This window comes from Suricata suricatta, chromosome 3, assembly GCF_006229205.1.
Source record: "Suricata suricatta isolate VVHF042 chromosome 3, meerkat_22Aug2017_6uvM2_HiC, whole genome shotgun sequence".
Taxonomy (NCBI): Eukaryota; Metazoa; Chordata; class Mammalia; order Carnivora; family Herpestidae; genus Suricata; species Suricata suricatta.
Window position 1 is genome coordinate 55429818 of NC_043702.1, and position 72089 is coordinate 55501906.

Consider the following 72089-nt stretch of genomic DNA (forward strand, 5'->3'; position numbering starts at 1 on the left):
CTCTCATTTTTTTTTTTTAAAGAACACATTCCCTTGTACTCAAAACAAGCAGAAAATGAGAGTTTTCTGCCTCTAACCGTTCCTAACCATTCTAAACCTTAGGAAAAATCACTGAGCCTTAGATTCTTCATTCACAAAGCAGGAAAAAGGAACCTGCTATAATAATAATAATGGTTACACTTAGTAGGTGTACAGCTCACAGCTCTGTCCCGATGGAGCACTTTCTCGTAGTCTTTGAACCCCGCCCATGAGGTGAGAATCATCACCATAAGGAAGAGAGTGATTACCAAGGCGAACCATGGAGTAAGTGGAGGAGACAGAATTCGCACTCAGAACTTCCAGTCTGTGGAGACTCTTCGTGCTCTCTCCTGCTACTGATCTTGAACAAGACAGAGACTCAGATAAGTGAATGCACTACACAAGGATAAAACTATATGTAAATTCACATTCCAGAAGGACAAATGCTATCCTTTGAACTGATAAGTTGGAAAAACTGGCCCCAAACAAATACTTAGTACTCTTAAGATGTAGAAATATTTGCCTAGGAGACCAGGCAAGTAAGATGGGTGGATGGATGGACAGGTAGATATATGGACAGATCGATCAGAAAGAGCTCTTCTGGGGGTACCTGGCTGGCTTAGTCACTTAAGCATCTGACTTTGGCTTTGATCTCAGGATTTATGAGTTCAAGCCCTGCGTTGGGCTCTGTGCTGACAGCTCAGAGCCTGAAGCCTGCTTTGGATTCTGTCTGTCTCTCTCCTTCTCTCTGTCTCTGTCTCTCTCTCTCTTTCACTCAAAAATAAATAAAAATTTAAACACACACACACAGAGGGAGCTCTTCTGTTTATGACTCCTTTTTCAGAAAGTTGCCAGTTATTCAAAAGGAACATTATCCTGGTTCTTTTTCATTTCAGCTTTCTCCCCTGCATGTTTGCAGATTGCTTAATTGCTTCGTTGGGCTTTGGAACTCATACATTACAGATACACGATCATCCAAGTCATTACCTGCATATTTTCCCATTAAGAATAATTATAGCTCTTACCACCACTGCCCATGTACTTATGTCCTGCAGGTCTGGGCACACTGAAGTAATCATCTTTTGAAAACGATCTTGATGGGCGAGTGTTGTGTGCACAATCAGTAATAAGCAAGATGAGGTGGGAAGATTTCCATCTCTTCCATTATTGAGTGGTTCAAAAATCACATTCCTGTTATGTCATCACAGAGCCATGCAGGACCCCAAGGTGGTTTATATTCTCCTGAAAAGTGAGTTAGCACTAAACGTGGAGACAAGCCCCAAGGGATGCTGGATTGTATCTCCCTCTCCATGGATTATCTTTCTGAGCACGTATACACCACGCATTTCCTGGCTCAATTTCATTGTCTACAAAATGGGATTTATAAGATGCTTTAAAAACCTCTGATCATCAAACCTGAGATGGGAGCGTCTTATAGATGACAGCGTAGCTTTTTATACCGATGAAGAGCCCAGGTTCTGGAATAACGGCTCTTCTGCTTTATCAACTCTATAACCTTGAGAGTATTACTTAACCTCTTGGAGCCTCAGTTTCCACATCTGTAAAGAGAAGATAGTAGTAGTCCTTAGAGATTCAGTGCAATCCCACTTGTAAAGTACTTCACCCAGTTCAAGGCACAGGTGAAAGTCCAGTGCTAGAACTACCATCAGATCTAAACCGCAAGAATCAGGACTGTTTAACATAGCTCAGGCAACACATCTAAATTAAAAACAATAATTGGCTGCCAGATAATAGCCTGAAGACATTGTCGAGGGGTCACATGTTATTTTAATCAGAGGACCATGAAGGGGTTCAATTTCAAAGGTAGGAGAAAGACAAGCTAGCAGATGTTTGAAAAAATACTGGATTGTAACCAAGACAAAGTTGTTTAAATGACTGGTTAGTAAATACTCTGTAACTGGTTTCTTCAAGAGTTAATTGTTCTTAGTTAAAAAAAATCTTTTTGTTTTATTTTCAATACAGCTAAAAAGTATTCAGTGTTAAGTTTCTTAGATTCAAATAAGCACTGAAAACACTCCATTAAATTGCCTACTAGCACCTAGAAAAAGTTAGTATTTTTGTAAATCATTCCATTAACCCTCACCCATGGTCTCTCTTATTATACTCCCCATCTCCAATACATACTGTTCTTTGCACATAGCTATGTATTATACGCAACTTTTTATATCACTTCATATTCTTTTCACTTTCTTAGTAGTTAGCTGACTTTCTTTTCAGGGAATGTAATTTATTTAACCAAGTCTCAATTGCTGGTTATTTTGGTTTGCTCCCCGAATGGCTGTCGTGAACAACTATGCGCCTCAGTCTTTGTGTCAGTTTCTAGAAGTGGGCTCTCTAGAGCAATGAAAGTACGCCTTTTGAAAACAGCAAACATTGGTTTGTAAATTCTCATATTTTTAAACTTGATTTGCACACACAGATGCACCATCTTTTTAAGTGTGAACACCGTGCCCCACCACAAACGATGCAGTTGGGTAAACCGCGAAGGTCAGCATAGCTGTCGTGCAACAGATAAGCCTCGCCTGGGAGCACCGCCTTCACGACAGCGTGATCTCCCCTGCCAGGTAAATATGCCCCAGCCTCATCTTTGCTAGAATTGGGTGTCCCCACTGGAAAAAAATGTGTGTGTTGCTTTTGGGACAGACTGTCTTTGAAGCAGGTTCTGCTGGCACTACTCGGTGGGGCTGTAAGTAGCAAATGGCCAAGGGTTCTGAGCGCAGTGTCTCCCTGGGTCCCGGTAGACTAAACATGTCACATTTATAACCTTCTTCGCTGTGCTTCCCATGAGCAGGGGACAGCATAAACTTGAGTGTCCCAGCCAATATGCCCAACTGAATATGATTGTCTAAGCGTCTGGGGCTCTTGGTTTACCAGGACACATTTGGTGTCACTGATATGAGTAGGCTGTTGTTTAAAACTGTCTGTTCAGGAACTTCAACCACTTTTTTTTAAAGTGATTTGAAATACTAGCTTGTATGTGCCCAGAATATCTCTAGGAGGAGGCACAAGCAGCTGGGGACAAGGTTTGCCTCTGGCTAGGGAGGGTGAAGGGAATACAACTGGGTGAAAGACATCCTTTGCACTGGATCCTTCACATGGTTTTGCTTTCTTACCATGTGTGCGTATACAAAAGGAAAATTTTTAAGCAAGAAAGATGAAGCCCAAAGGAAACAAGTATGCAGGTAGAGGTTTCTCAATGTCAGCTACTGGATTAGTAAAGCATAAGCAAAATAAGGTTTTGCAAAAAGAGTACATATAGTCGAGTATTTAAGAATGCAAGGTCTGGGGTCAGACTGCCTGGGTCCATCAGACAGCTCTGCGGCTTACTAGCTGTGTGATCTTAGACAATTACTAAACCTCACTGTACTTCAGTGTCCTCTTCCATAAAATGGGGCTAATTGTACTACCTACTTCACAGTTACTTGTATTCAGTGAGTAAAAACATAAAAGCCCCCAGAACAGTAACTAGCACACCGCATGTGATCATTGTATATTAGCTATCATTATTGCTATGGTTGTCGCTCATTCTTCACTCGATTTTTCCAGCGCTACAATTACAATAGCAAAGAGCCCTCCCTCCCATTTGTAGATTTTGAAAAGTAAAGGGTAATTTTACTGTGAGTGTCTAGTTGATTTCAAGCTATTTACAACTATGCAAACAGTCAACGGGAGGGAGGGACAGGTGCAGAGCTTCCCTTTAGTTAGTGATTCCAGATTTGAGAATTGCCACCCACAAGTCTTTGCAAGAGTAGGTGACCCGATTCATTTGGGGAGTCTGGTTTTTGTTTTCTTTGTGCGTCAATGTGATCTTGTGTCTTTGTTCTTTTGAGCATGGGTGGGGTCCAGTGGAGGAAGAGACGTGGCTAAACAAACAGCAGAAACTGAAGTTTCAGTGCCCATTCAATGTGATTGCCCCTTAAACAACTGTGTAGGAGCAAATATTTTTACATTTTAATTCCAGCATAATTAAGAGACAGTGTTATATTAGTTTCAGGTGTACAATAGAGCAGTTTAACCATTCTATACATTACTCAGTGCTCATCATGGTAATTGTCCTCTTAGGGAAGCACGTTTTGAAATCAGTATTTGCCTAAGGATACCATTCACAAGATAGAAAGGCGTTAAAGCTTCCTGAAAACATTCTAATCCCACCTACTGTGCATAATGTGCTCAGTCATTGGAAATGTATTGCTGGCAAAGCAGATGATGTGGTGACGGGGACAAGAAGACTCTTCTGTCACACAAGCCTAGATACATTCTTTTGCCCAACAGTTTACTGAACGTGATAAACATAGTGCTGTTACTATGCCTGTTTTATGGGTGACCCTTGCTGCCTTATTTCAGTGCGGCTCTTCCCAAGCTGCCAGTGTCATCAGAGCGAGATCTCTTCCTCTAGGATTTCAGGGTCAGGCCATGCCAAACTCGGGTCAACATATTTAATTAATGAGAGTACACAGCAGATGCTAGTTTTAAGGATTCTTAGCAGATTCACTGCTGTGCCGCACACACAATAAGCATTTGCTGAATGAAGCCCCAAATTCAACATGAGGGTATAACATAGTATTGTGCCCATTAGACAAGGCTACCTTGAGGATCTTAGGTGGCTCAGTCGTTTCGGCCTCTGACTTCGGCTCAGATCATGATCTTGCGGTTCATGAGTTCAAGCCCCTCGTCGGGCTCTGTGCTGACAACTTGGAGCCTGGAGCCTGGAGCCTGGAGCCTGTTTCGGATCCTGTGTCTCTGTCTCTCTCAGAACCTCGCCTGCTCGCTTGCTCTCTGTCTCTGTCTCTCTCTCAAAAATAAACATTTTTAAAAATTTAAAAAAAAAAAAAGAGAGAGAGAAAGAGAGGACTATCTCAAGTACCCTGGAGCCACGAAACCTTCAGCATAAAAAGACGGTGTTGTTTGGTTGCTCACTCCACTGCTATAGGTGATCCAAACAGGTCAAAGGGTAGAATTTGAGTCCAAACAATCAAGTCTAGTTAGAAAACATTTTCATTACATAAACACAAGTTGGGATAAGCTTAGAGCTATGACTCCCAGCACGGCCAATGACAATACCTTTAAAAATAAACTGAAAATTGGCTTGTTTCATTTTACTAAATTATTCAAAATCCAAGTGAAAAAGTGGGCCCCAGGAGGAATGATCTGATAGACAGTCTAAACACAGAGGCAAATATTGAAACAAACATAACATTGCATGTTAACTGTACTTTAATAAAAATCAAACATCGAAACAGAGACAAATGTCTATCCCACTCTCTTCTGCTGTAGTATCCAGTTTGCCTAGTCATTACAGCAGGAAGCAATAAGCAAAGGTTGTTCTGTGTACCCAAGGGCTCAGTGTTCTTCCTGCGGATTAGACATTTTCTTGGAGCGGGGATTTAACTGCACAATGTAATTTTAAAGAAATAACACTCATGGTGTTACATACCTTTTGAGTAAAAATTGAGCAAACTATATTTGAACCTCCTAACTTAGAATTTGTCAAGACACCAGATCCAGATACTTCAAGAGGAATATGGTAGTGAAACACCAGGACACTGATGGGTACAGATTAACTGATGGAATCATGTGCGTGTCTTGTCCATGGCCACATGCCGTCCACATCCTCACTGTTACATTTCCCTAATCTACCGGGAAGAGCTAGGTTCCTGGGATGCAACCTGTCTTGATGGTATTAAGGCTGAGATGGCCCTTTGGGGTTTGTAGGCATTTTAATAATAGTACATTTGTTTTATAATTTTAACTGAGGTTACTGTATAAATACTTGTAATGCATCCTCATTATTAGACTATGGAAAGAAATCTATTTCTGCCAACAGAGAGCAAATAAATCTTCACCATCTCTCTGGTCCACTAGTCTACGTTTAGAACATCACATCTTTTCTGAAAACCTGTTGGAGACATATGCTCTCATTATTATCCTTCAGTGATTTATCACTTAACTCTGAAACAGACAGTATATCCAACTTACCCACTAACTGGTGTCCTATTCCAGTTACCGTTAATTAACTCAAAATATGTTACTTTTGCACAAAGCATTATTTTTTAAATCTTATGCTTTGAACCACCAGTGAATATTTATACATTTCTTAAGCTAATATTTATTGAAAACCTATTATGTGCCCAACACTGTTACTCTGTGGTATATTTTTTTAATTTTTTAATGTTTATATTTTTAAGAGAGAGACAGAGTTTGAGTGGGAAAGGGGCAGAAAGAGAGGGAGACACAGAATCCGAAGCAGGCTCTGGGCTCTGAGCTGTCAGCACAGAGCCCAATGCAGGGCTCGAACTTATGAGCTGCAAGATCATGCCCTGAGCCCAAGTTAGATGCTTAACCAACTGAGCCACACTGAGCCCCATCAGTGGTATTTTTTTAAGCTTCCCAAATAGATCTCAAACTTCTAATATGAAAATATATTCTAAAAAAACGAGAGAGAGAATTTGTGAGAAAAGCTCATGTCAGAAGGTAAAAATAGATGATTGTGGATTTTTATACCAGCTTTGCCAGTGATCCATGTGTGACCCACAAGCCACATATCTCTCTGTGCCCCTGTTTCTTCACCTGCAACAGAGTAGCAGTTATTTTTCTTGACTTGATTCAGCCGTTAGGAGAGGCAGCTAATAAAAATTGTTGTGAAGTACCATGAATATTGAAAAGTGCATCATCATCATGATTAATAATAATGTATCAAGCTCAAATATTGAAATGACTCTCTGGCATCATTCCAAATCAAGAAATATAAGCTCTGGCCTTGCATAGTAATGAAGAGAAACAGTGTGAGATACTCTTATTGTACGGGTTCAAATGAACACAGTGATGAATATCTTTAATTACAATGTATTCTGTAACAGTGTGCGTGTGTGGGCCTGCGCACGTGTGAGTCTGTGTGTGTGTGTGTGTGTGTGTGTGTGTTAGACTAAATGTGTTGCAGTCCCCTCAATAATATATCTAGGGTTCAAACGGAACCATTCCCTAACCAGGCAGACATTTACATATTGTACCTAACCTTAGAATGGAATGCTCATTTTGATAGAGGACACGAGCAGCTAGCGGTCCTCTGTTAAAGAAAGCTGGCTCTGATTTTGTAGATCTCAAAATCTGTCATCCTCACGTTAGCTGACTATCTGGCACCTAATGAGAAAAACAAATTGCTTTTACTTTCCACGAAAGGCATTTGCATTTAGAACTTTTTTCTTGACTCGTAAAAGGTTGATAAAGCATCCACTCAAACCATTCTCGCTGAATTTTTCACCTAAAAGGGTCTTGATGAAATCTTACAGTAAATTTAATAACCCTCTTCAATAAACATGAGCTTTTATGAGTATGACATGTCTAAATAGACTCAATGGCCTGGGAATAAAATCTGCATCAGTAATATTTTCAGTGCTGTAATATCCTACATATTAAGGGGGGAAAGCCATGTACCAGGCCGGCTCCTCCATAAGAAAAAAAAATTAGTCTCCAAGTTTAAGAAAGCAACTGGTCAATGAACACTTGGGTGACTCATTAAGTTCAACGTGAAATGTCCTGATGTGTACAATATCGAGCTTCATAATATTCAAACATTAGCATCTTTCATTTCTTCCATTTTCGGCAAATGCACATTATAGAAATAACCTCAGAAACGGCCTTCAGTAATCATTCATACTGAGATTTTCAGGAAAGGGGCCTTCACGTGAAACGCTTGGGGATGGCAGCTGCCTCCATGGGAACTTCTGCCTGGGTGAGCTCTGACATGAGCCCTGTTGCCACGGTATCTCATGGCTCCTTTCACCAGGGAAGCTACCAAATTAGGCATGAGGCTGAGACCCTCATTTCTCCTATTACTGGTGTGGATCAGTAAGGAAGACAGGAAAATGCTAGTGACTTTTTTATAGCCGCTATATAACAAGAGAATGAAATGTCAGAGCCCTGGAAACTGCATCTTTCTTAGTCCTATCAAAGCTTGTCCAGCTACTGCTGATACTGAGACTTGCCCCTCACCTTGAACTTTGCCTTGTCAGCAAATAGCAATTTAAAATGCAGCAATGCAGAGCAGTCCAAAGAGTCAGGGCATCCTGATTAGGATTCAGTAGCTACTGAACATCTACATGTGCTAAGGGCTTGGGCAAACCTTCAGAGCAGCCCACCTTTACCGCCTTGAGATAGCGCACTTCCCATAATTAGACGTACTCATGAGAAGTTGTATGTAAATTGTTTTCTTGGTAATTAATTCATACTTACAACACACCAAGGGATTGTGTTCTAAAATATGATGAACGCTTTCACACAAGTTTTTTTTCAAATTCCTAAATCATGTCTTTTATGATCAAGATTTACATATTTAAATTAAGATTTGCTTAAAGTAGAACCACAGATTCTCATTTTAGTCCTTATTTCCAGCTCCTCTTGCCCTCTCATAATTTCTTTTAATGTTTAGTTATTTATTTTGAAAAAGACAGAGACAGTGTGCATGGAAGGAGGGGCAGAGAGAGAGGGAGAGAGAGAGAATCCCAAGCGGCCTCCACACAGCCAATGCTGAGCCTGACACGGGGTTCAAATTCAGAAACCGTGAGATCAATGGCCGAGCCAAAACCAAGAATTAGATGCTTAACCCACTGAGCCACCCAAGTGCCGTATCATAATTTTTTAAAGCAGAATTTCTAGGCAGAAGCAAATGTAGAAAATATGTCCAACAGTCAAAAAAGCTGTTTCCTCTGCTTTTTGAGCTCAACTGTCCTTTTTCAAATCATTAGATGATAAGAAGCAGAATGATTGGAGTGGAAGAGCTAGGGGTCAACAAAAGACCACATGAGGAACCAATTCAACTGTGCTTTTCGCCTTCATACCACCCTTATCCTTATCTTCTCACTGCCCTAGACTCCATAACTCAGGACAGGAGCACTTGGAAACCAAGGGACTTCTCCTTTCTAGTTACTTCTTCCATCAACAACCTCAAGCTAAAGCAGCAGAATTGCCTGTGCAGCCTGCCCTTCCTGCTCAAATTCCCAGTCCTGACATGAACCTCCTCCCTGGCTCTTGTCTGCCATATTGGTGACCTAAGGAGCTCAGAGGTGGGAGAGACTCCTTAATTTTGTAGGATGCTTAGACAAAGCTGAGTTAGGCACTCTCAGAACATGGAGGCCTCACCTTGAAATCTTCCCCCCACAGACTCTCGGAACACAGGTGAAAACAAATAACCGAAGTTTTCTTCAGAATAGAGTCAGGAATCCCTGAAGGGGGCGCTCTCACCCACATACCACTCCTTGCAGCAGACATACCATTAGAAAGAAGATCGTAATTATGTTGACAAGGGAGGACACTTTTTCACATAGAAATTTCATCTCATGCTTTTAAGAAAAAGAAGGAAGCTCCCTCCCTGCCCCAGTGACAATGGACTGACCACGGCTTGTAGCCAATCAGAAATTGCCCCCGCTTCACACTTTTGTTCTAAGCCAATGAACTTTCCTTCAAAGAAACCCTGCCCAGTTTCCTCCTCTCCTCTAGCAGAGCAAGCCCCTCTCCTTTGTTCTCAGGGCCTGCTATGATCACCGTAGTTTGCGTGCCCCAAATTGCCCTTCCTCTGTTACTTCCCAAATAAATTCATGTTGCTAGTAAAATAACTGGCTATGTTATTTAAGGTTGTCAACAGCAGCAACAAAGTGACAGTTGGTCCAAAAGCTGACAAAGAAAACAGAAATAGGTAGAAAAGAACTCCAGTTAATCAACAAAATTAATTAACCAAGTAGATCATTGTTTTAAAACTTGTTTGTAAGGCCTTTAGCCATGCCTGCTGCCCACAGAGCACTGGAGGGTATCTGCTGGGATCCTTGCCAACTTAGACCAGGAACCCAGTCTTAATGGCAGAGACCTTCCAATGATCGAAAAGACTCTTCCTAAGGCCTGCGCAGCTGTACCTGCTAAATGTTCTATTCCCAAGGATCAATGAAGCCTACTGCTCCGAATTCCTGCATTTTAAAACTACCAAATGAAATGAATGGGGTGATGATACAGAGAAAAGAAAACATTTAAGGATAATGAGCACAGAGCACAGAGCTTCATCCTATGCAGGGGGAGGAAAGGTCAGTAAATTTAGCACACGGATAATAGTCCTTGCAAATCATCTCCTAATTAATCCTCAGCCAGCCAAAATGTACTAGTTTAACCTTTTCATTCAGGGTTTCTCACAATATTTACAAACCACTGCTTCTCAACAGGAATGGAAAACACATCCATTCTGGAAGCTTCGGGACTCAGTGTGCTCCTAAATGTGCTCCTACAGGACAGGGTGAGAGGTGCCTGGCACTGGCCCTCCTCCTGCCGAGAACAATGGAGTCTGATCATGCCAGAAGAAACCACAATCCAATCACTTAGGACTGTTGTTTCGTGTTCAGTGCCAGAGTTCCGTGTGCTTCATGGCAAAGCATTTGTGGTTTTGAATTAGTTTCAAATAACAGAAATATAATGATCCTTCTAAAACAATGGAAATGACCAGGCCGCACTTAAATCCTCCCCAGGAGTGTAATTGGTGATTACTCAGAAAACTTCATCAAAAGGCAAGTTAATCCATAAGGTAAGTCCACAGAACAGGGATGCTGAGAATACAGAATGTTCCAGAAGGTGCTAGGGCAGAACTCCCCAAATGATGTTTCCAAATACATCACTTCTCAAGGTAAGTATATTGATAAGCAACTTATAGCTTTGGAAACCTCAATTTGGAAACACCGAGACAAAGTGCAGCACACATAGCGCCCACCTAATACCGTCCTCAGAAACCCCGGTAGTGTTGAACTGCCCCCACCTTGAATCAAAATTGGAGAACATAAAGCTGTAGCCTCAGCTTTTACATCACACCCCCATCCTTCCAGGTCCCCTCGAGCCAGCACACAGCCCTTACCCACAAGGTCTGTCGCTTTCAAACACGGCCACATGAAGAATCAGAGAACCGTGGGATATCAGAGCATGGGGTGGAGGGGTAGGGAGAGGAGGGGCTGAGACCCCAGCCAGATTATCATCACTGTGGTGTTGACCAGAAGAATTAGAGTAAATAACATTTACTAAATGCTTCCTGTGTGTCAGACATTTTTAAGTACATTATACTTTGAGTCCATTTAACCTCTATGACAACCCCTCAAGGTAGGTGCCGCTGCTACACCGGTAATATAGATGAGAAAGCTGAGGCACAGAAGGATTCAATGATTCACCCAAGGTCACACAGCTAGGAAGACTGGATTCTTCAAGAGCAGAGTTGATATTTCATTCAACACTATATCCCGTCAATACCTAATTGGTATAGTTCATAAAAGTGTAAGTTTGTTGAAAAGAATCAGGCTGACTTGAATACTTTGAAGAAGGTGGAGGGGATCGCCTGGGGCCGCAGAAGGGATGGGGTGGGGGGGTGCGGGGCGCCGTCCTGGCCAAATACCCTGAGAGCAGGAAGTGTGATTCTCTAATCCTGGCCAGTAATCAGGGTCTGCACGTTCACTAGCCTTCTGTCTAGACGAACAGCACACTGGAGGTATCCTCGATATCGCCCAATCTTGAGTGGTGGGTGATGGTCACAAGTGTTAAGCGGTGTGTCCTTCTGTTGTGAATTTATTTAAATGTAACTCAACAAATATTTATTGAGCATTTGGGCAAGGTGCTGCATTAGAGACCATAGGTGACAGAACATTTGTTTCTGCCCAGCCAGAGTTTAAAATAGAGAAAAGGAAACATGAACAGCTCCCGGGTCCCAGATACTTGTCTGGGTGGGACCCTGAACTTGACCCATGTGGGGCAAACTGGATTCTAACTGCACTTCCCACACACCTTCCCCTGAGGCGGAAGGAAGGGCTACATGCGGCAGACCTTGGCATTGGAGAAACCATGAAGATTAACAGAAAGCTGGCAAGAAGCCTGGGCAGGAATTAAAAATGGCCCCAATCACCAATGTGCCTGTGGCTAGAGCTGAAGACTCTCCTGTGTGGGCTTGGTTTTCTATAGTGCCAGAGGGGCTGGGACTCAGATGTCAACTTTCTGGTCACGCAACAATGAAAATGAGAAAAAAAAAAAACCACCTCCATACTGAAAGCCTTTTACAACAGCACAAGGCTACAGCCATGGTTTGGAGGATTAGACTCTGTTACAGCAAATTGCTGCTGGGGCAATACTGCCACCCATTACCAGAGCCGCTCACACTACTGAAGTAACCCAAGAGGGCACTGAATTTCACTTCAGAGAAGCTAATTTGAGAGGAGGAAGAGATGCAAGGTTATCAGCTGTCCTTGGGGAACAAATCAGAGCATCAAAGCCGGAACTGCAGAATGGTGCTGATTTGCAGAGGTCTCTGCCTCCTGTGGTCAGATTCTCAAAAAGCAGAGCCCTGAGGGAAAGAAATAAGTGGGTTACTCATATCTCTTTAAGACTATACCCTAGAACAAACCAGGGGCCAGACATAGAGGCAACACCCACCAATTCGCCTTCAGGATAGGGTCAGGTCACACATAGACCAGATTCCATGACACCTGGCAGGTTACAGGTATCCAGTGCAAAACCAGAAGCACACAGGGCTTCCTTTTCTGGACTGTGTGAGGCAAAAGCCTTACTCTGCTTTGATGGAGAGGATGTATGGTAGACGTGTCAGTCCCTAATATGCCTGTCTGGAAGCCAGTGATATGGCCCTTGGTCATCTGTGAACCACTGAGGACCTCCTCTGGTGAAGGTAAGCTCATGCCTGTACACGGGGTTGGAGGAGACCCAGTATGTGACCCCTGACAGTGGAAGGAAAGTGAGAGTCTCTCCCAATATCTGAGATGACAAGGCAGAACCAGGAAGGAATACCTCAAAAAGGGTCTCCAATTTTTGAAAAGTCTTGCCCAGTCCCTTGGAATAAAGAAATACAAGTGAGATATGCACGCCACAAATAAACGTGTCTTCTCTGGTACCCTGGGGAAAGATATCTGGTCTTTGTCATTGGTTCCTGACAGACCATTTCCGGAACCTTTGGAATCTCTGGGATGATAAGAGCGTCTTTTGTATGCTGGAGATTGAGTTAATCACCAATGACCCGTGATGCAAACAATCATGTCTACTTAATGACACCTTCGTAAAAACCCTAAGCCATGGGGTTGGAGGAGCTTCCGGGTTGGTGAGCACTTCGGGGTGCTGGGACGGTCATGCACTCAGAGAGGGCTCCGAAGCTCCACACCCTTCCTGTGTACCTCACCCTACACATCTCTTCCATCTAGATGTTCCAGACATGTCTCTTTTGCAGTAAACCTGTAGTAGTAAAGCACTTTCCTAAGTTCTATGAACTGTTGCAGCAAAGTACCAAACCCAAAAAGGGAGTCATGAGAAGCCCCTGATGTACAGGCAATCAGAAGTACAGGTGGCAACTGGGACTAGACTGGTGGAAGTGGCACGGTCTCATGGGACCAAACCCTTAACCTGTGGGGTCTGTGCTAACTCCAGGCAGTTAGCACCAGAACTGAGTCAAATTGTAGGACACCCCGTTGGTGTCCATAGAGGACTGGAGAGTCGCTTGGTGTGGAGACTACCCCCCACAACCCCCCCACACACACTTTTGGTGTCAGAAATGGCATGAATGTAAACAGCTCAGCTCAAGATGTCTTCTTCCATATGCCTCAGAAATTTGCATAGTAAATTAGCAAGGGTGGAAATCATTTTCTCATGGGAGAATGTAAAAAGATTGTGAAAATGTTCTCCTCCTGGCAACTACTGAAAAACTCAGGCACCAATGTTGCAAAATTCCTGAAATGATTGCTTGGGACAGAAGTTGCCAGGTGGCCCTTCTGCCAACCCTCAGGCCTGTTCTAAAAACCGAGGAGGTAGATATTGCTCAAGAGAGGTGGAGGGAAGATGAGAGAAGGAAGCTCAAGGGCAGTGGCAGGAGGTAAATTCACCAGTCACCAAGTGCTTTGCGCACGTTGATTTGGGAGGGGATTAAACCGACCAAGGCCTTGAATCAGCAAGTGCACTCAAGTGCAAGAGCCAGACATAGAAGGCGATGTTTGTGGGGAAGGGCATAAAGGAAAGTAGCTGAGCCACAGGAATGTGAAACGCCCACAGTCAGGAAGCCTCGGGCTTTCTAGGGGGACCTGTGCCCTTGTCCTCTCCTTGCTCACAGAGGTGCTGCATGCACCTCATCATCCCTCTTCCCTTTTGCCCTCGAACTTCCCCTCCCTCACACTCTCTCCTCCCATTGCCCATCTGGCTCGCTCAGCCCAATCAATGCTAGTTTACAGACCTCTCATTTCCAAACATTCCCCCTTTTATGGGAAGCCATTCCCAGAGTCATCCGGACTTTCTGCTCTTGTTAGAGAATTCCTTCATAGGCACTCAAATGGTGCGTGACAACTGACAATATCACACACCCCGCAAATGACCTGGTCTACAATGCAACCTACCCCCAAAGGGGGATGTTCTGGGTTCACAGTTAGTGTACACACTGAACAGAGTAATTTAAGATAAAGAATCGAAGGACTACATATTATCATTTGTCATTGTTAAAGAATGAAAGTGATTGGATACGTGAACAGGACAAATCCATGCAAGATAATATTGACAGCATGTTGGCTAATCAAACACCCAATCATCTTACCTGCCACGAGTGAGAATTTGGTTAAACATTTTGATGATGTAGAGAATAGCTTGTGGAGGGATTTGTTCCCAGGTAATTGGCAGGAACTGCAGCTCATTAAATTAGCTCTCATCTGACATGCCAAATGATACTCAGAGTTGATCCGTTAGATCATCAGCAAGCAATTGTTTATCTCTTCCAGGAGCCAGGATGACAAATAAGCAATTTCAGCCAAAAGGGTTAAGGCCAGTGCCAATCATTATTCACACAGCAATTTAACTGATTCTGCGGCAATCAATACCATGCGTTCAAAATGCAATACAGCAGTTTCTCCCACATTGTGGGACCCTTTATGTGAATATTCTGCCAGAATATATACAAACAAAATACTAAATGAAGACGGGTCTCAAATGTAGTATTTGTCATCTGATTTGAAGGGAGTGGGGTAATCAGCAAACCTAGAGGCGTTCACATTGGGCAGTTGTGCAGCACGGCAGGTACCTGAGGAGAGCTCCCACCCAGATTCCCGGAGTAGCCGGGAAGAAATCATGAGAGGTGGCAGGAGAGAAGCGGCAGAGGCTGGTTTAGTGCCTCTAAACCTCACCAGGCTTATCAACCTCACCAGGAGACCCGAGATCATGAAGGATAAAACAGCTCCAAAGGGCTACTTTTTGCTCTCCGTTTCCATTCACTTAAAATCAAGGTGTCCACTTGAGACTCGCTGAGGGGGGGGCTTCTGCACCGCCACAGTGTCTTATTCAATTTGCCTATCGCTGTGCCGGCCCTTGTCCCATAATAGATGCTATTTCCTTTTCTGACCAACCTTTTCTCATCTTGCGTAAGACTCCTGACATTAAGGCAAGATTCTAAGCTGTTGGGACAGCATCTCCCCTTGTGGGACAAATAACCAAAATAGAAAGAGGAACAGGGAAAGCTACTACAAATGAGGCGTTTAAGATCTCAGAACCGTAGCCCAGAAACTCAGTCATCATCATGCCACTCGGCGAGACAGGCACTAAGCGGGATAAAGGCACTGAGGTGGCTTAGACCCCAGTCTTCATTTCCTCTGACTGGATCCGCCAACTCGTCTCTGGTTTGTAAATTATTTGGGTGTTTTGCTGCTGCTTCTTACCTTCACTGGGAGTTGTGGTCACTTAGCTGCTTCTCTCCTCATCTGGTATGGAACATTCTAGAAGCAGAAATGCAAGCCAATAACAGCCTCCTCAGATGTCATCTGTGCTGATAAAATATTCAGAGGAAAAGAGGATTGAAGCTGTTGCCTCGCGCAAGGCTTTAGGGTCATTTCACTATTCCCATCCCTGTGGTTTCCTTGGCCTCCCAATCAAGATAATCAAAATCTGGTCATAAATCTCCTCGGTTAAGAGCCCTCCTCATGGTATGTTCCAGTAATCATTGTGCTAATCAAAAGCCCTGAGGAAATGTGGTACGATGGGTCTTTAAAGCAATATAGGTAATTAATGTGGTCATAATATTTATAATCTATATTCATAATTAAAATAATAAATACTATACACAAAGCTCTTTCTCTGGGGTCTTGTCAGACACTCAATGACAAAGGCCTGAACTGAGCTGGTGGTAATTCAGCGCTAGGAAAAAGCATGACGTATGGCCAGATTCTCATCCTGTGGAGAAGTTAGAGGAGTGGGAAGGGAGAAAAGTCGAGAATCACCCCCATGTCTCTGGCCTAGATTACTGAATAGATGCACAGGTGAGGAAGAGAAGGTAGGAGCTTACTGAGTTTAAGGGGCCTTTTGGGTGGAGAGAGCCAATAATCAGTTAAATATTTGCGCCTAGAGTCCAACAGAGATTGGAGCCGGAGGGACAGACTTGGAAGCTGACAGCACGGGGTTGATGCCGGAGCCAGTACCAGTGAAGGAGGCCTCCGGGAGGGCTTTGGCGGTAAAGATAAAACAGGGCCTAAAGCAAACCTCTAGGGGAACTACATTTAATGGGCCAGCCTGGGAAAAGCAGTCATCCAAAGGAAGCTGAAATGGGATGAGAGACTTGTGTTGGGGATACCTCCAGAGTCATCCAGAATGGGTTCGCAACTTCCTGGAAAAAAAAGTATCAGGCCCCCTACCGTTAGTAAATATGTATCAGTATGCAATGAAATCAGGCCTCTGCTACCCCTTCCCCACCAGCACTGCCCTTTCTGCTCCTCCCTCTGTAAAAAAAAAAAAAAATAGAGTTCAAAAATGGATGATCATAGTCTTATGTTTCCATGAGTCAAATAAGAAGAATAAAAAGAAAAAGTTCCAGGGCCCCTGGGTGGCTCTGTTGGTTAAGCATCCAGCTTTTGATTTCGGCTCAGGTCATGATCTCACAGTTCCTGGGATCAAGCACTGTGTGGGGCTCTGCACTGACAGCTTGGAGCCTGCTTGGGATTCTCTCTCTACCTCTCTGTCTCTCTGCCCCTATACCACTTGCAGACTCTCTCTCCCTCTCTCAAAATAAACTTAGAAAAAAATTCCACTGACTTTGGAAAAATGGAAATTATTGAAAAATTCAAAGAATTAATTTCCAGGACATAATGAAAGTAAAAGCCAATTACAACAGGCTGAGAGGTTAGAAAGAGAAGAAAGGGCGCCTGGGTGGCTCAGTTGGTTAAGCGTCCGGCTTCAGCTCAGGTCATGACCTCACCGTTCATGGGTTCAAGCCCTCGCATCAGGCTCTGTGCGACCAGCTGGCTCAGAGCCTGGAGCCTGCTTCGGATTCTGTCTCCCTCTCTCTCTGACCCTTGCTTGCTCGTGCTGTCTCTCAAAAATAAATTTTAAAACATTAAAAAGGAGAAAGTAGAGGGGAGGTTTTCACAGTTTGTTTCTGTTTTGCAGATTAAAGATGTTTATAGTTTATAGTCTGCAGGGAAGATGCTGGTGAGGGGGTCCTTTTAGGAATAAAAGATAGATGAGAAAGAGAGAGGAGAGAGAGGGAGAGAGAAATAGATGATAGAGATTTAAAAAGAAACAATGGAAGGGGAGCAAAAGCCAGGGATTAGCCTTGGAAGGGAAAAGGGCTCCCACATCATGCACAGCCCCAGGCAAGTAAACATGACTGATAGAACCATAGAGCGACAGGAGAGGAGTTACCCATGCTGTGAGCATTGAGAAAGAGAGTGGATCTGGGAGGATGCACAGATTGCCTCATGTTTCAAAGGGGCCTAGTCATGTGGGAAATCGTACACTTACCAGTGACACCACTTTAGGCAACTACATGAATACAGCAGTCTGGGATGCAGGAGCGGAGATGATGCATGGTCAGACCGAGCCACACTCGAGGTTCACAAAGCATTGCTTGAAGAAAGGACATGGAGGCATGAACATAGAGACCAGTATCGAGAGAGAAGGGAGCTGTTTAATATGCAGTTCTTGTTACTGCGGCTTCTACTTTGCACCGGACACAGGCACGCCAGCTAGAACTCCAGAAAGTTCCCTTCCTCTGTATGTCACTGCCCATGATGCTTACCTCTTATCCCTTCTCTCTGCATTCCCTGCCTGCCTGCCATCAACTCTCTTCTGCGTTCCAGTGGTGATGGGGATTCTATAGACCATGCTGGCTTTTTGGACCAGGCTGTGTACAACCAGAAAAAGTCTCCCCTGCTGTGTAGAAATCGTTGATTAGAACACTTCCTGTGTCACCCAACCCACCATCCGTCTGGCTACAGCCACCTGGGTTTTACTGTTGAACTGTTTCAATCCCATTCCGTCTGCATCAGACTTACAAACAGAAGCAGACCATCCGTTGAGCCCTTAACAAATGTCTAATAGGTTCTCAACCTTGTGCTAACTGTGGGATTAGCAAGGGAGCCTACAGAGACCGATTACTGCCTCCTAGGCTTGGCCGTAATCCAGCCTTTACTGGATTCTCTGCTCACCCAGCAACCTTTGAATACAAATTCAGTTTCTCAACTATCTTAATAGTAAGAAAAGAGGGCCCTGGATAAGGAACACAAAATCAGCCACTTGAAGGGTAGCCCCCATTGTGAAATAAAAAATCAACATTCTGGTTTATATATAATTTCTTAAGCATAGCATCACAACCATTTATTAAAGCTACTACATGACCCTGGATATTTGCTTTCTCCCCTCCTTTCTCCCACAGCTGGACACTTGGGGACCCAGCGTCCTGAGCATAGACTGGAGATGGAGATTCCAAAGCTCGGACACAGGACTGTGTATGTGGAAGAGGTTTGAGGAGGTAATAAGGGAAGGGAGTGTATTCTTAGAAAAATATCTCAGAAACAGAGCAAATGAAAAACCCAAGGAGAATATCCAATGAATAGTCTATACTTAGGCAGAGAGAAAAAAATCAGGTACAAAGTAAAAGAGGCAGAACACAGGCAATCTAGATAGGAGAAGAGGAGAAAAGACAAAGCCTAACACAGAGCCCAGAGCCAGTGAGAAGACAGCTTCTGGACCTTTCCTTTGAGTACGTTACCTGTAGTTTGGGTCATGGGGGCAAGGGTCATGGAACGCAAGGATGTAGCCTAGTTATCAGATGCTTTGGGTGTGTGTGTATCATCTCTAATTTTTGCAATCTTAAAAGGTAACAACAGCAACGACAGCAACAACGTCTTCCCTATTTCCATTGTAGAAATAGTAAAATTGAAGCTGTTTAGGTAAAAGGCAGAGCCATGATTCATACTCACGTCGTCTATATGCCTTCAATACTGTGCTCTCACCACAATGCCAAGCTCCGAATGGCTCCTTTCAAGTACATCTGTCCCCCTCAGCCTGAAAAAGTCTCTATATACTGAAACCTGTCTGCATATCTGTACCTGAAAAGTTTAGGGCCACACCCTGGACGGCTGTGATTCCACCCAGACGCTCTCTCCCTGTGAGGCTTAGCCACATGAGGACGTCCCTGCCATCAAGCCAACTCTGGGGGCTTTTCGAGGTATGTCACCATGTTTCCACTGACTACCACAAAATGCAGAAACCCTGGCCCAGAGTAACATATAAATGAATTCAAAACCGGGAGATCTCATTTAAACCATCAACTTTAATGGATCCATAATAAAGGCTGCTTCCCTAATTCTTACCCCCTGTATATGTGGCCAAAAGGTATAAATGAATCAATGTCAATATATCCCCAATAGTAGAAAGTAAATCAAGAGAAATGCCAAATAAGCCATGGTAGATATAATCATCTTTCTATGTAGTACAGTACATTATTATGTATTATTATTACTATTATTAATATGTAGTACTATCTAACTCATTAGGGTGGACAGAATAATCAAATCTCATTGAAAAATATACTGGCAAAAATCAAAAACAAAATCTTTATCTATCCTTGGTATTAACTAACAACTCATTTTAGTAAAGATCCTGGCTTTTAAATGGGAAAAAATTAGTCTGTGAAAGTTATTCTTATACAAAAATATGAAGTTTAGAGACAGTTCTGCAATTTTAAACCAATAGTCAATGTTGTATGTAATTGTGAAACGTTAGAGAATTTTTTGTTGACAGCCGGTAGAGACCCATTAAGAGGTTTTAAGAAGTATGATGCAGAGGGGCACCTGGGTGGCTCAGCCAGCCAAGTGTCTGACTTTTTTAGCTCAGGTCATGATTCCCCAGTTTGTGGGTTCGAGCCCACACTGGGGGGTGGGGGTCTGTGCTGACAGCTCAGAGGCTGGATCCTGGTTTGGATTCTGTCTCCCCCTCTCTCTCTGCCCCTCCCCTGCTTGTGCTGTCTCTCTCTCTCAAAAATAAGTAAACATTTAAAAAATTTTAAAAAAGAAGTGTGATGCAGAGATCAAAATTGATACCTTCATAATTTGAATTTTGCAGTAGCATAAAATATGAACGAAAATGGAGACAGGAATGGAGGCAGGATGCTAATCCTGAATTTAAGTTTAGAGATTTCTGGCTAAGAAGATGAAAGCGTTCCCACAAACACCCCTCCGCCCCACCTATGATCACTACCACTGTGACCTCAAAATATAAAATAACAACAGATAAAATCAGAAGAGTAACTCTTTAAAAGACATGTTACGTTCAAAATCAAGATAAATATCTCCATGGATGGATGAGAAGCAGGAGGCAAGCTAAACTCATGAAGGGGGGTGAAGACTGAACGTTTCCCAGCCACAGAAGAAAAGCCGGGCTGAGATGGGGCTGCCCAGCCCAGAAATGCAGCCGGAAGCCCTAGGACTGGACGGGCAAGATCTCCTCAGAGGAACATGGGGAAGCTGCTCAGACAATGTTAGACCTGGTTCTGGACTAGTCTCCAGAAAACAGCGACAGAATCATCTAACAAGAAGGAATGTGCTCAGGAAGAAAACAGACAAATAAAGCCCAGAAATTTCCACCCAAAAGGGGTTTGCAAATGAAGTGTTCAAAGCGCAGACGGAAACTTCACCGCATCCAAAACAGTCAACAAGCTCAAAGCACAAAAGAATTCACTTTTATTTTGGAAGTGGAAACCAGAGACTAATTTAAAAGAACACCTAAGATCCTCAGGAATGTCTTATTTTAGAACAATGGGACATAAAATAAGAACAAGAAGCTATCATTCAAGCTCAGGAATATTTCTCAAAGATTTAGAAATCCTAAAAATGAATATATTTGTTGCAACTTTATAAAAGTCCTCAGCAGATGGGTACATTTAACTAGTCATCGTCAAAAACAGAATTGGTGCATTTGTTTATAAAACTAGTGCAGCAACTGAGGCTCAAGTTTAACACCTGCCGGAAGGCAGGTGATGGTGACAGAAATGCAAAAACCCAAAAAACATTCTGAAAATAGAAATAACGAGGCTACCTTGTTGTGAGGTAGTGTTCATTAAGATCTAATTCTGTCTCCCCACCAAAATAGCCAAAGGTCAACTGTGTGATGACCGTCTGAAATTCTACTGGCGGGGCTCCGTTCATGCCACCGGAATACAGAGGAGGGGTGAAAAGTCACTTCTTTCCATCACCCACCAACCAAAATAAAGTGAGCTTCCAATACAATTCTTCCTCATTCATGTCTGTAACGGTAAGAAATCTTTATTTAAGGATTGAGTTCATCAGAACTCTCCTGATTATCTCGTTGTTTGCCATGTAAATTTGATTAAATAAATCTACAAATAGTTTGTCATAAAATACTTATTATATAGTTATACATGTATCATATATTATGTATTTATTCCATAGATAGGACCCTTTAATTGTCTCCTATAAAACTTTTTAAAATGTCCTCCATTATGTCAACAAATTGATGACAGAATGATGAGTGTTGAGACTATTAAAATTCCTTTAAATAGACTAACAACATTACAGTTTATTTGAAAGGTGAAATTTTTAAGTAAGGATGACATAGAGAAAATAAATGTATGGTATCTATGTTAAAACAAAATTTTAAAACATGTTGAATTACCTTGAAAAAATAATATAACACATGATCTTGAAGAGAACATTTTTCCAGCTCTACCACTAAAAGTGTCCAAGAGAAGCAGCAATATTTTTGCCAGCCACCAACTCAATCTTACATACACCCTGGGGTACTCAGACTTTAGTCTCTAATATTATTCTTAAAAGTTTTTTTAATGTTTTATTTATTTTTGAAAGAGAGAGAGAGAGAGAGCATGAGCAGGGGAGGGTCAGAGACAGAGGGAGATACAGAATCTGAAGCAGGCTCCAGGCTCTGGTCTGTCAGCACAGAGCCCGATGCAGGGCTCAAACCCATGAACCGTGAGATCATGACCTGAGCCAAAGTCGGATGCTTAAACAACTGAGCCACCCAGGTGCCCCAATATTATTGTTGACTACAAAGAATCAAGGCCCCTTTCAGGGTGGTGATTCTATATCCTGAGGCAGGAGGAAAATTAGGACCTGGACCATCCTGTTGCTGCCAGTCAGTAATTAGGGAGGTTCTCAAGGGCACTGGACACTGTGCTGAAAAGATAGAAGGGACAGTCTTCAAAAGCCCCCTGGCAGGTGCCAGCCCTAAGAGCCATCACTGGGTGGACAGTCTGAGATGAGGGCCACGAGAGAGAGCAGGAGCCAAGAGGGCTCTCTGATTCTTAACAGGGGACTCTGTAGGAGCAGGTACCTGTCCAGCCTTCCAAAGAATCATCCTCGAATCCCTTACCACCTGCACAACAGGGCCGGCATTTGGATGGCTGGTCAATCAGAGAAAGAGAAAGAACCAGTGGAATGGACGGGATCAGTCTTGAGATGTGCGTGGAAGGGAATAACAACTACAACAAAAAGATTCTGAGCACTGGAGTTACAAGGAAATGGTTTTATTCTCTTGTTCCTCCTTGCCCTGCACCAGAGTAGTAAACATAGAGAAGAGAGAGAGGTGTATGAGGGAGCAAATTGTGCAATACACACGCGTGCGCGCACACACACACACACACACACACACACACACACGGTTCAAGCTGCTGGAGTCCCCAGGCTAATCTGTACTGAGGGAAGATGAATGCTTTAGATCAAACAAGAGATCAAAGTTTTTAAATAAAAGGGACTAAATTTTAATAACCAAAATGAGACTCTTTTAGTAATTAAAAGTGGCTGAGAAGGTTGAGAACCAGTGGGAGCCGGTATCAAGGCAGCTCACGATGCAGGAAATAGAAAGATAAAGCCCGTGATAGCAGTGATTAGAGTACAGAGCACTGTGATAGCAGTTTATATCCCAACACATTGAAATTCTTCAATCACACTGCTTAAGTAAGATGTGGCATTTGAACACTACGAGTGTGTTAATCAAAGACAGTTGCCTCCAGACGCAAAAAACCTTCAGACAACACACAAAGTCTAACCCATTATTTAATAGTCTCTTGTATTTAATTGTCATTTGTAGACAGGGGTTTTTTTTATAATTAAAGAAGCTAATTGTGTCTACCTTCCTGTCCTATTTGAGACAGGTTGCTTACTATGGAAACTGCAATGTTTTAAAAATATATACAAAGTATCTTCATCTACAGTTAAGATAATGGGCAGAAATTGAAGTGTGCATACACACATTTTGCTTGTAGAATGTATCCTTAAACCGACCAGCCATCTTCCTAAGTACATGCGTCAACATATTCCGTCCTCTCACCCCGTCCTCCAAATGGTGAGGTCCAGTAAGTTACCCTGGAATATCGTCTTAGACACGCCCGGCCCTACTCAGCGCCATGCTGCTCCATTTCCTTTCATGAACTATGTGTCAATCCTCCTCCACATGAGCTCCTTTGACGGTAGAATGTGGTTAATGGCGCCCTCGCTCCATTTTAACAATGATTGTAATGTTATGTTTCTTTTGTTGCTTCCTTCGAAGGAATATTGAGCTTTGATAAATCATAAATGACATAAACTTACTCTCATAACTCATGCAGACTTGCTTAATTAGAATTTTTCTACTAACCACAGATTCACTTGGGAAGCTCCTTGGAAATATATTTTAAAATGTGTATCGGCAACAGGGTAGATGTTTGAATTTTGCAAATTTTGTATCCTTTAGTTATGAGAAATTATCATGGATTTTCTATATCGGAAACATAATTAATAGACACATTTAAAATACTCTGTTTACAAAAAGCTTAATGCCTTGAGGGAAAAGGAGGTGAACAACTGAGCTGTGACTTGGCAGGAAAACTTGAAGAAGAATGAAGGCTCCGGATCCGTGTGGCCCCCTCTACTGTTAGAATGGCTAGCCCACGGCGCGGGGCTTGGAGAGTCCGGTTTGATTTTTAAGTCCCTCCTGTATAGCATGGAAGCCTGAGCAGGTCACACACCAGCCTCAAGCTTCGGCATCGTCATCAGTAAAGTAGCCTATTTCACAGTGCTTTTGTAAGCACTGGCACGTGCCAGAATTATAAGAAAATCACTGTCATAATCACGGTACATGACATATTCCTCCCTCTAATTTCTTAGCTACCAGGTGTCTCAAAAGAAACTTAAATCTGGCAAACTGTGGCCACTACTTATGAGACACGATGCACCAGGCATGGTGCTAAATGCTTTACGCGTGCCGTCTCATTTGTCTCCCCCACACACACCAGTATTATCCCCGTTTTACAGTTGAGGAAACCAAGTTCCAGAAAGGGAAGTAACTTGTTCACAGTCACACAGCTAGTGCTCTGTGGAGCCGGGACTGGGCTGGTCTCCTTGTGTTCCAGAGCTGACAGAGGCCGCGTCCTCCTCACTAACACCGCTCTGATGTGACCAGCCCCACTCAGCATATGCAAACTCCTCATTCATGACTAAGAACAAACTACGCAGTGAATTCTAAACCGAGAAAGGATACAATCTATGTAGGGCAGAGTCAGTCCTCTTGCTATGCTACCGAGCCCAGCAGTGAGGAAGGTGGGCTTGAAGGGGTCACCATCCCACTAGCTAGACTCCGAGCTTCAGGGGGTTGGGATCTCTCTCTCTCTCTCTCTCTCTCTCTCTCTCTCTCTCTCTTTCTCTCTCTCTCTCTCTCTCTCTCTCTCTCTCTCTCTCTCTCTCTCCCCCGCTCACCACACAATCCCCCTGCAGATGGCAATGCCCATTTGGTAAATATTTCATGTTATTGCCAAATTCCTGAAAAATACACGCCGTTGAAGAAAAGTTCTTATCTGGCTGCTCTTCACATTACTAATAGAGGAAAGAAGTCAAGTCTGGAAGATATGAGATGAAACAAAATTCACTGGGCCGCCTGCGAGCCCAGGAGCCTTAGAACGGAGGCACTCCCATATGAAGACATGTCAGGGGAAAGAAATCAATGAAGGGCCCCTTCCTCTGGGAGGCAAGGATATGAGCAAGAGAGGGAGGAATGAGAGAAGCCATTCTTCTTCCTCATCCTAAGCGACCGGTGCAGCAATAGACTCTGTGCCATGGGACACGCTGGGGAAAAATGTTGATTGCGGAACCCAGATGCCAAAGTGAGGAAGAAATAGGGCACTTCCAGCAGCCACATCTGGCTTTTTGGCAAGCTTTCCACACCGTGGTATTGATTCTTGCTGCACCTGCTCCTTCATTGTTTCACTGGTTCCCAGTGAACTAAGTTTTACCAACTTTGACCACGAACTGCTCAGGACTTGGATAAATGCACCACCGTTATGTCTATTTTAAAGCTGCTGTGAACCTTTCCATAGAAATCAATATCAAAAAAACTTTTAGCTGTAGGAGTTTAAAAAAAAAAAAAGGAAGAAGGAATTCTCTATTCTGGACCACTGGCAGCTAAGCACCCTCATCACGTACACATATAATGATTTTGAAAATCGAGATAAAACTCTATCTTGTTCTAAAGCGAGCACTCTCTTCCTGTAAATGAGCACAGGGTTCAAATGGTTAATCCAGTGGCTGTTCAGTTAGGTAGGCCCTTAGGAAATTCCGTCTGCAAGGAGTCTTCGTTAAAACCCTCACTTTTAGCAGAGCTTTTCTGCACATCAGAAAAGTGAGATACATTTCCTGGCTTTCCCTCTACACATTTTTACGCTACACCTTTCAGCAAAAGCTTTTACAATGATATTAAGCATTAACTCTGTATGGGTTAATCCCAAGACACGGCATCAGCCTTAAGGTTAATAGTCCTTTTAATTAAAGGATAAGTCAGTTATTGAACACAGAAGCTAATCACAAAAGGATTACCACTGAAAATGAACATAGTCTGTGCAATTAGTCTGATAATTAAGACTTAAGTACTGGACAGAGATCAAAGTGCTTGTAATATGCAATAAAGTTCCTAGAGTTGTAAGGATATTCAAAATGTTAGCTTGTGCTTTATTGCACCTTCCATTTATCGTGGACCCATGATAGCAGCAAACACATTTCCCCAATGGATGTCAGCATGGATGGCTGCAACAGCTGTTACTACATAAGCCTGGTGTTTCTCACAATATGATTACTGTGTCAACGACGGCTGTAAAAGGTGGCATCTGCATTCATCAAACAGAGTTATCAATAAATGTAAAACCATACAACAATTAGAGATCTCAAAGGAAGAACAAATCCAACTAGAAAAAAAATGTCAACCACCCTCTTTAATTACTAAGATTGTTAATCAATAAAATGCCTTCATAACTTTTAATTAAATTTTTATTTGAGCTGGATGTTTGGAGAATCTGATTCTTTGTTTTCATTACATTTAACAGTTGCGCTACAAAAATTCTGGTGGCATCTGTGAGCGGCCATCCCCTGGGGGGCACTTTATATCTGTAATTGCATATTGTCACCTACAGAGGGTGTTAAGAATCCTTGTTAAAAGTAAAGGAAATAGTTAGGAGACATCTCACAGTAGCCATTATCATGGAGCAAATTACTAGGTAGAGCAATCCAGAAGCTGTCACGAAAGGTTAGCAAACAGGGGTGTGAGGAAATCAACCATTCAGCAATTCATCATGAACCAAAAACTAGGTCTAAAATAAGACCAACCAAAAAGATACTGGTTTTAGGAAGTAAAGACATTACCTTTGTTGATAACAATGACTAAGTATCATAAGAGGCTACCGATGAAGGATGAAAACATTAAATGATAAAAGAAAAATTGAGTGCTTTAATCCCACTGATACTCAGGCAAGATATAAGGAGAACAAACAAGTTAGAATTCCAAAGCGTTGTGCTGTATACATTATGTTTACTTTATCTTTAATTTGTGTTCGTAAGAGTCTGTGTAATTTATGTACCATGAGCCCCAGATTAACTGGTGAATTCCCATAACTTCATGTCAGTCTCTCCAAGCTGTTAACAATGTTAAAGGTCTCTTTTTTTTTAATTTATTGAAAAAGAGAATAGATCTTGAATTTTTTTCCCTCGGTTGAGTTTTCACTTGACTTGGATTTCATTTGGCTCTCAGTTCCAGCCTACAAATAAACAAGATGGACAATTGCTTATTTCATTGCTGAAATAATTAGCTGACTTGCCTTTCACACTTCTGAGTGCTGATAAGATATAGAATTCGGTGCTCAGAGGTTTACTTGTGGGCTTCCCTTTCCTCAACCTCAGTTTGGTTTCCTGGATTCCCATTGGAAGAGGAATGATTGTGGACTATAGCAGCCAATTCACCCAGTGTCCTACAGGACCCCCATCTCTCCAATTCAGAGCTCAAAGCAGATAGAGTGCAACCTCTGCAGGGGCCAAGGGAAGGCTGCCCCGAGATGGGTCACTTTGGCCAGAAGATTATTTTGAGTTAAAAGCAATCAAAACCCAGAAGATTGAGGAAAAGCTTTTTACTTCCCCCTCACCTGCCTGAATACACATTAGAAAAGAGCCTGTACTAAGAAGAGAGCTCTTGGAAGAGATTCCATTTTACCTAAGAAGCCTTTGCCTTCCAAACGCCTCCTCTCACATTCCTGTTAATGGCCTCCCCCCTTTATATTCCCAGACCCCTACCTCTCTCCTTAGTTCAGGATGAGATATATACCTCATTTTGCCTGTCTATGGAGATTCATTTCTGTATGGATTTCCCGTACACATGAAATTAAATTTTATTTTCTCCTGCCAGTCTATCTCATGTAAATTTAATTGTGAATCCGGATAGAAGAGTCTTGGACAGAGAACATTTTCTTCGTCTCCAGTCTCCATGGTTTTCTTCTCTCAGGAAAAGATAAAGTGCAGTCAGCAGAGCACCAAGGAAGGCTGTCTTTAACCAACAGGTCCCTGGTCCAACGGTGGTTCCTGCCATTGAAAAGCCAATGTAACTGAGGCACAGGGGTGCAAGAGCTACTGACTCCAGAGCACCTGACTCCAGGGATTCCAACCAGATCAAATATGGCCACTTGCTGCTGACAAAACTAAAAGGTAGACAGATGAGTGGAGGTGAAACAAGAAAGGAATTTATTTTAGCAAGACCAACATCAGGAAGACAGTGCACTAGCATCTCAAAGACTGTTTCCAAAGTGCTGAAAATTCTTTAGGTTTATAGAAGGAAAATGTGGGACATGTAGGTCAGTGGGCACATGTAGGTAGGCAGTAAAGGTCAGCTTGTCATTGTCTTGGGGTCAATCACACAGGGCCTCACTGGTGTCAGGACTGTCAGGACAGTGCTTTTTTTCCCCCAAAGGATTTTATTTTTAAGTCCTCTTCATACCCAATGTGGGGCTTGATTTGAGACAAGAATAGAGTCTCACACCACGGAATGAGCCATCCAGGCATCCCAGGACAGGCCTTATTGCTGGAGGGGGTGCTTTGGCTCCCATCTGAAGATAATTTGGTTTCAGGGTCTTTTGTCTGGGTTAATAGATAAGCTGGAAAGAAGAACTTAATCAGTGGACTCAGAACTGAAGTAGTTGAAGTCCTCTTTCACCATGATTATACTCATGAAATCAGGGTCACATCTTAGAGAAAAAAGAGGAAAATAATACTTACCAGATGTCAGAAACTGTTATGAACACTTTATAGATATTAACTCACTTAATCCTCACAAAAACCCTAGGAAGTCAATTATGATTATCACACCCAGAGGTTAGGTCACTTGCCCATGTCACATAGCACATGAATGACAGATCTGGAACTATGAGCCTAGGCTGACTGGCTTCAGAGTCTATGTCCTTAAGCCCGGTGCTACACTACTTTTAAGAAAATGGCACTTAAGAAAAAATTAAAACTAATTTAAAAATTAAATAAAATTAACATTTTTTAATGACTAAATTTAGGGGCACCTGGGTGGCTCAGTCAGTTAAGCATCTGACTCTGGATTTTGGCTCAGGTCATGACCTCACAGTTATGAAATCAAGCTTGGGTTTCTCTCTCTATTTGCCTCTTCCCTGCTTGCATGTATGCATTCTCTGTCTCTGTCTCTCTTTCTCTCTCAAAATCAATAAATAAACTTAAAAATAAATAAAAATTTTAATTTAAAAATTAGAAAAGAAGAAGGAGAAGGAAGGAAGGAGAGTGGGAATGAAGGAAAACAGAAAGAGAGAAAGAGAGAGAGAATATATCACTTAATGCACTTCTACTTTGCATCAAGTGTATGCTAAGTGTTTTATTTCTGTTTGTGTAATTCTGCAAAGTGAGTTTTACAGATGAGGGGATTAAGCCTCAAGGAGGAAAACTGAACCTACCCAAAGTCACACAGTCAGTAGTAGTGCCTGGATTCAAATCCAGTTAGTTCAGTTAGAACTCTAAAAACCTGTATGTTGTTGGAGTAAGAAGTAATCACCGGATTTTAATCCTGCTACCATTCAGTGATGAATAAGAGTGGGCTGGGGCATTTGGCTGGCTCAGTCAGCAGAGCCTGCAACTCCTGATTATGACTTCAAGCCCCACGCTGGGCATAGAGCTTACTTTAAAGAAAAAAAAAGAAAAAAGAAAAATATTTTTAAAGAGCACCTTTAAAAAATAAAACAAAACAAAATAAAATAAAATAGCAGGAAACATGAAAAAGGCAAAAGAGAAAGAGGCCACATATCTGTGCTCTAAGGCAAAGAGAAGATTAGGCACCATGTGGGAATTCCCCAAGTGTGAATGGTTCTCAAACAGGGCTTGAATACAGTAGGGTAGATCTTCTAACTGGAGGAGAGCACATTCTAGTAGTGAGAGCTTTTGTTTCTAAGGGAATCTGAGATCTAGGAAGGCAGAAGGCTGGTAAATAACATGAAGTGTGCATGAAGATGTTCCCCAGAGCATGAAGGATTGCCCTCAACCCTGGTGGAAGTCTATGGTTCCACCATTCTCCCCAGGGATGAATTTTAGGCACCCAGGATGGGGACAACACAGTAGAGGTAGGTAGGGGGTTAGGGGTGCTGCTAAAGTGAGAAAATCAAGGTCTGATACCTATTTGAAAAACCGCAATCCTTGCATAACAGGAAATTCTAACAAACACGGATGATGGACCTCCTCCCGCTCTCTCTCTTAGCTTGGAGATAGTCATTCCAACCTCTCCTTAAACCTCCTCCTGGGTACCTGTTTTCAGCCCACCAATGACTGCACTGTCCCATCTTTTTCACCTTTGGCATCTGGCTTTTTCCTGTGTTTCACTACTGTTATTCTTAGAAGTTGTTAGATTTTCCCCCCTCATATGGTCAACACTTCAGGATGGGCAACAACTTCTTGTAAGTTCATCAAAATGTAAATTTCAGATATTACAGTAGGACCCTTGTTTTCTCTCCCAGTGCTTAGTATGGCCTCATATGAGTCTGTCACAGACAGCAGTCAAAAACATCAATGGAAATGGTGCACATTTATGAGGAATGCCTTTGGCATACTTAGTATTTTGTTCATACCTATAAACAAAGCAGAGGGAGACCCAACACAAGTAATTTTAACCACTTAATCTCATCCATTGCATATAAATAGTAGTCATATTTGAACACTGAAGAGATGTTTCAAACTTTAAATGACATGTAAAAAGCATTGCAGACCCCCGAGTGTTATTTAATTTCTACATTTTGAGATGATTAAAAATGAGCATGATTGAAATATGAAAGTCGTATTTTTTAAAACTTTCATTTTGCAAAGGTTAATTGACAAGCAGTTTGAGCAAAGGGAATGAGCTGCAAGTAAGTTTCCAATTACCAGATCTGGGACATAGACTTGGGAGAATGTATGAAATATATAAATCTTAAAATGCTAACAGAACTTCCATTTACTAGACTGAGGAATGAGCAGCATGGAGTTGAAGACATTATGGCTCACTTTATACAGTTTTAACTATATAAAAATAAAATAAATATCTTGATTTTAATTTCAGAAAGCACTTCTTTAAACATTTTCCGTAAGAATCATGAATGACGAATAAAATAAGACCCCTCTTTCTATTCACAAAAAGACGTGGGTTCAGCAGGAAGCTTGTGAGTCTCTCTATATTCAGATACAGACACAGATATGTAAATTCACTGCCAAATAGATTAGCAAAATGCTAGTAGTATGGCAATCTGGGGGAGAGTCTATCTTGTTGCAATTTTTAAATTTCTCAATCCATCAGTTAAATGTAGATTCAGGGCACAGACTCATATTTCCTTGTCAAATAAATTATGTCTTACATCAAAGACCACACAGATTCCTACTTAACAAAACAGGAGAATGTCTGAATAGACCATAAATGTGAAATATGAAAGAGAGCAAAATGAGACAGCCAATAAAATAAAAGATTTGTTAGTCAGCTAAAAACTATCTACAAAATGGTACTACTGACAATCAGAACGGGTGATTAAAGAAATATTCTTTTAAACTGATGCTAATTTTTTTCCATGAGAAATGAGCTCTGGTGATAATACAAAATGGTACAATTGCTATGCATAAAAAGTTTTTAATTAGATACCAAGGACTGAGATGGTGCCCATATCTTTTCTGCTTGGAAATGTGTGTACATATAACAGGAGAAAAGAACAAGAAATATACAAGATCTTTAAGAAATAAGCCAGGTACTAAATTATTATATAGTTGTAAACTCATGGGTCAGTAACATTTGTTTTATCAACTTGACATTTTTCCCTTTCCAGGTAATTTATAGCAATTAATTCTTGTTTATATATATGTTTTCTACTCTGTTTTTCCCCCACAGATCACATTGACAAACCTGTTCCTATCTAGAAGCCACTACTAAAGATGCTATTTGGTGTAATGAGTTTTGGTAAACTAAATTGTCAGCAGCCCTTAGATTGGCACTATCTTGAAATGTGACAGAATATAACAAATTATAAGATGGATAAATTATTTTTAACTTTTCTTTGAAAGACCTTAAAATATTGAGTTTCTTTCTTTTTCATTTTTTTATGTTTTTTTAAATTTATTTTTGAGAGACAGAGAGAGCGAGCAGGGGAGGGTCAGAGAGAGGGAGACACAGAATCTGAAGCAGGCTCCAGGCTCTGAGCTGTCAGCACAGAGCCTGACGTGGGGCTCGAACCCACAAACTGTGAGATCATGACCTGAGCTGAAATTGGACCCTTAATCAACTGAGCCACCCAGGCGCCCCACAATATTGAGTTTCTTAGAGAAGTCTGATCTCCAAAGATATCAGAGGATTTGGCTTAACAGTTAAATGAGATAATGCAGAGAAAGTGCTTGGCACAGTACCTAGGACTTGGGGAGGACTCAGATAGTAGGAGTTCTAGATAATTGGATGGACTCAATACATACTTCAGAGATATGAGTCTTTTTGTTCCAGGGCCCCATTGTGTAGGTGTTAGTTTGCTAGAGCTGCTAAAACAAAACGCCACAGAGTAGGTGGCTTAAGCAACAGGAATTTATTTTCTTACAGTTCTAGAACCTGGAAGTCAAAGATCAAGGTGTCAGAAAGATTGGTTTCTCCTGAGGCCTCTCTGCTTGGCTTATAGATGGCCACTTTCTTGCTGTATCCTTTCCCTGTGCACTAGCTTTCCTGGTGTCTCTTTCTGTGATTTTCTTTTCTTATAAGGACACCAGTCAGATTGGACTGGGACTCATCTTAAAGGCCTCAATGTTAACTGAATCACCACTTAAAAGGCACTATCTCCAAATGCAGTCATATTTTGAGACACTGAAGGTTAGAGGTTCAATATATAAATTGGTAAAGCATGGAGTTCAGTCCCTAACAATATAGTAAGACCAACTGTAGGTAGACACCTCCCAGCACGGGAGGAAGCTGTTGGGATCCAAAGTGCCCAGAGAGGTGGCAGCTCTAATGAACAAGTGTAGAGCAAAACGCTGATGTGAGTGGAGCTCCAGCACCCTCTCTCACACGTTCTTCCTGTGCCTTCTCCTCGGCACCAGGAACAAGACATCTCAGCCTTGCCACCTGTTGATTTCCATAAGTTCATACTTTGTGAAAGAGAGTAACAGGCCTAGCACTCTGTGGAGCTGCCCTGTACCTCCACAGAGAACCTAGTTATGCCAAAAGAATTAACTGAATGGGCAGACGAGGTTGAGAAGGTAAGATTTCCCACCATGGGTTAAAGATTCTTTATTAGACCCACTGGTGTCCTTACTTTTTTTTTTTTTTTTTTTTTTTTTTGGCCAGTGGCTCTGTGCCCCTGTGGATGAGGAAAACCAAGTCAGGGGGCCAAGGGGAACCATTATGCCAAATAAGAACTGTGGCAGTGAGGCTTCGGGCTGGGCAGGGAGTGCCATATATTTAAAGGGACCTGGAGAAACTTCAAAAAACAAACACTTATCTTAGCATAAGTAGTGCTATTTCATCCCTGTTTCATCCTGTGCAAATGTTAATGGCAGTTTATGAAATTGTATTCCTGTGCTATTCAGGAAAGACTCCTCTTTCCTTAACAGGATGTTTGTGAAGAAAGACTGTTGTGGCATTTCCGTAGAATATGTAATTAGCTACAGCATGAACCTCAAGGAAAGGTGGGAAACAGACGTCTCTGCTCTGGTCCCCTTCTCTCCAAGTTATAGGAAGGAAGCGGTGTGAATCTTAGAGTGTCTGTAATTTAAGCCTTGGCATAATGCCTAGTACAGTGCTGTACGCTGTGTTCAATAAATAGATGTTGTCGACTGACAACCCCATTGTAGAGTAACATTTGTTTCTTCAGCCAAATTCACTGTATCTGCAGCGTTCCATTGTTCTTTGGGGCTCTCTCTTCCTAAAAATGATGGATTGCCAAGTAATGAAAGTGTTTTCACCTCTACCTCCACCTCTCTCACCCCCCTTTAGTTCTTTTATTGCCAGGCTCAATGTCAGGTGATCCATCCACCCACCTCTTATTGGCTTCCTGGTAGCCAGCAGCTCAGAGCCATTCTGGTTTTAAAATATTGTCAAGTCTTTCATTATAATCATTGAGGTTTATCAATTAGAGGAAATGTGGATTGTGTTTTAATTGTTCAGAAATAATAACATTCTGACTGGCACGAGCCAGGAAAGTCTCCCCTGAGCAAAGATGCCCCAGCTGTGAAAACTTAAGAGGCAAACTCAGCCATAAAATCAGGAGGCTAAGAATGGTAGACAGCCTAACCGAGGGGTTACCATATCTTATGCCTAAATCTCCAAAACCAGAGACCTAAGCTTGAAAGAGGTTAGTCTTTAAAAATACTTGGAGAAGGGGCACCTGGGTGGCTCAGTCGGTTGAGCGTCCAGTGCTTAATTTTGGCTCAGTTCATGATCTCAGGGGGTAGGATCCAGCCTCGTGTCAGGATCTGTGTTGATCATGGAGGATGCTTAGGATCCTCTCTCCTTCTCTCTCCCTCTGCCACATCACCCCTTCTCTAAAAATAAAAATACCTAGAAAACCAATGGTTTTGGCAAATAGCACTTCTATCCAAAATAGGTCTCTTAGGTCTCTATATGCTATTATTCTGGTGTTTTCTGTGACCCACATCCCTCTCCATCTATAAATCAGAACCTAAACTTACATGCAGCACCTGAGGAAAAGTCATTTAAAGAATAACAAGTAATATTTGTCTTCTCTGCATAATCACAAGCAGCGTGAATATTCTTGCAGCTAGAACCAGAAAGATACTGTGCTGAAAGTTTAATGAAGAACTTAGTTCAGAGTCAAATGCAATTGATAAGGTGTGACCTGTGTGACCATTGGGTAAATACACCACATCTTTATCCAGTAATCTATACCTGAACACTTAGGTTGCTTCCATACGGTGGTTTTTGTAAATACTTGTAGGTGTGCTGACTGCACCGACTCCATCTTTGGCCCTCCATCTTATTGACGCCCCAGCAATGACCTCCCTCAAGGCTATGAGTCTCAGGCCCCATGGAGGTTAATGGGAACGCGGAGGGCTTGTTCTGATCATTGCTAACGTGGTACACAGAAGGCACCGATTTAGGTAAGTAGTAGAGATCACTAGCACACAGAAGGACTTACTTTAGATAACTAGTAGAATCCTCTGATGCGCAGATGGTACTACTTTAGTTAACTACCTCGTGACCTCATCACCGTGTGCTTCGCTCCATAAAACCTGACAATTATGGTACGGACAGGGTGAAGAAAGGCACAGAGAATGGTCCTCACGCAACTGGATCGTCGTCCGCTGTCTGCTGTCAGTAAGTTCTCCTGACCAAAACTCGGTAGGCAGTGTGGAGTGGCTTGCTTCCCTTTTCAGTCTAACGTGCCTTCCTACTCGGAAGGATACTTTACTGACCGTCCTCCACCTTGTAACAAAAATGCTGCAGTTAATATAGAGGTGCATATATCTTTTCAAATGAGTGTTTGTGTGTTTTTCAGGTAATTCCCAGAATTAGTTGATCAAATGGTATTTCTATTGTTTAATTTTTTGAAGAGCCTCCATGCTGTTTTCCAGAGTGGTCACCCCAATTTATATTCCTGCCAACAGTGTACAAGTGTTCCGTGTTCTCCACATCCTCACCAACTCTTGTTACTTCTTGTGTTTTTTGTTGTTGTTGTTGTTAGCCATTCTGACAGATGTGATGTTATGTGTGGTTTTTACTTGCATTTCCCTGATGATCGATGATGGGGAACATCTTTTCATGCATCTGTTGGCCATTTATATGTCTTCTTTGGGAAAATGTCTATTCAGATCCTCTGCCTGTTTTTAAATCAGATTGTTTTTTGGTGTTAAGTTGTATGAGTTTCTATGTATTTTTCAGAAATATTTCCAAGTATCTTCTCACATTTAGTAGGTTAACTTTTTGTTTGATTGATGGTTTCCTTCACTGTGCAAAAAGTCTTTTTAGTTTGATGTAGTCCCATTGTTTATTTTTGCTCTTGTTTCCCTTGCCTGGGAAGATAGATCCAAAAAGATATTGCTAAGATTGACATTTAACACACCACTGCCTGTGTTTTCTTTTAGGAGTTCTGTGGTTTCAGATATCACATTTATGTCCTTAATTCATTTTGCGTTTGTTTTTGTGTATAGTGTATGAAAGTGGTCCAGTTACATTCTTTTGCATGTAGCTGTCTGGTTTTCCCAACACAATTTATTGAAGAGATTGTGTTTTCCACATTGTATTCTTGCTTCTTTTGTCATAGATTAACTGACGGTATAAGCATGGATTTGTTTCTGCACTCTTTATTCTGTTCCATTGACTTATGTGTCTATTTTTGTGTCAGAACCGTTCTGTTTTGATTACCATAGCTTTGTAGTGTAGTTTGAAATCTGGGTTGTGATACCTTCAGCTTTGTTCTTTTTTCTGAAGATGGCTTTGGCTGTTCAGGGTCTTAGGTGGTTCTGTACAAATTTAAGTATTGTTTTAGTTCTATGAGAATTGCTATTGGTTCAATAGGGATTGCACTGAATCTGTACATTGTTAAAATGTCCATACTACCCAAAGCAATATTAATTTTTCCAATCAGTAAGCATTGTATATTTTTCCTTTTGTGTGTGTGTCATCTTTATTATTTTCATCAATGTTCTATAGTTTTCAGAGTACATGTATTTCACCTCCTTAGTTAAATTTATCCTAGGGATTTTATTCTTTTTGATACAATTGTAAAGAGGACTCTTTCCTTAATTACTTTTTGTGCTAGTTTGTTATCCATGTGTACAAACTTAACAGATGTCTGTGTATTAATTTTGTATCTTGAAACTTTACTGAATTCATTTATTCTGATATATTTTTGGTTAAGGATTTCTATGTATAGTATCATGTCATCTGCAAAGAGTGACAGATTTACTTCTTCCTCACCAATTTGGATGCCTTATCTAATTTTTATTGGTGTGACTAGGACTTCTAGTATTATATTGAATAAAAGTGATGAGAGTGGATAGATATCTTTGTATTTCTCCTGATTTAGAGGAGAACTTTTAGCTTTTCAGCATTCAATATGATATAGCTATGGACTAATCATACTACATTTTCCAGCACTACTTCTGTATTAAATAAATGAAAATTTGGTTACCTTATTTGTCAAAGTATTGAAGCCTATACTTGGAAACTCATAAGATGTTAAGCATCCTAAAATCAATAGGTTATGAATACTTTGGCAGTAATATTTAATAATCCAATGTGTAAATTTTTATTTGCTACACCAATAAGTATTTATAAATCTATTTAACTAAAAAACAAGGTTATAGATATCTTTGTAGGATGAAACAGCACATAAATAAATAGGTTATGGAAATTTCTTTAGAAACATCCCTTTTAATTTACTTTAACAAAATAAGGGTTGAACGTTTTTTCTCTTTCTAGATATTTTACTAAGAAACATGACATGTGAGGCTTTTATCTTGCAACAACTTATCTAAAGACTTTCCAGCATTACTTACAAAGTAAAACCACAATGTATCGAGTTAGTTCCATCTTTACATGCGTTGCCTTTATTTTTCAATGGAATGAGAACGAATGATAGACTTCTTAACTTGGCAAAGTCCAAGTCACTTCCTGAATCTGTAACAAGCTAACTCCAAAGCCCATTCCAAGTGCTTCTCCTGCCCCAAAAGGAGAAGCCAAATGACTGTCATGACAATTTTCTCTGATAAAGTGTTTAAGGGAGCTAAGCTACAGTTCATGCGACTTTATTTTGAAAGCTTCAGTAAGCACGTAGTTCTCACCTTGAGTCGGGTTACATTTAAAAGGTTGGAGAAGAGCAGCCTGAGTAAAGTCCAGTCATTGTAGAGTCAGGGGTTTTAGAGCTGGGAGGGCTGGAGGTCTCTCTTCTTTTTCCACCAACCCCGAGCTCCTGGCAGCTCCGTCCAAGCACCCGCTTGCTGAAGCCAGGCAGCCGTTTCTCTACTGCTAGGGGAGCTCCTTGAGAAGAGGATGCTTACTTCTTTTGTTATCCAGGTGCCTAACTTGTCTTTTCAACCACACTCAATACATGTTGGTGAATAAATAACATGGCTCCTTCCCCTCTTCTTAAAATAAAAAAGAAACCCATAGAAGGACAACAACGTGTTAGTGTCACACACAGTTGATTAGAGTGGGACCCAGATAAACCCAGATCTTTTGATATTGGTGCTATGGAAATCTGATGGCTAGGCGAACCTAAAGTAGGACCCAAGTGCAAAAAACGGTTGAATATAGGTTGTGACTCATGATAACTGATTTATATAGCTTTTGTGAACATGTTGACCTTGGTATTGTCGACAGAATTTATTATCTTACTCCATGGAGATCTCTAACAGGGAAGTCTAGTGATTCAGAGCACAGTGGATTGGAATTCCAGGTCTGATGCCAGCGTGTGGCCTTGCTAAATTCCTTGGTCTGATCTTCAGATCAATGTTCTCTGTAATGTGAATAGAAAAGTAGCTACCTATTAATTATTACAAGGAGCAGACAGAATAATACATTCAGAGCATAGAGCGCAGGACCTACCACATGCTCATCAACACAGCAATAATTTAAAGCACTTCATAGAAGGGATTCATCAAACCCTTCAATGAATGAGAAAAACAGAACCCACTCAAAATATATTTAAAACATGTATACATATTAATATATCATAAAACATATCTCATGCGCATTTATATTTTTAAATACTTCTATATGTGTAGTATATATAGAGAAAGGGAAACCATTCTGGAAAAAAGTGCAAAACATTAAGATGATTGTTTCTGGATAGTGGAATTTTTAATCTGTATTTGCATGTATTTTCTACAATAAGCATGAATTGGCTGTGTAAAATAAATTTAATGTATTTTTTAATATTTTATTTATATTTTATTTTTTAATAGTTTATTTTCAAATTGGTTTCCATATAACACCCAGTGCTTCTCCCCACCAGTGCCCACCACCATGACCATCACCCCCTTAAACATGCATATTGACTTTATCTGGTTTAAAATCTTTTTAAAGTAAGTCCTAAAATGGCTGTATTTTCACACATGAGTTACTGATAATGCCAAAATTATTGGAAGTTTCCCTTCAAGTGCTGAGTTTTTGCTCGTAATTACTTTTACAGGTACTTATTTATTCTACTAAATACCATGTGCCAGGTACTCTTCTAAGAGATTTATAAATATCAACTTAAAAAAGAGCAATAATAACCCTATTTGGGGAGAAAAGTAGCTAACGGCAGGGCCAGGCATATCTAGATTAAAATCTTTTTCAAGGATAGTCTAAGTTCTGCCTTTTAAACCAGATTAATGAAAAATGCAGGGGAAATGTAAAATTCCTGAAAACTATTTTATTCATATTTACATAATAGCCACAAAAATTATCTAGCTACATATATTCTAAGAAATTCATAATTATTTTCTGGTAATTTGGACATAATTTCATAAGGCATAATGTTATAAGGAAATCACAAAAAAATATGTAAACTACATAATAAGCACCTAACACACTCCTTTTCTCTAGCCAAAGTCACAAATCACTATTGTCTAAGTGGAATTCAGGTACATAATTACAAATGTAGTGATAAGATTGAAAACTCGTTCTCATTATCTCCCCACCGTCCCCATCTCTGCGTGCACAGGGTCCCCACAAAGCCAGCAGACAACACTGGGTAGCTGTGGAGGTCACAGAGGGGGCAGAGCCGTGGGTAAGACTCAAGCCAGTAGTCAATATGATATACCTCTGGAATCCGTATAATCACCCCGAATAACACAAGAACATCATGGTAATATATGATGGGCTATGATTTTCCCTTGCTGTTCCTTATGTAGCTGTGATGACCATAACTCAACAACAAATTTGTCATAGAACCTTCAGAGAAGGGTGGGGGGTGGAAATCAACGAGCTTTCGTATGTCTGCTCTGGGAACATCTGATTTTGTTCTAATATAAATCCAAATATATTCACAACAGATATTTGCTTCGTGTGTAGAAATGGCTACTCTTAAATACCAGTGCTCCAAAGGCACCAAGTTTGCCAGTGCTGTCACCTGAATGTCGAGCAATAGAAAGGAGACCTTGGCAGAGGGAGGCTGAAGCCTCTTATAACCAGGAAGAACGATGAGGAGTCTTCCTAGGCTGGGCGCTCCAGAAAAGGGCCTGCAAAAGTCCATGGCCACGGTCCCACCTAGGAAAGTAATCCCTTTCCAACCTGCTCCAACATTTACTTAACATCGGAAGATGTGCTTCTGTTAAAACTTCACGTTTGAAGTCTTAACCTCTAAGCATTTTGGTTAATGAAACAACGGCGCCAGCCTTATTGTTCCAATTGCGCCATTTCTGACACCCCTGGACTTGGGCTGGCTCTGGGAAGAGCCTTATGTGTGCAGTCGTTTCCAGCTGCACTAGTAACTATTTTCACACTGAAAAGAGGGCAGCAGAGAATTGTGTAACCATCTCCTTCTCCAGGTAAAACAAAGGAGCTCTTCCAACTCCATATGAAAAAGCTGAAGTCCTGAGAGAATGTCTTAAATTTCTTTAGAAATCTCACTTACACCTGCTAGAAGATATGCCAAAGTTTAAAGACCCCTGAGTCTGCAGAAGGGAGGAGCTCTGAAAGTGGAACAGTAATGATAAATAGAAAATATGAGCTGAAGATGTGTTTAGAATGCACCACACCTGATACCCACCCCCTTCACCCTGTTACTGATAAGGAAACAAAGATGCAGAAAATGATCCCAAGTCAGACAGTGAGCTTTGGGAGGAGCCAGGATTAGGAGCCTACTTGGCTTCTGTTGGAGTTTGCTGCTCTTCCAGGACTCATCTGCAGACTCATGGCTCAGTGTTCTTTCTACGATGGGCCGTGTTACAACAGGGAATTGGGAGCCATTGAAAGTGTGTTGAGCAAAAAGAAATGACACGGTCCTCTCTGTTTTAGAAGACTGATCGGGTAGTCCCATATGTAAACTGGATTAAAAGATCAACGTTAGTATAGCATAGACTTACTCCAGGTAGATGGGAACAGGGTGGAGGGGGCAAGATGCAAGAGCTCTTTCATACCTACTTGTCTTGTCTGCAGGCTGCATGAAAACAGAGCCAGTCATCTGCCCAGTTCCTGATACGGTGCCCAGGGCTCTATAGAAGGGACCCAGTAACTGCTGTCAAATGAACAGATGAATTAAAAGAGGTAGAAAAGACAGGAGTCTGTTACTGACTGAATAAAAGGAAGGAAAGGAGGAGTGCTTGGGTGGCTCAGTCAGTTAAGAAACCGACTTAAGCTCAGGTCATGACCTCATAGTTTGTGAGTTCGAATCCCACTTCAGGGTCTGTGCTGACAACTCAGAGCCTGGAGCCTGCTTCAGATTCTGTGTCTCCCTCTCTCTCTGCTCCTCCCCCGATCATACTCTGTGTCTCTCAAAAAATAAAGAAACATTTTTTTTTATTTTTAAAGGAAGAAAAGGAGTAAAAGATTATGGGTTACATAGCTGAGAGAATCTTGTGGGAGTTGGAGGAGAAATTGTTGGATAGAGTATTTGGGAGAAAATGGAGTATTGGGGTCATGCAGGGAGGACCTGGACAGGATTTTCCTGAATCGCTGACCTAGAAGTGATTGGTGAAGCCCTAGAACAGATGAGAGCACCCTTGAATTACAGAAATGGAAAAGGGCTGAAGACATGAGTGGGATTAATCCACACACATAGGGTGCACCTAGGTGTAGTCTTTCAGACTCCTAGTTGTCCACATATGGTTGATAGAACCATGGCATTGGCCTCTGGCAAAGACAAGGGGGCAAATCTTCAGACTCAAGTTCGACCTCAGCGTGAGCTTTTCAAACAAGAAGACCAAATGTGTGCTTACTGTACAAGTGAAAAAAATTCAGCTTGAACTTTGAACTTGTCCAGAAATTTACAATCAAGAAAACTTTTAAAAGTTTTTATTTTAGAATTTGTATGAATTGTTGAGTCTCCCAGTGAAGAAATATTTAAATTTTGAAATACACACCAGGTTGGGGGTACAGTGGAAGCATGATCTTTTCCATGATTGGACCAGGTGACAGACCAGCCCTGACCACCCCCTCCAACCCCACACCTCCAGGAAGAGCTGTGAACTTGCATGCATCCTCTCTGCAAGACCCTGGGGTGGAGTCACCCACACATGCATGCTGCACCTGCTGTGGCCCCACCAGCCTCTTGCAGTGTACCCCACAGTTTCTCTGCACCCTCCATCCACCTGGCCAATGAAACAGAAACCCGAATTTTGAAATGGACCTTTTATATTCATGGTTACTACTTTTTAAGGTGGTAGAATCCTAGAACCATAAAAATCAAAATTCATAGGCTGTTCTACCTGAACAATACCTTAGAGATGAGCAAGTTAAATTCCCTTGAGGAAACGGAACCAAGTCTGAGGACAGAAGGCCTAGGTTTTTAGTCGGGACTGACATTCTAGGGTCTGAGGCTGCGAGTAAGGCTGCGTGTGGACCTCACAGTCCTGCTGTCGAGTGTGCAGTCAGGAGGGTGGTGTGGGGCGAAGAGGCTTGGGAACCACCTTCTCACAGCTTTCAGGCACAAGAGCAAAGGTTCCAAGTAGGAAGTGGGACTGACAGAAGCAATAGAAGGTAACTTGACAGTCAGTGGGGGGGAGGGGGAGGTAGGGATCGTGCTTCCAGACTTCTCCCCAAAGTAACCTGGCCCTGCCGTGAGGGCTACCCCTTGAAGATAGATTTCTCCAACAGTCTTATGGTACTAGAGTTAATTCCCATCACTGGTGGGAATAAAGGGAATAAAGGGCATAAAGGAAAAGAATACAATAAGATCACACGGATTAGCTATGTGTATGCAACTATGTGTTTATTATAAAAAAAAAAAAGTAGTAACATTGCCAAAAGAAAATTAAATCTGTCAACTTGTGTTGGGTATATAAAGGTACCTTGCTTTTTGTTTTCTGTTTGCTCACTGACCTCTCTATCCATCTCTGTTTTTAAAAAATCATTCATGGGCACCTGGGTGGCTTAGTCCGTTAAGTGTCCGACTTTGGCTTAGGTCATGATCTTGTAGTTCATGGGTTTGAGCCCCGCATCGGGTTCTGTGCTGACAGCTAGCTCAGAGCCTGGAGCCTTTCTTCAGATTCTGTGTCTCCCTCTCTCTGGCCCTCCCCAGCTCATGCTGTGTCCGTCTGTCTGTCTCTCTCTCTTTCAAAAATAAAACATTTTAAAAATTAAAAAAAAATAAAATCATTCATGTATTCATTACTTCGCTATCTACTCAGCAAAGTAGCAAATTGTTTGCCTAATGTGTGTTGGACACTAGGTATACAATAGTTCACAAAATCGCATGGATCTTTTAAAGAATAATGTCAATCCACTACTCACATGAATGTGCCTCCTTTCAGCATTTACTCTCTCTTTTCCTCAAAGCAGTTCTACTTTCATGGGAGAAGAGTCCTTTCTCCTGAGCTCTTTTTGGGAAGAGAAGACAAAATAAAAAGCCTTCCATTACTGTATCACATTGTATCACAGGCATTTCCTGAATATTCTTCCTCTAAGTAAGCAAGAATTTATAATCTGTCTCTTAGGAATATTCAAAATTAATCACCCTCGCTTATCTTTGCTTCCAACAGGAGTTGTTTATATATATATTCACATGCTTAAGAGTGACTTTCCTCAGCCTCTATCCATACCAACTTCTTGGAACACTTAACTAACCCATGGATGGCAACATGGCATTAACTTATTCTCCACATGATGTCCAATATGGCGAGCAGGCAGTATTTTCTGCAAAAGGCATTTTCTCCTAACTGAAAGGAGAAGAAAGCGAACTTCAGCTTCCTGTGGGCCAGGTCCCTTGTGAATTCTTAGAGGGAGAAAGAGGTTAATTGTGAACAGGTCCATGCATGTGTCACTTACGACTCACCCCTGGATCCCTTCGGTCCCACACCCTTTCAGCAGTAGTTTTAACACACCAAGACCAGACGGAGGTTTTTATTGCTCTCTTCAATACGATACAGGGTGAGTTTAAAGAAGGCAATCTTGAAGATTTATCTCTGTGTTCTGGAATAAGAGCTCAATAATTCCTTTAATCCGTGTTGCCATCTCCCTTGGCCTTTTGCTTTACTTTGGTCTTTTAACATCTCACCTTCTTTTAATAGCAATTATCAAAATCCATATGCTAATTCAACCTAACAAGTGCTCTAGCTGCACAAACCTCGCATGAGCAAGGCAAGGCACTCGACCAGGCACTTATACTTCATAATGATACCGTATTTTACAGGCAAATGAACTGTTTTCAGTAACCATAATTTATCTTTAAAAACATCTCTGACAATAAATCAAAAGGGTTAATTGGATACACTTTCCTTAAGATGGAATTAGGATCTTATAATATTCCTTTAACATTAGCCGAAGCAGTGGGCACAAACTTGCAAACATACTATAGAAATAATTTAAACTTAGTGAATAGGATCGTAGAAGTAAAAGCCAAATTAAAACAAAAATTTAATGTTTATTTTTGAGATACACACACACACACACACACACACACACAGTGAGAGACGGGAGGAGCAGAGAGAGGGAGACACAGAATCTCAAGCACAGAGCCTCACATGGGGCTCGAGCCCACAAACTACGAGATCATGACCTGATTCACCCAGGTGCCCCTACCACTTTAAAAAAATTGTTTTTAATGTTGTAAAAGCCAGATTTTAATTAACACTCATGGATCCCAGATTTCTTTACACTATATCTTATATCCAAGCATGCATCCATCTGTCTCTGTACATCAGTATATATCTGTAGACATAGTCTTAATTTTCACAAAGAGTGAAGTGTTTTTATCATTGATTTTTCTACACATGCTCCATTTCTAGGACATTTTGGATTAGGACAACAGCACAACATCTCAGAATTTCACAAAAACTGTTGTACCTATCCCATCTCTAGATGGACATAATAGAAATAAATCTGAACATTTTGACCCTTGAAAACACAGTGATTCTTTACCATTCTGGAAGCAAGTCAGCAGAATCCTTTGTCCTCGTTTCAAAAACTTTCCCAAAACCCCGGACCTCTATGCATCATGTGGCTCATCCTACATCTGAAATAACAGCCATCTTTAGAATCATATACATAATATAATTTTGCGGCTCGAAGGCTTCTTATAAATCTATTAGTTTGTAATTTCTGAAACTTCCTTCTCAAAAAAATCCATGTACTTTAACTTGTTAATAGGTGTTTAGGGGAAGAGTTTCTGCATTCAAATAAAATTTGAATGTCCCCTCTGGAGGTTCACAGTGCATGTTAGCATGTGAAAGCCTTGGCAGACCTGTAGTAACAAGAGAAAAAAACTAATATATGGGGGGCTTCACATTGTATTCTCTAAATAAACATTTATTACTTTATGAAAAATCTGTGGCATGCTAACTGAAAAAGAAATGAAGCTCTAGATGTCAGAGAAAGTAGAGAAAGAGAAGAGAAATGGGGAAAGATTTGATCCAGTCCCAGGTGGGAATGGAATGTAAGGAATAAGAGGTATGTCTGAAGAGCATTTTTATAAAGTTTTGTAATGTGAGGTGCTGTATATCTCTCGCTGGTGTCCTTAAGAGCCACATCAGTTGTCAGGGCAAGGGAGGGAAGGAAGGAAGGAAGGAAGGAAGGAAGGAAGGAAGGAAGGAAGGAAGGAAGGAAGGAAGGAGAGAGAAGAGGGAAGGAGAGGAAAGGAGAGGGTGGGTGAGAGGGAGGGATGGAGGAAGGAAGGAAGGAAAAGGAAGGACAGAGGATGGAGAAAGAGAGAAAGGAATTGTTTCACTTTGTAAAACTTTGTGTTTCCAAAACTTATTTGACTATAGAACTCTTTATGCAAAAACCATCTATGAACATTAGTGATGTACTGGCAAATGTTTAACAACTTTGCGTAAAGGGAGGGGCCTTATTTGTAGCATTTACCCATTTCCATGGTGTAAATTCTCACCATGGCCAATTTCAGACTGCCAACATGACATCCACTGGCTCACAAGCTTCTGGCCCCAACACACCAGTGCTCCTTGGGACAGCACTCGGAAATGTTGAGCTGGGTGCCTGGGTGGCTCAATTGCTTAAGCAGCTGACTCTTGATTTCAGCCCAGGTCATGATCCCCAGTTAATGAGTTCAAGCCCCAGGCCAGGCTTCATGCTGACAGTGTGGAGCCTGCTTAGGATTCTCACGATCTCCCTCTCTCTCTGCCCCTCCCCTGCTCAATCTCCTCTCTCTCTCAAAAATAAATAAACTAAAAAAAAAAGAAAAAAAAAAGGAAATGCTGAGCTGATTTCTATCTTCCTTCCCAATCCTCTCTCCTGCAAATATACGTTTAAAGACAAGCAAGTAGGGGCACCTGGGTGGCTCCGTCAGTTAAGTGTCTGACTCTTGGTATTGGCTCAGGTCATGATCTCATGGTTCAGAAGTTTGAGTCCCCCATAGGGCTCTGCACTGACGCTGCAAAGCCTGCTTGGGATTCTCTCTCTCTCCCTCTCTCTCTCTCTCTCTCTCTCTCTCTCTCTCTCTCTGCCCCACCCATACTGTCTCTCTCTCTCTCAAAATTAATAAACTTAAACATGAGCAAACTAAGGCTTAGAGAGGTTATGTGAGTGTCAGAGTCAGAGAGCTAATCAACATTACTAGTATCTAAACTCTAATTTCTAAATTCAATGATTCCTTCCTATCTAACATAAAAATGTTAACTGTGTGAAAAGGAAGCATATAGTACTTACTACAGAGCCCAGTGAGAAGGAAGACCCTTACCTCAGACATATGACTTGATTATCTCTCAGCTGCTCAGCTATTCTGCCTGTAGATGGAATAATTTAGAAAATACATGTTTATTACCAATAAATACTTCCTAGTAGGAATTAAATATGCAGGTTCATTTCTTCATAAACATTTTGAAGTCCTTAGGCAAAAGAGGCTGTATGACCATTTATAAATTATTCTGTCCTTCATGTTTCATTCAAGTCTTGAAATCTTGTAGATCTGAGCCTCAGACTAGAGGTTGCTCTCCAAGGTCGGAGGAAATCCCTTACTCAGAAACAAAGGAAAGTTACCTCTCATTTGTTTTTGTTGTTCAACTTCTCTCAAACCACAACTCCCTTATGTTTCTACCTGCCTCATCATATTTTCAGAAGAAAGGTTTGTTGAGATGAATGCTCTTAAAATATAGAATTGTTTTTGGTATTTATTTATACATATATATATAAATAAATTTGATTTTGTTTGTGGAAGGTGATGCTGTCTCCTTGAGCTCAAAGATAAGAATACAAATTTGCTTGTATTGAGAGTCATTATCCTTTGTGGCAGAAACATCCCTCTGAGCCCTTCTATGAAAAGAATTTGTTATGTAAATCCTAGGTTCTTCTCTGACTGGCTTCCACTGGTCTCAGACAAGTATCTTACAACCTTGATTTCCTTATTATAAAATGAATGGGATCATAGTAATCTATACTTTATGGGGTAGTAGATCTCAACCACAGAGATTTTGAAAACTGATTAGTAAGTTTATGAATTTCACTCTGACTTGTGGCCATTTTACACCATTTTGACTCTTTCACCAAAAGCATGGTGGGAAAAAGAAGTAGAGTGAAAATTCATTTGCTTTCATTTTTATCTGTAGATGGAAATCATTCCGATTCTCCTTGTGTCTCATTAGCGATGGGTGCCAAGAGTCGATGACAGTGATTAGTTGGCCGCTTATAAATATAATAATGGATTTGTGTTGTCACTATATTTACTTAATAAGCTGCATCCAATGAAAGGACAATTCAATAAACCACTGATACAAGATAAAAAGAAAAGAAGGAGGCTAATCAAGAGTGGGAGGGATTAAAGGGTAAATAGGACTCCCTGCTGACAGGGCCACTTTTCTGGGTGTATCTGGGCCACTTTTTACACCGCCAAAGAATGAAATAATAACACTCTTCTACGATCCCTTCCATAATGATGCATTTCTGATTTTTCAAAGATTCTCATGAAATTCTGCAAACGTTCAGAGTTTTTAGCTTGAGATTTCCTCTCTCCAAGTTTTTCTGTTGCAAGTGACTGTTTCCTTGGACAATGCATACATATCATTCAGGAAGATGATTTCCCAAGAGTTACCTATCTGTAATACCTAAAGAATATTCTGAACAAAACAGGTAACTGCGAGTACAGCTCAGTCCTCCTAGGATTTGTGTTCTGTGACATTTTTTGCTCCATCTGAGTGGACTTAAGTTTGTCAAGCAGCTTATGAGTGAAATGATAAGAGATTTTGGTGCAAATCCTGAAAATAATATTCTGTGAAGATGAGGAAAGATTGTAATTCATAGAATTTTACTATTTACCTAGTATTTTTCCCTATGTTGTCTCATTTAATCCTCACAATCCCTATAAGGTGTATTATTCCCATTTTATGGATAAAGTGGTTGAAGTTTCAAGAAGTTGCCTTATCCAGGTCAGTAGAAGCCTATTCGGGACATTTGGGACCCAACACCAAATCCATGCACCTTCCATTATAGCACATTATCTCTTAGAAATGAGCTTCACTTTTGCTCTTACTATTCAGTTCATTACTGGTGTCCATCAGTTCCCAGTCCTAGGGAACCAGAAAAGGTCAAGTAAATATGTGTCAGTGCATTTTTACAATAGGGCCTTGACCTACAGATTCGGTGGTAGTGAGGCCATATAGCAGGCCATATGTCTCTAATTGGACAATGCAGGATGGACGTTCTGGCTCCAATGCTTACTTGGACAAGTTACCTAACATCTAAGAACCTCAATTTCCTCATCTGTACAATGGGGATAATGATAGCCTATATTTTACAGCATTGTTGTGAAGATTAAATGGGGTTAAATACAAAAAGCACTTAAAACATACTAAGCACTCATTAATGCTAGTTTAAAAGAAATAGATTTGTGTGATATGTGGTCCCCTATGTTGACTAAAAGAATCCATTAGGCCTCTAGGTGGCTCAGTCAATTAAGCATCTGACTCTTGGTTTCGGCTCAGGTCATGATCTCACAGTTCATGGGTTCAAGCCCCACATTGGGCTCTCCATTGACAGTGCATAGCCTGCTTGGGATCCTCTCTCTCCCTCTGTCTCTGCCCCTCCCCCCACTCTTGTATGCTCGCTCTTTCTACGTCTCTCTCTCTCTCAAATAAATAAACATAAAAAGAAAAAAAAAGGAATCCATCAGACTTCAAACTTTGCCAAGCAAGTAGGGGTAACAAATTAATACATATGAAAATTCCATTGTCAGTACTATCTCTATACATTATTTACCAATAGTGTTTTTAATGTTAAACTCCAGTACATGAGATCTGAATTTAAATGTATGCTCTTTAAAACTCTAGACAGGCTCCGTAGCTCAGGGGTTAGAGCACTGGTCTCATAAAACTCTAGACAAAAAAGTCTATGACTCAGATAATTTGGTACTAGTTATCTGATATAATGAGTTTACTAAAGACAGTTACTTAGTTATCTGTTCTTTTTCCTTTTAATCTTTTAATATGTACCCAGTCTAAAATTAGAATTTCTGTACGCAACTCAAGGCACACACAGAATGTTCACATAAGGCCCATCACTTGGGGCTTAACTGGTCACTCCTGTCTGCAGAAATGTAAAGGCCACCCCAGGCCACCAACTTAATTATATCCAGGATGCGCACCAGAGGTGAAAAGCCTCCTAGAACTGTTTTTCAATCATCATCTCTCCAACTGAGCTGGGCCAGTGACACTAAAACCAGCAATTAAAAGCCTCAAGTTTAGAAATACATTCAGTTTCCCAAGTCCCCACATGGCAAAGGTTAAGTGAATTATGTGGAGATAATTCGCCAGGGTCCCGAGGGAGGGTTCTGCTAACTTCAGATTGCTGGCTGTTTCGGTCTTACTTTTCCCTTCCCAACTGATATGCTTCATGCAGCGGCCCTGCCAATGTAAATACCAGATAAATAAGAAAAGTTGCAGATGGAGAAAATTTAAAAAAAAAAAAAAACCTTCCATGTATTTTCTAGGGGGAAGCCACGTGATGAGCACAGTTTAGTGTTTTTGTAACACTGAAGGTTTGTTCCTTTCACTCTTTTCAAGCATAATTGTGAGGAAATTTACACTCACCTCATATTAAAAAAATATTTGAGAGCTTTACTGTATTGCTTGCTCCTTAAATTGGAGCACGTCGCCGGGCATCTTACTGTGGGAGACCATAATGGGACCCGCAACTCTCCTCCAGGCTGAATTAGAACCACCCATTACACCTCGAGTTGTGTGGCAACACCTCCACAGTGTTTCCAATTAACTTTGTAAGTTTTTAATCAGTGACAAATGCATCTTTGTAAATTCAATTTACCTTTTATTGCAGCACCATAAACCGTCTTGCAGCATTCCGGTACTTTGTGAACATTTTACTTGCTACTGACATAAGACAGCTGTTGGACCTACAACAAAGGCTAAGGTTTATGAGTTACCTGAATTAGGATGTAGGTGAAGTAATTAAACCCCAAAGAGAAGAGGGGGAAAACAGATAGCCCTCTGCAATCTGCACACACCGATACACAGGCAGGAACTCCCCAGGCAACTCAGAAGCTGGAACATTCAAGATTAAATCCCCAGAATCGCCCATCTCTCATTGTGAATTTTAACTCACAATATGTTGAAAGAGGTACATAAGTGAAAAGCTCAGGCACATTTCATTAATAAATCTATACTGCGATTTGTTTTTCCCTTTAATCAGATTCAAAAGCATCCTGTTAAAGAGCCATGGGTGATTAGATCATAAATCTGAATGACCTTGAAGATGATGAAGGAAATGCTTCTCTGTAAAGCGATCATCATGCTGCCAGTTTCATCATTTACACATTTTTACAGGTGCAGGGAAAATGTTTAATTTCAAATAGCTTGCAAGAATCACTCAGAATAAAATATTCCTTTATAAGATCTCCAGATAATAAAGCAAATGAACTAATTGCACTACTCAAGGATATGTGTTTTTTTGTTTCTCTCTTTGCTCCTAAAATAAGGAAATGGGAAACAATTAGGGGAAAGATTATAATTGCTTGACCTCAAATATAAACTAGTCAAGGATTCTAGCTTTGGTTTTGTTGTGTTTGAATATTGCTAACAACACACTAACTCATTGCCCCTTGCTGCAAATTATTAACTAATTGTGAGTAATATGGTCATGAGACCTATTTTCTGTTACATATTTAATCAAAGGTCTGTTGTTATAAAGGCAGAAAATTTATGGATGACATTTATGTTTTTTTCCTTAAATACTGAAGAATTCTTCTGTCTTATTGTTGGATTTATCACTCAACCATGAGACATTTGACATTCAAGATGTAGATCTGCATCTTGCTATTATCACATTGAAAATATTATAAATGTTGTAATTTGTCAGATGTGTTTAGACACTGATATTATTCCAATCCACTAATTGATTCATCTATTCATTGATTCATTTATTAAGTGCTTAATATCTGCCTCAGCGAAATAGTGACTGAAAATGTAGCCCTTCTCCTGCAGATCCAGGATTATAAATGCAAGAAAAATTTCGGACCCAAATATATCTATGTGTTGTTTATTTAGACTTTATTTGCTTTTCAGATGTTTTTAAAAATCAGCCATTACCTAAAACTTCTCGTTGAATCTGTACGTTGTTACCATTTCTAAACCATGGGCTTAGCTTTCTTTGACCTTTTTTGAAGGGCATACTCTTTAAATAGTTTTGATTCTTCTGTCTCATAGATGCTTTTGATGGCTTATGAATTCTTCATAATACATATATAAACTGGTCAAAATACAGCTTTGATTTCATTACCCTATTTTCCCCATTCTTTATTACTTGCATTAAAGAAATAAGAAAATACTTGACAGGTTACTATCTAGCTACTTTGGAATATTAGACATGAAAAGCACCCTTTTAAATCGTTGTAAAATGATCATTCGTTTCTCATCATTTCTTATGGGTGCTCAAATCTATAGGAGCAGATACAGAAAAGGAATTTCTGCAGATAGTATCGCGTTTATGTTCTTTACCCCAAAGTCTGATCTTCACCCTGTCACAGTAACACTCTGATGGCAGTCCTGTGATTGGAAGACAAAGGGACCCAGTGCCCTGGCACAGTACTCATTAGATGAGGCCTTCCAGGGGTTACCCATGCTCAGTTCTTGGCCTAAACCTAACAAATCAGCCCTGGGATGTTCCCAAACAGGTAGAGAGAGGGGTGGCCTCGTAGAACTCAGATTTTCATGATCATTTCCCAAGACGTCTTCTGACTCCCCATTGTAACATCAGAACATACCTTAAAGATGAGGCAAGTCAGAGGTTAGAATCACAAGCTTGGGAGAAGCACTCTGGGAGAGTGACTCAGCGATGAAAAGCTGCCACTTGCTGAGAGCTTGAAATAGGCGGGCATGGAGTTTGTCACAACCCCCCCACATGGCGGATGGGGAAGCAGAGGCTTAGGAATCCAGCTGGAGCTAACAAAACTTTGGAGCTAGAATGCATAGCCATGTTGGCTACGGAGTCACTTCATGGGCATAGACGGTACGGCAGACGGTATGAGAGCCCAGACTTAACCACCATACCACCTCGCCCATCAGGTGCCAAAATGTCATACTACCTCTGAAGCTTAAGTCCTTATTCCTTAAAATTTTAAATCCATTAATTATATCTTGAGTAACAAAATTTACACCCCAGCAACCCATCCTGATGTGAAAACTAAATAATTATTGTGATATTTCAGTGCTGTTTCCTTAAACTTCATGCTGCCCAGCTCTGTCTGATGGAGCCCGTGGAATTAAAGACCCCCCTCTGGAGCAGCCAAGAGACAGCCCTATTTTATTGCCAAACATGCCTCTAGTTTAGAAAAGTAGACTAATTGTTCTGCCCCTCACTGTTTCCACTTAAACCACCTTATCACCAAAGCCACGTTCCCATAATTTATGCTTAGCTTTTTAAATAAAAGGCTTCGAAGGTCTCTTACACATGAAGGATTTTACGGTATTGTATGTGATATGCAAATCGTTTCCTTTAAAATAAGTCTAAAACAAGATTTGTATGTATCCCATATTATTTGGTAATCTAAAACTCCGGCTCTTGAAGTCATTCATTAGAGAATCATTGAAAATTATCATTTTGGATCCTAGTCAGGAAAACTTTTAAAAATTGAGACTGGCTGCTGTGAAAAGCCATCTTTGCATTGTTCCTGCGTCCGGCTCCGCGGTCGCCGCAACCACCTCTGCCGCGCGCCTCCTTCGCCACCCCAGACTCCGGCAGCTTAGTCGCCAGAGTCCTGGAACTCTCGCTTTCTTTCTAATCCGCTGCATCGGATCACCGGCGTCAGCCGGTCCATGTCAGACGCGGCCGTGGACACCAGCTCCGAGGTCACCACCACGGACTTAAAGGAGAAGAAGGCAGTTGTGGAGGAGGCGGAGAATGGAAGAGACGCCCCTGCTGACGGGAACGCTAATGAGGAAAATGGGGAGCAGGAGGCTGACAATGAGGTAGATGAAGAAGAGGAAGAAGGGGGAGAGGAGGAAGAGGAAGGCGACGGTGAGGAAGAGGATGGAGATGAAGATGAGGAGGCTGAGGCAGCTGAAGATGATGAGGACGACGACGTCGACACCAAGAAGCAAAAGACCGACGAGGATGACTAGCCAGCAAAAAAAGGAAAAGTTAAACTTAACAAAACAAAAAAAGGCCACCGTGACCTATTCACCCTCCACTTCCCGTCTCAGAATCTAAACGTGGTCACCTTCGAGTAGAGAGTCCCGCCCCCCGCGGGCAGCGCCACCCGCAGATGACACACGCTCTCCGTCACCCAACCAAAACCACAACGTGAATTTGCAACAGGGGAGGAAAAAAGAACCAAAACTTCCAAGGCCCTGCTTTTTTTCTTAAAAGTACTTTAAAAAGGAAAATTTGTTTGTATTTTTCATTTACATTTTATATTTTTGTACATATTGTTAGGGGTCAGCCATTTTTAATGATCTCGGATGACCACACCAGCCTTCGGAGCGTTCTGTCCTACTTCTGACTTGACTTGTCGTGTGACCATGTTCATTATAATCTCAAAGGAGAAAAAAAAACCTTGTAAAAAAAGCAAAAACAACAACAAAAAAACAATCTTCTTCCGAGCATTCCAGTAACTTTTTTTGTGTATGTACTTAGCTGTACTATAAGTAGTTGGTTTGTATGAGATGGTTAAAAAGGCCAAAGATAAAAGGTTTCTTTTTTTCCTTTTTTGTCTATGAAGTTGCTGTTTATTTTTTTTGGCCTGTTTGATGTATGTGTGAAACAATGTTGTCCAACAATAAACCGGAATTTTATTTTGCTGAAAAAAAAAAATTAATGAACAGCGGAGGCTTCCAAAATCCACATTCCACACTGCACTGTCTGCACACCCAAAAGAAAGAAAGATTTAAGACAAATTCCTCAGGTCCCGCCAGGCATTCTCAGGCATTCTCCGCACACTCACGCAGAGGACTGGCTGCAACAGCTCAATCAATAGGGAAGAGTAATGTAATAATTGCCGCAGCATTTTCTGTAATTCCTCATTGTGGGAGCAACAGCATTTCAATAATATTCAGGGAGACTATTTATGGTGCTTAAGGTAAGAGGTTTCTACCATGTGTAGAATAACAAAAAAATTCAGTGCTAATATTTAACCCTTAAATTCTTAAGGAAAGAAGCAGTTAAGCACTTAAATTATCTGTGGCAGACAGTCGTCAGAAGGCGGTGCACCACAGGACATTGAATGGGCAAAAATAGTACTTGATGACCATTAATTAATAGAGGACCAGTTGAATAAAATATGGTAAACCCACACAATAGAAGATTTTGTAATTGTTAAAACATGAGGGCACTCAGTATGTACTGATATGAAAAATCTTCCAAGGTATTTCATCAAGTGGACAAAGCAAAACACAGGATAATCTATGTAGGAGGCTATCTTTTATGTAGAACAGGAAAAAAATTAAGGATATACATTTGTATTTACTTTTGTATACATAAGGAAACTGTGAAAGCTGTATTTAAAACTAATAACATTAAGGAGCACCTGGGTGGCTTAGTCGGTTTAGCTTCCAACGTTGGCTTAGGTTACAGTCTGGCAGTTCGTGGGTTTGAGCCCAGACTGTGCTGAGTGCTCGGAGCGTAGAGCCTACTGCAGAGTCCGCGTCTCCCTCTCTCGCTGCCCCTCCCCCACTCGCACTCTGTCTCCCTTTCTCTCAAAAATAAGTAAATATTTAAAAATAAATAAAACCAGGGGCACCTGGGTGGCTCAGTTGGGTAAGCGGCCAACCTCAGCTCAGGTCATGATCTGGCGGTTCGTGGGGGCCCCTTGTTGGGCTCTGTGCTGACAGTTCAGAGCCTGGATCCCGCCTCAGATTCTGTCTCCTTCTCTCTCTCTACCCCTCCCCCAACTCTGTCTTTCTCTCTCTAAAAAAAAAAATGTAAAACTTTTTGTTTAAAAAGTTGTCTAAGTGGTGAATGTACTGTCAGTAGGGAAGTAGCTTAGTAAATATGGTATATTCACAGGGTGGAATATTATGTGGCCATAAAACAGAATAAGGAAGCTTTTTATCTACTGATTTAGAAAGATCTCTCAGATGTGTTATTGTTTTTAAAAGAAAATCCAAATACAGAATAATGTCCTTACTATGCTACCATCTCTATGGAAGGAGGAGGAGTATTTGCATACATGTAATCAATTAGCTCGGAAAAGACACACAGGAGATGAATAATAGTGATTGGTGGTGTCAAGGGAGACAACTATGTGGTGTGGCCCGAGGCTGGAGGGGAGACTTTTCCTGAATAGGCTTTTTATGCTTTTCTCTTAACCACTTGAAGGAATTACCCTTTTTATAAAAATAAAATTCAAGCACTTAAGTTTTTAAAACAGTATTTAACTATAATTACAGCTTTTTCCTAAAGAAAGAAAAGAATTAACAAATTGATCTTGGAATTAGAGAAAGGAAGAAAACCAAGCTCTAATTTATCAAACTATCTAATTTGTCAAAGCAATAATCCAACTGCCATCAGAGTACTAATAATTCTCCTCACTTTTCTCTCTACTAATTTGACTCTGGTGCACTGTCTTTGACTCAGACGCAGCTTAATAAAATTAACTGGATTCATTTTTTTCTAGACATGTAAATAAATGTCATGTGTGTCTCCCATCTACCCCACCTCCCACTCCAGGAAGGGAGGACTAAATGGATTGAGACTGAGTAATTTAAATTTTACCTGGCTCATTATCACTCTCAAATAATTTATGCATGTTAAGCAGCTGCCTTTCTTCTCCTTATGTGTCAATCATGCAAATTAGCAACACCTCGATGAAACTAGCCTATAATAAATCAATTTTTAAGCATTTCACAAGGTTATCTTTCCCTGTGCAGATTTACACAGCTGTAAAGCACCGTCTCCTCCACACTGGAAAGAAGTAGAGAGATCATGAGCTTATAGTTAAACAAATCTGGGGTTTAATCTTGGCTCTGACATTTATAAACCACATATCCTTGGGAAAATCATTTAACTTGTTTAATCTTCAGTCTTCCTTATCTGTAAAATGGGAATGAGAACGCCTATTCCCAGGGTCGTCATTTAAAAAGGCATATTAGGGGCGCCTGGGTGGCTCAGTCAGTTGAGTGTCTGACTTCAGCTCAGGTCATAAACTGATAATTTGTGGATTTGAGCCCCATGTTGGGCTCTGTGCTGACAGCTCAGAGCCTGGAGCCTGCTTTGGATTCCGTGTCTCCCTCTCTCTCTGCTCCTCCCCCACCATGCTCTCTCTCTCTCTCAAGAATAAACATTTAAAAAAATTTTTTTAAAGGCATATTAAATTGTTTAGTAGAATACCTGATACTAGGGTGGCCAACGGTCCTGATCTGTCAGGGACTCTTTCCTTTAGCACTACAAGTCCTACATGCTGGGAAGCCCCTCAGTCCAGGACAGGTCAGGACAGCTAGTCACCCCACTGGGTACAAAAGGAATATTTCTTGTGAATTGAAATCTTGAAGGCAGAGAGGTGCCTGAGTGCCTCAGTCTTTTAAGCATTTGGACTCTTGATTTCCACTCAGGTCATGATCTCATCATTTTAAGATGCAGCCCCACGTTGGGCTCTGCACTGAGTGTAGAGTCTGCTTAGGATTCTCTGTCTCCCTCTGTCTCTGCCCCTTCCCCACTTTCTGTCTGTCTCTCTCTCTCAAAATAAATAAACATTTTATTTAAAATCTTGAGTACACAGACTAGGAAGGGCAGTCCCATCCATAGTAGGCAAGGCCCATCCGTAGTAGGTCCTTTTGTTTCTTGGGGGACTTCTGTGAGGAAGAGACAAAAAAGTCAGTTCTGAAACTTTTAGCCAATAGAAACATAAGACAGGCAGGGAAAGGTGAGTCGTGACTTGACTTGGAAGCCAGATGGCCTAGTTTTAGCTCTTGTTCTGCTGAAGACCAGCTATGTGGCTGGCTTCCATGCTGCTGGGCTTTGGTTTGGGTTCATCACCTCAAAAGGAGAACTTTAGATCAGCTCTCTTGTAGCTCTAAAAGTCTATTTTAGGAATAGTCAGAAACCAGCCACTGCTAGGAAAATATCTGAACACCACCAAAAGGAGATGACAAACCTTACCATCCCTTGTCTTGTCAGCCCCTCTGATGCTTTGAGCATGTATCAAGAATTATCTACTAAATTGAGAACTTTCCGCCAAGCAGGAACAAGATGACTAAAATCCAGCCCTTGCCCTCCACACACACAGGACCAAGCAAGGATTGTTTTTGCCAGAATCTGATAAATCTCTGGCAAGAAGTTGGTTACCAGGGTCTGAAGGTTGGGTGAAACATGAATGGGCAGTAGATGGCAAGGCGACAGCCTGAATGGAGGAGAGAATGCGAGTTTTCTAGAATCCTACTGCAGACTGCAAAGAGAGCTCATGAGGTTTGGTGAGAGCACGTAATAAATATTCCAGAGAGCTATGTTACTAGGGTCATTGCAATACCACCCAGACGGCCAAAGTCGGGAAGAATATAGGGGCCTTGAGTAATGAGGGGGAAGAGAATGCTGAAAACCTGAAATGGAACCAGAGCAAGGCCCGGGAAAGTTTTCTTTAGGAGAGAGAGGAGGTCTGAACATGTTTGCAAACAGATGACAAATTTGCAGCAGAGAGAACTTATGTGGAAAAGTTCACTTGGGAAAGGAGCAAGGATTTTCTTCTTTCCTCCCATTGGGCACGGAATATAAGAAAATGTCAGAGAAAATAAGAGATGGTAAATTTGGGTTCCGAGGTCTCAATCAACAGAATAAAATAACAGTCAATGCTTCCGCACCATCCTCTTTAGTTAATTTAATTATCACCTCGATGTGGTGAATTATCTTCATGCTTACATGGCCAGGAGAGCAGTGTTCAATTAACGGGAAAATTAATTTAATGTTTTGGTTAATTGAAGGTTTATTGAAGGCTTCAAACAAAAATTCTGCCTTGTCCTAACTTCTGTTTTTGAATCTTATAAAAACCTATTAGTCTACTCTCCTCTCTTGGCAATTAAAGTATAAAAATGGACTTAGATAGGATTTATTGGATTCTGAATTAAAAATTATTAATTATAAAAATATGAAAAAGAAATTATGATGAGAAAAAACTCTCACATAGTCCATACCCCAAATATTAACTAATATTTTGAGATGAGTATTTCCTTCTAGTTTTCTTCTAGGCATTTTTAATGGTACGGTATTATGCAAAGAATGTATCACAGTGGATTGTTTTCACTTAACCATAGAAAACAGGAATTTTCTCACATTATTACAAACTCTTATCCGAGTTTGTTTACACTCATCATTCTTTTAAAGTTTATTTTGAGACAGAGAAAGAGCAAACTGGGGCGGCAGACAGACAGACAGACAGAGAGAGAGAGAGCATCCCAAGCAAGCTCTGCACTGTCAGCAGGGAACCAGATGCAAAGCTCAGCTCACTGTAGTATGTTAACTTATGGAATGTAATAGGTTAACTGCTTCATCTTGCTTCTGTAACTTCACCTGCTTGTTAAATAGATTACTTGTAGCAAAACGCTCCTGGTTGCTAATATCAGAACAAGGCCAAGCCTAAGTGAAAAAATTCGCTTAGTCACTGCCTAACTATGATTGGTCATCTTAAAAGAACAAAGAACTTTAAATTGATAGGTTCCCTCCAAAACTAGTGTCTGTGTATTACAATGTAATTAGCTACCGTGGAATGCTGTGAATGTAATTGGTTAACTAAATAATGAGTTATTCTGTCTATATAATCTCACTGCAGCCTTTGTTCTGGGCCATTCTCTGCACTTTTCTCCTTAAAATCAGGAGATCAGGTTTGGCCTGGCCGTGAATAAATCTTGCCTCACTCCTGTTTGGCGTTTGGTGGTCCTTTCAATAGCACCCTTTCATGAGCCAGGAGATCATGACCTGAGCCAAAATCAAGATTTGGATGCTTAACCAACTGAGCCACACAGGCATCCCAAACACTCTGCACTTTAATATCTGCATTACATGATGAGACTATGCCATGAGTTATTTAGCTATTTGGACAGTTGGGTAGTTTTTAATTTTTAACTGTTATATGCAATGCAGCAGCATGCAACTTTTAAATAAAAGGGATTTTCTAATTTATTTAGAATTATGTTCTTGAATTTGATTTCCCAGGATTAAAAGTTTTTAAACATTGGGGCGCTTGGGTGGCTCAGTCAGTTAAGTGTCCAACTTTGACTCAGGTCATAATATCACGGTTTGTGTATTCATGCCCCATATTGGGCTCTGGGCTGACAGGTCAGAGCCTGGAGCCTTCTTTGAATTCTATGTCTCCCTCTCTCTCTGACCCTCCCCTGCTTGTGCTCACTCACACGTGCTCTCTCTCTCTCTCTCTCAAAAGTAAATAAACATTAAAAAATTTTCTTTAAGTTTTTGGACATCTTTTTATTGAGTATAGTTCACATACTATTTAATTCACCTACTTAAAGTATACAATTATTTTTCATATATTCACAGATATTGGCAACCATTACCACAGTCAGTTTTAGAGCATTTTTATTACCCCAGGAAGAAATCCTATACACTTTAGCTATCATCTTCTGACTCCTTACCCAACAACCACTTCTCACCAGCCCTTCACAACCACTACTTTACTTTCTATCTGTGTAGATTTCCTTCTTCTGGGTGTTTCCTATGAATGAAATCATGTGATATGTGGTCTTTTGCAACTGGCTTCTTAGCATAATGTTTTCAAAGTTTATCCATATTGTCACATGTATCCATACTGCTTTACTTTTTGTAGCTGAATGATAGTCCATTATATGGATATACCACATTTTGTGCATCCATTCTTCAGTTGATGGACAATTGGGTTGTTTCCACTTTGAGCTATTGTGAATAATGCTGCTATAAGCATTTGTGTACAAGTTTCTGTGTGCACATATGTCTACATTTCTCTCAGGTTCATACCTCAGAGTGGAATTGCTAGTCACAGCGCTAGAAATGTAAATTCCTGCTAAAAAGAGTAGATACATTTAAGTCTCTTAATATGTATCTCCAAGTTGTTTTTCAAAAGGCTTTTGAATTAAGTTTTAGTTTTATGATTGAAGATCTTGCTGTTATTCATGGTCAATCAGTTCTCAGGAGCAGTGACATCCCAAAGTAAAAGTCTAGGACAGTGTTGTCCAGTAGAAATACCATACAACCCACACAGGTAAGTTTAAGTCATCTAGCAGCCACATTTTTAAAAGTAACAAGAAATGAGTGAAATTAATTTTAATAATATATTTTCTTGAGCTCAACATATCAAAAATAGTATCTTTTCAAACTGTAATCCATATAAAAATTATTGCTGAGATATTTTATTTCCTTCTTTATCCACACTTTCTGTAACCTAACATACATTTTAGACTTCTCCATTTGAACAAGCCACATCTCCAGTGTTCAGTAGCCACGTGTGGCTTAGTGACTGCCATAGTAGACAATGACAGGTCTGGGAATTTGGCTGATGGCATCTTCCCTGAAAGGTGGTGCACAGTTACTTTTTAAAACGTTATCCTCATGTATTTCCCTTTGTTATCTTCCTCTTTTTAATAAAAAATGAAGCAGGAACAAAATTTAACTAACTAAAAATTCCTCCTAGATAGAAAATGGTTAACTAAGTACTGCTTTCACATACCTGTTGAGTAACCATGTATAATGTGTGAAAAAAAGACAACTTTAAATGATCCACTCTTTTATAATTATTTTATTACTTGAACAGACCCTGGAGCTATTTTTATTCCTAGAATCTATGTTGTTGAATGCTAAGCACCAGTGCTTAATGTTCTCCCCCAAATTGGTAAATAATTTCCTTTGTTGCAGTTTTTAATGATGGAATGAACAGGAAAGAAAAAAAGCAAGAAATAGATTTCACTGAGCTCTGCTGGTGAAAACCATGGTTTTCAATTTATTCTTCTTACAGTAAAAACTGTTTAATCTGAGATCCTCTATAATCCCAGGATACAATACTCCTTCTCTGCTATATGGCAACTTCCTACCATGCATAATTATTTTCCAAAAGTATATCAGGTCAGAGATGAAGCAGAGAGTGGGGGAGAGAGTCCATGGTGATCTTAGGCAGATTTTTTTTTTTTTTTTTACTTGTAGGAATCAGTTGGATAGTTACCACCACCTGGCCCTGCTAATGAGTCTGGTTGGGAAAACAAAGCTGCAAAGCGTTCCACAGCAGACTGCACTGTGGTCCGGTTCTGGGGAGTCATTTGGAGTCTGTTGAGCATTTGAAGATAAATTTGAAGGTGTTTTGCCTATTATAAAAATCGAAATCTTTTGTTCTTCAGTTTTAAAAGAAACATGGTGCTTAGAAAGAATTAGCAGTTGATTTCATTTGTCTTTCTATAACCTAAATATTTTACTGTATTCATAAAATGACCTTTAAAGCTAAGTATATCTTATGCATTAAAAGCAATTTATAGAGGAAGTAGACAGACCATCTCTTCCAAGAAGATATTTTCACTGCTAATTCAAATTGCTTGTAAGCAAACTAAATACAGAGACAATATGGTACAGTCATTCAGAGCAGGAAGTCTGATGTTAGAGTCTTAGATTCAAATATGAGCTCCCCTGATCATCCAGGTTATTCTTCTGTGCAGAAGATCCCTCTCCTGAAATGAGGAATAATGAGAGCTATTTTAAGGTTCCAGTGAGATAATGCATATACAGCACTTAGCAGAATGCCTATCACTTGTTTGTTGTTGGTTTTGGTGGGTGGTTGTTGTGAGGTTTTTGTTGTTACTATTATTACACACATCTTGTAGATTCCAAGATATCACAGCATAGAGAATAGCAAATAAAAAGCCCAAAGAATAGCAAATAATCAAGTGCCAATTATTATGCCACACGACTGCTATGCTACATAAGAAGAAAGATGGCTCTCCCCCACACGAGAACGAGGGAAAAGAGGACTGGAGCAATGGGAAGGGGAAGTAGTGGGAAACCTGGATTTATTTACCAAGAAGATGCCCTCTACTAACACGCTCCACATGTTGTTTACTAATTCACTATTTATTGACCACTAACTCTATGCAAATTACTGTGCTTGGTATTGGGGTTACAAAGATGAAATATGTTACGGGTCTTCAATAATCTTAAAGCCCAGTAGAATGTTGTCTTTGTTATTGTATGTGCTACCTTGCCTTGTAGTTCTTGGCTTGCTGGTCAGCCCTGATCGCTTGATTATGAGCAGGACTGCTATCTTATTCACACCTATGCTTCTGCACTGCGCACGGTTCCTGGCTCTTAATAGGCACTCAGTAAACATTTGCTGAAGTGACTTCTTTAGCATGAAGAAGGGAATTGATCAGTTTTGTATTTACAACTGTAATAGACAAGTTCTGTGTAGGCAGAGACCCATGCTTACAAATGTCTTGATTCCAAGAAAGGTGGATTTTTGGTATTAGGTTGGCAGTAATACCACTATTAAAGTATCATTTTTACAATGAGAGTTGCTCTGTAGTATCAAAATGCAATTATTGCGGTCTCAGTCTCTAGTAGATTTCTTCAGTCCCGGGTACATAAGATATACAACTGCACTGCACTATTATATCTAATTAGGGGAAATAAAGCAATGAATATGTGCTCTCTGATAGGTTTTTTTTCTTGAAGTTTGGAAACCCTTTTATTTTTCAATGAGATAACTATAAATAAGCTTTTTGTTGAATCATAAATGCTGGCACTTCATCATTCTTTTCCACTCATTACTTTATTCTATTCTTCTATTTTAAAAAACTAAGTTTAGATAACAAAATATGTTTAAAGGATGAAAAACCGATCACATGCTGTGTATATATGTTCCAGTTCTCATGTGGAGGTCATACAGACAATGAGAATAATTCACAATACTGTTGCTGTGAATTTGATAACATTCTATTTTGAGGAATGCATTCTTTCTGATGTGATGTCTTGTGAAGTAAATTGCGTGTTAGAATATTATTAACTTTGTTAGAAGTTTGCAGCTGATGCTCTGCTGGGGTAAGTAGAGGCAGGCTATAGATATTTCCAGTCTATTGAAGCTCATTATAATTGGTAGTCTGGAATCAAATACTAATCTACAGCCTAATCCAAGCATGATGACTTTCATTAATCCGTGATGGGTTATTATTTCTTTATTATGAGCTGTGTAAATTCAAAAGAATTAGTAAAGCTATCTTGGCACCATTTAATTCTCAGGCTCCCTCTGCTGGTAGTAAAAGACAATGGATTTACAGGGAACTTAAGAATGAGGGTAATATCACTATTTCCACAATTTTGCCTTTTACATTAAAGTTGAATTTATTGTTGGATACTTATATGATAGAACCAAACCTTTTGGTTTACAGCTAACCAGTTTCCCCACTAAAGATTAAATGATATTTTTATGGTTGAATTAATTAGGCTTTTCATCACAGAAAATTGAACTATTTTGTATTTAAAATAAATATTTGCTAGAGTTATACAGAGTAATTTATAATATCACTTATACAAATGATTACCAACAGCTCTCATAAACAGAAACGGAACACTTAATAGAGACATACTGAAGATTTAGTAGCTACCCAAACTCCTTTATTTTCTCTTGTATAAATCCTGTACAACATAAATATACACCCTGCATACCATCCAATAAAACAATTACTTTCTGGGCCATAATATCTCAATATAATACATAAAAATATATAACAATTTGAATAATATATATTCAACTTGCAATCCTCTGATTCTGAGTATTTGTGTATACAGTGCTGTTTTTACTTTGAAAAGCACTTTCACATTTATCCCACACTTTATCCCGAAAACGCTTGACGTAGTGCAGATACTATTACCTGTATTTAACAGACAAGGTAACTGAGGTCAGAGAGGTTAAATGTTCCCACTAGTTAGTGGAAAAGATCCTTTGGCTCTTCCAAAGGTCTGCAGGCCTCTCTCTCGAGAGCTATTTAATAAAAAGGCATCAAGAAAATTATTTAAATTATCTAGTTTTTTATTAACAATGTTTTCCTGAATTGCCTATCCATATTTATGCTTCACAATCCCCTGTTCAGATCACCTTTTAATGGACCCAAATCTTCTGAGAGCTGTAGGCAATTTTCACCTAAGGATCTTGGCAGAGAAATAGGAAGGAATGGTCAAGATGGGGACCATTCTAGCAATAACCGCCATGTCGGTACAAAGAGGGTGGGCTGTGTTCTCATGACCCAGAGTTCCAAGATCTTATGGGAACTGGTAAGAGTTATGCCATTGTATAGAAATGTAAACTGGGTTCTAATTGGGTTAACCTCAAGATAAAACAAATGAAGACTCCAGTTCCCAGGAGTCATCCAGGCCTATAATGCAGAGTCTTTCAAAACCAAATCATGAACTTAGCTTTTTTTTTTTTCCATGCATAAGTGAACAACCTTTGAGCAAAATTTAATGACAGAGTTGAGACCAAAGATTGTGGTCTAACTAACAATCCTCAGTGAAATCGGGTTGATGGTTTCAGTTGAGTGCATATCATGAAAGCACTCTGGCACCCCTGATGGGATGTTCATGAGGAGGTAATATACAGATCCACAGATTAAATTACTTTTTACCCCAAGAGATATTTATTGGGGTGATCTATCAAGGTTACAGAGAAGAGCAGTGACATGACTGTGGATGCTCAACCTAAGCTTATATCCTGGAACATAAACACACCTGCAATTTTTTTTAAATTTTTTTTTACTGTTTGTTTATTTTTGAGAGACAGAGACAGAGATAGAGTGTGAGCAGGGGAGGGACAGAGAGAGAAGGAGACACAGAATCCAAAGCAGGCTCCAGGCTCTGAGTTGTCAGCATAGAGCCCAGTGCGGGGGCTCAAGCCCACAAACTGGGAAATCACGACCTGAGCCAAAGTCCGACGCCCAACCGACTGAGCCACCCAGGAGCCCCAAAACACCTGCAATTTTATCCTTGTTAACTAGTACAATTGACAACTTTTCACTAAAAAAAAATGTTTTGGCAAAGAAATCAGTTCTAAAGATTTATACTTCTTCTTCAAGTTGAATGAAAATGCAAAACTATATTTTATTAGAGAAATGACACTCCCTGCATCTTAAAAAAAAGATATATAAAATTACTGTTTCCATGGCAAAAAAGGTCAATTTATTTTATTATAGAATAGATGCTTGTTATGTCTTAACATAAGAAATAAAGACCAGAAATATGAAATTATTATGTTTTCACAGCCATAAAATTCACTCAATTGCAAAAAAATACTTTTCTAAATAGAAATTTTAGCAAGCATGTTGCCTCTAGAAAGCCTACTATGAAATCAACTCAATTTCAACTATATTTCAATGTTAGGTAATAAAGATGGATAGAATTGTCATCTTCCACTCATAAATTCTACTTCAATAACTCTTAATTGGAATGAAATATGTTCCACCTGACCTTTAGATACACATACAAAATCGTGCTCTTTCCTGGATCTTGTCAACAACTGAGAAAATAGACCTAACCGTGCTTTCAAAAAGTATAGTGACACTTTATCTCCTATATCTGATTACCTCATTCTTCAGAATACAACCACAGAACCAGAAGAAAACCAAAAAGACATCTAAGAAATAAAAGTAAATCAGGCCAACATTCACCCACTTTATCCATGAGAAAGTTAGTTGGCACTTGGCATAGTCTATTTCCTCTTACTTTTATGTACTTCCCAACAAGCTTGGTCCCGCCAGGAAGAAAAGTGTTGCTAGAGGTGGGCATACTGACATCAAGAACAGCACCTTACGTATACCATATACAAATCAAATCACCACTCTGGTCCAGAGAAAGAATTGTCGAGTTGTACAACACACGCACACACACACATGCACACACAAATGCATGTCTAGTCTAGTCATTATATCAGAGAGGAAGATTGAGATGTGCACTTTATAATTTCTAACGCAGAGTAAGCCTAAGAGCCTATATTGCCTGTTAGCTCTACAGCTTGGCTTAGGGCTATCGCAAACCCAGAGGGAGAGAGGCCTGAGAAGGTTTACTCTAGGGAAGGGAGGCCAAGTCTCTTCCTCCACACCTCAGTGCAAACCTAGCCCCAGAGGCCCAGATGAGGGCCTGGCCAGCAGGCAAGCAGCCATGGACCCAGTGGTCACTTCTCCAGGCAAGGCCCATCTACAGAGCCTCCACTATAGGTTCTTCTTCTCTATCTGTACTTAGACACGGAAAGGCTGTGTCCCCACCTCTCCTGGGCAGCATCCAGCAAGGGTGGGAGGGAAGGAAGATTTTCTCCTTTTGACATGGAGGCAGTCTGACATGACAAAAGCAAGAAATGGAGCTTCGGGTGACCTGCATGGTGATTGTCCTCCCAAAGTGATAAATCATGGTTAAAACAGAAAAGCCATGTCAAATGCATTCTGCCAGTCAACCTTTTCAATATGCCGTAGTCCCATTTTTCTCTTCCTAAATATAACCTTGATTTGATGAAGTCATAGTTCTTGTGTTTCTTTGGTTCTCTCTTGAAGTGTTAGGCCCAAGAAAAATGGAATTATTCTACAAAGACAGTGTCATATGAGAAATTTCTAATTTTGAGTGGATAGCTTTGAGAATCGTTAAGTAAACATTTGAAAATGTCTAGGAATTATTTAGAGAGTCTCAAAGTGATCAACTGAAACCAGGTCTCAGCCTTCTTAATGAAGATCCTTTGCTACAAGTCCTTGAACTTTTAGTATCTGCTAATTAGAAAGCTACATAATGATGACAAGCCACCACTGCCAGGTTAACTATTAATTTCATTTTTAATTAACTTGCATTCGGGACACCTGGGTGGCTCAGTCGGTTAAGCATCCGACTTTGGCTCAGGTCATAATCTCACAGTTTGTGGGTTCCATCCCCATGTTGGGCTCTCTGCTGACAGCTCAGAGCCTGGAGCTTGCTTCTGATTCTGTGTCTCCCTCTCTCTCTGCCCCTCCCCTACTCATGGTCTCTTTCTCTCTGTCTCAATAATAAATAAACATTTAAAACAATTTTTTAATTAACTTGCACTTAATCAGTCATAACATTTCATACATTTGGAAGGTAGCAGTACAAATATGTAGGAGACACAAATTCAAAATATATCTACATACCTTTCACAGTAACTCCAAGAGCTTCTACAAACTAAGATCCATGAGTTGGAAACTATTTCTTTAGAATAACTAAAGCTTATAGAAATATTATGTAACTAATGGAACATCTGACCATTTTGAATGTGGTCAGGCAACTGGCAAGAATTGGGGGGGGGGGGAGACCAGGTTAAGTGTCCTCCCCATTTTTTTTAGATCAAGTGCATTTTTTTTAAAGATAGCATGTGCACATGTGCTCAAGACTGGAGGTTAGAGGGGAGGGCAGAGAGAGAGAGAGAGAGAGAGAGAGAGAGAGAGAATCTCAAGCAGGCTCCACTCCCCACAGAGCCTGACACAGGGCTAGATCCTACAACCCTGAGATCATGGCCTGAGCTGCAATCAAGAGTTGGTCACTCAACCAACTGAGCCACCCAGGCACCCCAAATCAAGTGCATTTTTAATATGAACAGAATAAAGGAACTGAAAAAATGAACACTTGACCAGCATTAACATGAAAAAGCCATTATATTTTACCACAAGAAGGAATGTCAATAAAAACATATCATATGAAGGAAATGTTTGTGGGGTTCTTTTCCTTTTTACTGTTTAGTCTAGAAAAAAAAGACAAGACAGAAACACCTAGGATGATTAGGTAGTAGAATTGTATAGTTGTATAGAAATGTATAGAAAACTGGCTAAGCACCCAATTTTCAGATCAGATAAACCGAATTTGACACCAGGTCTCAGCCCTAACCAACTGTAGGATCTTGAGTTTCTTCACAACTACTTGTCATCTGTAAAATAAGACTAGTACCTACATTAGAGGAAATGGTGATAAAGGTTAAACAAAGTACTTGGTGCATAGAAAGACCTCCGAAAATAGTGGCAATTATTATTACTAGTGAATTTTGCCTGTAAACGGATACACAAGTGAGATTTATCTTTGAAAGCTAAAGGGATCATGAGAGACTCTTGAATGCTGAAAACAAACTGAGGGCTGAAGGGGGAAAGGGGAGAGGGTGATGGTCATGGAGGAGGGCACTCGTAGGGAAGAGCACTGGGTGTTATATGGAACCAAATTGACAATAAATGATTAAAGAAAGAAAGAAAAGAAAGGAAGGAAGCAAGCAAGCTAGAAAGCTAAAGGGGCCCCAGGGTGGCTCAGTCTATAAAGTGTGCGACTTCAGCTCAGGTCATGGACTCATGGTTCATGGGTTCAGTTCATGGGTTCAAGCCCTGTGCTGACAGCTCAGGGCCTGGATCTTGCTTTGGATTCTGTGTCTCCCTCTCTCTCTGACCCTCCCTCACTCATGCTCTGTCTTTCTCTCTCAAAAATACATAAACATCAAAAAAATTAAATTATAAAAAACTAATATTTTTTAAGATTTTATTTAGTATTTTTATTAATTTTTAATAACTTATTTTCAAATTGGTTTCCATAATACACCCAGTGCTTCTCCCTCACAAGTGCCCCCCACCATGATCATCATCCCCCTTCCCCCCCTCCCCCTCCCCCTTCAGTCCATGGTTCCTTTTCAGTGTTCAATAGTCTTTCATGATTTGTGTCCCTCACTCTCCCCAGCTCTCTTTCCTCTTTCCTCTTCCTAGGGTCCTCTGTTGGGTTTCTCCTGTTAGACCTATGAGTGCAAACATATGGTATCTGTCCTTCTCTGCCTGACTTATTTCGCTTAGCATTTTTTAAAGCATACATAAAGTATACATAAAGAAAGAACAAATTGCAAACAGACTCAAAAGCTAGATCTCCAAAATGCAGAGAGTCCAGGTAGGGGGGTATCCTTACTCTACTTAAGTCAACTTCAGGAGATGAGACAAGGAGAGAAGGAATTTTTATCACTGTTTATTTGTGCCTTGGCCCTTTGCTAAGGCCACAGGTACTAGATGATATCTACACTTTTGGTATGATGGGACCAGTTCCAGAAGAATTAAACAATTCTCTTGCTTAAAAAAAGAGAAAGCAAAACATTTGTAAAGAATGTCTGACATAGGTGTGGATTATGACAGAGACATCACTTTCAGAACTTATTGGTCAAGTAAAATGTATAGGTTTGGTATGTGAGAAGAAGCCAGATTTCCATGTGTAACTAGACATATATATCCCACTGCTAGGTTTAGAGATTGCTTATTGTCAAAAAAGGATCCCCGATGGACTCATAAGCTGATAATGCACTTTTTATTTAATAGAACATTAATTTTTCCACCACTGCTTCAAAAGGACAATTGAAAAAAATACAAAGCACGACTATGTTGTGGCTTTAAATTGGAAGGCCGAATTTCTACTTCTCACTTTTGTATCACTTTGAATATTATGCATTTTTTTTACCTTGACAATAATAGGTATTAAGATCTATTTCTTCACATTTGGTGGGGCCAGCGGGGAGGAGGTCTTAACTTAGAATTTCCTTTTTTCTTGAAACTTATTAAAATACTTAGGAGCGAAACACGTAGCTTCACTTGAAATAATGATTGTAACATCAAGAAAGTATCTTTGGCCCTTCAGGGATTTTCTTGACGTCTGCAGAAAATCATCCTGATAGCACCTGAAGGATCAGGAGGGGATGGTTCAATTACAGTTGGGAAGTGCTGTGCAGAAGAGCTGCACGTAACTCTCACAGTGCCCATTACCTCTGGCTTTCTGCCTTAGCAACTGCCATGTACTACATCAAGCGTGTAAATGTTCTATGCAGAATGTTTCTTTGTCACAGCCTTTGGGCTTCTGGGGCACAGACAGGACTAAGAGAAAGTTAGCACAAAACATTTGGGACCCGGTTCCCTAACTTTTCCAAATATTGAGGTATTCATCATAAAATGTATGATGAATAAAAATATCTAAATCTACTACATAACAATTCGTTGGTTAAATCATACAACAGTTCTATGATGGGTATACATACTGTTATCACCTTTAGCTGGGTCTGTATGTTGGGTTGTTTTCCAACATGAGGTTTAAGAATTCACACAGAGTCACCCATCAAGTTAGGCCCACATATCCTAGTCCTCTTTGCTTTCCGGGAGTCATGTAAGATCTGAGCATTATTCTATGAAGTTATCAGTTTCCTGTTCAGTCTCCTATTGTTCTTAAATCCTCTCATCCATTCTACAAGCACTTATTGAGCTCCTACTCTATGCCAGATACTAAATATAAAGGTATGTACTCCCTGCCCTTGGGAAGCTTACAATCTGTGGGAGAGATACCAATGATAAGCCCATGAACATGCAACTACAGATTATGGAATACAAACAACTAGGAAACAGTCATAGTCAAACCTAGAGGTCTTCTCTAGGGTAAGATTCAAGCTACAGTCTGTATGATGAGAAGTGCCCAGAGCTTTTTATGAATCCGGAACAGTAGGAAAGTGCTCAAGGATTCCTGGGTGTTCACAGAAGACCAGTGTGGCTAAGGCAGAGCAGGTGAGGAGCAATGTGGGGGCAACCACAGTGGATAGGGGCTGGCCAGATCATGCAGAGCTTATTAATTTGGGTTTTCTGAAGTGCAGTGAAAAGCCTTTGGAAGGTCTTAAGCAAGGGAGTGACACGTGTTTAAAAGACCTCTCTCTATTTGCTGTGTGCTAAATGGACTGAAGGTTGGTAATACTGGAAGTGGGAAGACAAGCAAAGAGGCATTTGCAATTGGCCATGCTAATGGAGTAACTCTGTCCATTTTGACTCCAAAAGAAGCTGTAAATGCATATGGAGAGTAAACTCCAAGGCAAGGAAGTACTGTACTGCTAACCAAACTCTGTGTAATATTTATAAGCTATTTCCAATTGTTTTGTTTCCCTGTGCATTGGATTTTCTGGAGAAAGTAGCTGACCTTGAAGAGATAGATGAAATGACAAAATTAATGTGAACCATAAACATCATGAAGAGTAGGTGCTCAAAATATTGTCATTTTCCAAAAAATGGTACCTGCTTACAGCCCATAAATTTTCCATTTTTAAAAATTGTCAATATTTCTATTTATAAACTTGTTAAGACATAGAAATTACCATATTTGAATGGGTCACTATTTTCTTTCTTGCTTTTTCTTTTACATCTTGGAATAGAGACTGATTTGCAAGAAAATTCATAGTCTATTTAACATATAAAAATCAACCAAATCCTTAAAAATTCTCAGTATGTTCAATATCATCCTAGTAGTAGTTTTTTTTATTTTGATTAACACTTAAGATACAAGGACATCCTCATCTCTGTATATATCCAAATGGAGAAAAAATATTTCATATATGAATTTGTATCATATCCAAAATTCTGCTTCCAGTTTTAATTCACTAAATCTGAATTATGTTTTATGAACTAGTATTTGTCATTTAATAATAGTACATTTGAACTTTACAT

At 40.5% G+C, this 72089-nt stretch overlaps 1 protein-coding gene, 1 long non-coding RNA gene and 1 pseudogene across 2 annotated transcripts; 2 read left to right on the top strand and 1 right to left on the bottom strand.

Moving 5' to 3' along the window:
• Positions 1 to 2471: 2471 nt before the first annotated feature.
• LOC115288882 lies at positions 2472 to 2611 on the bottom strand (annotated as a pseudogene).
• A 16802-nt stretch (positions 2612 to 19413) lies between these two features.
• Positions 19414 to 21578, top strand: LOC115287244. The gene is made up of 2 exons (XR_003906364.1): positions 19414 to 19519; positions 21442 to 21578. It is a non-coding gene; the product is annotated as an uncharacterized LOC115287244 (long non-coding RNA).
• Positions 21579 to 53483: 31905 nt separating this feature from the next.
• Positions 53484 to 54461, top strand: LOC115286465 (prothymosin alpha-like). The gene has a single exon (XM_029932974.1). The coding sequence runs from the start codon at positions 53484 to 53486 to the stop codon at positions 53787 to 53789; it is 306 nt and encodes a 101-aa protein (XP_029788834.1). The 3' UTR covers positions 53790 to 54461.
• Positions 54462 to 72089: the final 17628 nt, after the last annotated feature.

What these genes read in the sequence shown, in the direction of transcription:
- LOC115286465 (XM_029932974.1), top strand. Translation starts at nt 53,484, where the DNA reads ATGTCAGACGCGGCCGTGGACACCAGCTCCGAGGTCACCACCACGGAC.